This window comes from Vigna unguiculata, chromosome 1 (genome assembly GCF_004118075.2).
Source record: "Vigna unguiculata cultivar IT97K-499-35 chromosome 1, ASM411807v1, whole genome shotgun sequence".
Taxonomy (NCBI): Eukaryota; Viridiplantae; Streptophyta; class Magnoliopsida; order Fabales; family Fabaceae; genus Vigna; species Vigna unguiculata.
The window spans coordinates 29,103,300-29,175,388 of record NC_040279.1 but is presented as its reverse complement, the minus strand read 5'-3'; the positions used below and the strand labels follow the sequence as shown (position 1 = coordinate 29,175,388).

General features: G+C 34.3%; 3 protein-coding genes across 15 annotated transcripts; all 3 read left to right on the top strand.

The window, feature by feature from the left end:
• Positions 1–22,479: 22,479 nt before the first annotated feature.
• Positions 22,480–25,304, top strand: LOC114193048 (protein FAR1-RELATED SEQUENCE 6-like). 4 transcript variants are annotated; one of them, XM_028082760.1, is made up of 3 exons: positions 22,480–22,660; positions 22,992–23,089; positions 23,178–25,304. In XM_028082760.1, exon 3 carries the CDS (start codon positions 23,181–23,183, stop codon positions 25,149–25,151), a length of 1,971 nt encoding a protein of 656 aa, XP_027938561.1. In that variant the 5' UTR covers positions 22,480–22,660; positions 22,992–23,089; positions 23,178–23,180; the 3' UTR covers positions 25,152–25,304. The 4 variants fall into 4 exon arrangements, with proteins under 4 accessions (XP_027938561.1, XP_027938567.1, XP_027938550.1 ...); XM_028082749.1 differs by having other exon boundaries at positions 22,484–22,660; positions 22,992–23,093; XM_028082756.1 differs by having other exon boundaries at positions 22,484–22,660; positions 22,821–23,093.
• A 1,643-nt stretch (positions 25,305–26,947) lies between these two features.
• Positions 26,948–32,640, top strand: LOC114196061 (DTW domain-containing protein 2). 10 transcript variants are annotated; one of them, XM_028086594.1, is made up of 4 exons: positions 26,948–27,775; positions 28,979–29,074; positions 29,296–29,346; positions 29,845–30,610. In XM_028086594.1, exon 1 carries the CDS (start codon positions 27,033–27,035, stop codon positions 27,768–27,770), a length of 738 nt encoding a protein of 245 aa, XP_027942395.1. In that variant the 5' UTR covers positions 26,948–27,032; the 3' UTR covers positions 27,771–27,775; positions 28,979–29,074; positions 29,296–29,346; positions 29,845–30,610. The 10 variants fall into 10 exon arrangements, with proteins under 10 accessions (XP_027942395.1, XP_027942441.1, XP_027942433.1 ...); XM_028086632.1 differs by having other exon boundaries at positions 26,949–27,775; positions 28,998–29,074; positions 30,029–30,610; XM_028086576.1 differs by having other exon boundaries at positions 26,949–27,775; positions 28,998–29,074.
• A 16,066-nt stretch (positions 32,641–48,706) lies between these two features.
• On the top strand, positions 48,707–63,133 carry LOC114184899 (villin-3-like). Its single transcript, XM_028072290.1, has 24 exons — positions 48,707–49,022; positions 49,113–49,152; positions 50,799–50,896; positions 51,146–51,245; positions 51,549–51,617; positions 51,907–52,143; positions 52,229–52,406; positions 57,206–57,338; positions 57,570–57,729; positions 57,804–57,954; positions 58,045–58,145; positions 58,230–58,388; positions 58,593–58,661; positions 58,734–58,802; positions 58,887–59,024; positions 59,126–59,254; positions 59,671–59,818; positions 59,943–59,953; positions 60,268–60,408; positions 60,490–60,615; positions 61,000–61,062; positions 61,506–61,610; positions 61,809–62,324; positions 62,582–63,133. The coding sequence occupies exons 3-24, from the start codon at positions 50,841–50,843 to the stop codon at positions 62,693–62,695; spliced, it is 2,973 nt and encodes a 990-aa protein (XP_027928091.1). The 5' UTR covers positions 48,707–49,022; positions 49,113–49,152; positions 50,799–50,840; the 3' UTR covers positions 62,696–63,133.
• Positions 63,134–72,089: the final 8,956 nt, after the last annotated feature.

The following is a 72,089-nucleotide window of genomic DNA, read 5'->3' as shown; positions in this document are numbered from 1 at the left end:
TCCTCCTTTTTGGACGCCGTTAGATTTATTTGACACCTGGCAAACGGACTGCCACGTATGGATCCTGTTTTATGCGATGTAAGTGGACTGTGTTTCTGCACGTGCTGTTTAATTAAAGAGAAGGTTTACATCCAAATAAGTCGAAGAGTTATTTTGTCTGAATTAAGTGGGGGAGTTATTTTGAGTGTGGCATTTATTTTGAGTGGGAGAGTTATTTTGAGTGGGACATTTATTTTGTCTGAACGAAAGTGTTGCACAGAACAATCCAGGGCTTGAGGGAAAGGATTAAACCCTTACACAGCAATCACGAGGTTGAGGTTAGGGATTAAAGCATCGAAGAGTAGAATCGGGAGTAGAATCAGGAGGTTGATGTAAGGGATTGAAGTATTGAAGAGTAGAATCGCGACCTAAGGTAAGTTCGGTCCTTCAAGTTTTTTTTTTTTTTGGATACTTGGTCTGGTTTGGTTTCATATTTTCGTTCGTTTATGGTTGTGTATTGATTGGAATAAGGTTTTTTACGATAAATCGCGACCTAAGTAAGTTCGTTCCTTGTATGGTTGTCTATTGTAGGGCTGGAAATGGGGTTTGCAGTTGCTTTTCATCACATGGGACGATTCGAAAGGAATAAGGGATTAAAATACGTTGGGGTGAGATTCATGTAGTTAAAGGGATCGACCCCGATTTTTGGTCTTATTTTGAAGCATTGGGCATCCTCAAAGAGTTTAAATACGCGGGTGATGTTAAACTGTGGTGGAAAGGTTCAAAAGAGAAGCTATTAAACAATCTACGGACGCTGAATGATGACAAGGACGCAATGGCTTTGGCTTTCTTTGCAGAGGAGACTAAGCAAGAGGTTGATATATACGTTCAACATGTACCTAGTCAGCCTGAAGTCGTACACTTTATTTGCGATGGTGTAGCAGAGGAGGTAGTGGGTGAAGAGAATGTTATACACCAAGAGGAAGTACTGGTTGAAGAAAGTGTGGTAGGAGAAGAGGAAGAACTGGCTGCAGGTAATGTGGTAATTGAAGAGGAGGGAGTGGCGGCAGGTAATGTGGTGATTGAAGAAGAGGGAGTGGCTGCAGCTAATGTGGTAATTGAAGAGGAGGGAGTGGCTGCAGCTAATGTGGTAATTGAAGAGGAGGGAATGGCTGCAGCTAATGTGGTAATTGAAGAGGAGGGAATGGCTGCAGCTAATGTAGTTGTAGAAGAAGAACAAGTGGCTGCAGATAATGTGCTAGTACAAGAGGAAGAAGTGGCTGTACATAATGTGGTAGTTGAAGAGGAAGGAGTGGCTGTAGAAAATGTGACTCAACAGAATGTGGTAGCAGAAGAGGAAGTGGATGTAGATAATGTAAATTGTGAAGATGAAGATGGTTTAGGTGGAGAGAAATTAGATGACAGTGAAGAAGAGAGGGTGGCAGACGATGATGATGGGTTTGGGATGGATATTGATCCACCTGTGAGGAAGTTTGGGGCTGTTTTAGATAGGTGGAAATCATTCAAACGGAATTCAAGCAGAGTGAAGAGGAAAAGAGATGTTGGTGAAGGGGCATTTGTGACAAATGAAGATGTTGGAGTGCATGGCATTAATGAGGACTACGAATCAGATGAATTAGATTCTGATGTTGACAGTGATGAGGGTGCTGCCACAGTTGGTCCCAAATTTAGTAAGTTCAGACATGAAGATATGAATAAAGACTTCAAATTTAAATTGGGAATGGAGTTTGGATCTTTGAAGGACTTTAAACAAGCTTTAATGGAGCATAGTGTTCTTAATGGAAAAGAAGTAAAGTTTGTTAAAAATGATCAGAAGCGAGTGAGGGCAATTTGCAAGAAAAAATGTGGTTTTGTAATGATGGCTAGCAGGGTTAGAGGAAGGGAAACCTACAGAGTGAAGACACTTATTGGGCGTCATAAATGTGGAAGGGTATTTGGAAATAAAAATGCAAACAAGGACTGGATTGCTCAGGTCCTTATAGACAGGTTTATGAATGTTGGTATTATGACTGTGGCTCAAATTATTGATGAGGTGAAGAAGACATATAGTGTAGGTATAACACCATGGAGGGCTGGGAAAGCAAAACAGATTGCCATGGACTGTTTGGTTGGGGATGGTCAGCGACAATATGCTCGTCTATATGACTATGTGGCTGAATTATTGAGAGTGAAAGCTGGAACTTTCAAGATTAAGATAAATCAACCCCAACCAACTCTGCCACCTAGGTTTGGCTGTTTTTACATGTGTTTAGATGGATGTAAGCAAGGGTTTTTGGCTGGATGCAGACCCTTTATAGGTGTGGATGGTTGCCACTTGAAGACAGCGTATGAGGGTCAATTGTTGGTTGCAATGGGTAGGGACCCGAATGATCAATATTATCCACTGGCTTTTGCAGTAGTAGAAAACGAGTGCAAGGAGACTTGGAGGTGGTTCTTGACATTGCTGTTAGAAGATATTGGGGACATTGGAAATCATAGATGGGTATTTATTTCAGATCAACAAAAGGTAAGTATCATACTGGAAACTCTGATTTAAATTAATCTGGAATGTCAAATTCATATCTAATTATACCTCTGATTTAAATTTGTGCAGGGCCTAATGACGGTCTTTGAGGAAATCTTGAATGGAGTGGAACATCGTTTCTGTTTGAGACACTTATATAGCAATTTCAAGAAGAAATTTGGTGGTGGTGTTGTGATCAGGGACTTGATGATGGGAGCAGCAAAGGCAACATACTATGCAGCATGGGAAAAAAAAATGGGTGAGTTGAGAAACATCAACCCTGATGCTTTTAATTGGTTACTTGCCATTCCTAGGGAGTCTTGGTGTAAACATGCATTCAGCATGTATCCAAGATGTGATGTCTTGATGAATAATCTGTCAGAGTCATTTAATAGTACTATTTTACTGGCTAGGGATAAACCTATAATTACTATGATGGAATGGATTAGATCATATATAATGAGTAGGTTTGCAACCCTTAGAGAGAAAGTGAATGCATATACAGGTATTGTGATGCCTAAACCACAGAAAAGGCTAGACAGGGAAATAGAAAAAAGTGGGAATTGGCTTCCTGTATGGGCAGGGGATTCTAAGTTTGAAGTGACCCAGGGGTTCACAATGGAAAAATTTGTTGTTGATTTAAGTAACCATAGCTGTAGTTGTTATTTTTGGGATTTAGTTGGTATACCTTGTAGGCATGCTGTGGCAGCCATTAATTACAAGGTTGAAAACCCAGAGGATTATGTTCATGCTTATTACAAAAGGGATGCATACCAGGCTTCGTATGGCCCTCAAATTACCCCTATCAATGGACAACAACTTTGGCCAAAAACCAATCAACCTGAACTACTGCCACCCATTTACAAGACTCCACCTGGGAGACCAAAAAAGCTAAGAAGAAGGGAAGCTGATGAACATGTCAGCCATTCCAAACTATCAAAGAAGAATACCATCATCAAATGTAGCAAGTGCAAACAGTTAGGCCATAACATAAGAAGCTGTAGAAGGGGGATCAGAAACAGAAAGGTAAACGCAAATCTGTACTACTTACGATTTCTTTCATTCCTAAATACAACTTCTGAATCTTGAATTCATACAAAATTGCCAGGGACAGATGCAGACAACTGGTAGTGCAGCAACCAACACTGCAGGAACATCAAACCTTAGCTCCACCAGTAGAACCAGATCCACATCACGGGTTGCACCATCCACCAACCAAGGAGAAAGACCTCGAACCACCATATGGAGAAGAAGGATGGGAACAAGGGTTTTAGGGTCTCAAACAAGTACTGCAACTTCAGCACAACCCACGTGAATGTGAAAGAATGAAGTTTTTTTGTTGAATTTTTTTGTATGGTGGACCACTTTTCTGTAATGTAGTGCATTATAATAGTGAAAGTTGGGACCACTTTTTTGAATTATAATAGTGCATTAGAATATTGGGCATAGTGAAAGTTGCCCACTTTTTTGATTGCAGAACTATTGCATTATTGTATTAACAATTTGGGACCACTTGTCTGTTTTTGACTTAATTGACAGCTACTGATTGTTGGATTACGTTTTATTGTTTATGAATGAAAACTATTTATCTGTTTTTGACTTTTGTTTCAATTCCCTGAATGTGGTATTAAGGAAATATTTCAGAATCTGAAATTGATGATGACAGTAAACGCATAATAATGACAGCTACAAGTTCCATTTTCATTGCAAATACTAAGACATAACAGTAACCAAAAGTTTGAAATTCCATTACAATTCCAATAATATCATAATCACAACTACAAAAAACTACCCACTACAGTAATCTCAAACTATAGTAATCTCAAGCATTGCAATTAACTTTGAACAACAACATGAACACCATTATAATTGTTGAGACCCACGATATCACAAATAAAAAAAACAGGAATGTCCCAATTTTTTTCTCTTGTTGCAATTTCATCTTCAACTTCTCATTTTTCTTCATCAAATCAAGCATAATTTTCTCCATTTTCAAAGAAACTTCATCTTCTTCACCTTTTTTCCCACCATCAACTCTTTTTCCACCACTGGCTTCACTCTCTTTTTCTTTCCCTTGAAAATCAGATTCCTCGTCGTCAACCCATTCAAAGTAATTACAATGTGAATTGGTCTGCGAAAGAAAAAAGATGAAACCATTACCACAAATACAAAAGCAACATCCACTAAGTCACGGGATTTGAAACTTACAGCCCAATTTCGACATCTCCAAAATAATCTCCCTTTGTTTTTCACAGTAGATGCCTTTAGGAGCAACAATCTTTCCCCACACCCACAGACTTTGGAGGACATTTCTGAAGATGACGCACAACTTTGCGACATTTTCGAACCTGTATTCCGCGGCGTACATGGAAACCCTTTGCTACCACTCTTCATCACTCAAGAACGCAATAACTATGCCAAACTCTGCCTACCCAGTGACGATGTGCAGCAATTGCTCACCATCTCGAAGCCCCAATTCACAAATTTCAATTTTAGGGTTTCTAAATTTCCCAACCCCTCTTTTATTTGGATGTAAAGCTTCTCTTTAATTAAACAGCACGTGCAGAAACACAGTCCACTTGCATCGCATAAAACAGGATCCATACGTGGCAGTCCGTTTGCCAGGTGTCAAATAAATCTAACGGCGTCCAAAAAGGAGGACTATTTCCAATCGTTTCAAAACATGAGGGACCAAATTGGAGCAAACGTTAGTTGGGGGACTAAAAACAAAATCGCATAATACTTGAGGGACTAAAAACATAATTAACCCTATAATATATACTACATATATTTTATAAATAAACTTAAAAATTTTGGAGGGACCATGACTTCCCTATAATTATATGAAGATCTATCCATGTCAATGACTTTTTTACAAAGTCTTCTAACCTTCAAGTCGAGATATCCAAGATATAGATATCGCTCCAAAGAAGGGCTCGAAAGGGATATGGCTATAGAAGACATGCTTAAGTCAACAATGTGTATTAGATGGTAATAAATGTTGTAATTAATTTTTCTCGTTCTATTTATAGTGTGTTTATGACTTTTTACCTGGATAAGCCTGATCCACGTGAATAATCACTTTCATTAAGTTATCTAATGTTATGTTAATGTGTTTAACGGTTTCCTTACTTTAATTGGAGTTTACTACTATTACTATGTCTTGAGCAAGACAATACAGTAATGTTTGAATAGATGTAGACGTAGGTGATGATCTCATGTGTACATAGGACATCGATCATACTTCAAATGAGGTTTAAATGAATATATTTTATAAGAGAAGCCTTAAAAAAAAACATTTATATTTCCATTTTAACAATATGTAATTATGGTTAGACATTATATAAAAATAAGACTCTTATTGATATGAGAGGAGAGGTTTTGGTCACACATTAAATTATGTTGGTTTGCATGAGTTATTTACTAAAGTGATTGAGATTCATTTGCTTTCTAAATACAATTTTTTACCTATTTATAGTATATAGAAGTCCTAAAGAGAATATTTTAATCATTTGAAAGATATGCAAATGAAAATGGAAATTATTTACTTTATTATTCATTCTCATATTTAATGAGATTCATATACTTACATTAATCTACTATTTTCGTTCTAGCACTGAAATTAGTTATAAAAATATTGATATAAAATATATAACTTATATAATAAATTTGTATAATTATTATATATAAACTTATAATCTCTATATATGTTTATAATTATAATACAAAATTTATAATTTTATAAAATTATATATAGTAATTGCAATTTATATACAGAATTATATAATTTTATTCAACTTACTTCATATTTAAACTTGGAGACATTTTAATAGGTATTATATGTATGTACTCTTAATCTGTACCTTTTATTTTATTTTTTCTTAGATGAACAGCTGAAATTAATTAGGTACTAGATGAAGAAAGAATAAAGCTAAAAATACATGAATAAAAATGGAGTGCAATCTTCTCATTTTAGAATATTATGTAAATTTTTCTTATAAAAATTTACAAATTTTAAGGAAAATTATTTTTACCAACTATTGTATATACTTTTAATTTAGTATCAATTTTCTTTTGTATAGAAATTTATAAATCACACATTAATGAATCTACTTTTTTGCAGATTTAAAATTTGTAGGATATTTCTTAATTATTATTTTAAATCTACAAAAGAATTTCTTTTAAACATTTTTAAATCCAATTCCATTATGTATTGTCTAAATTTGTAGATAGGTAATATAAATAAGTAACCATATTTATGTATTTAGATTAGTTGCTTTTGAAACAACAAAAATTTAAAACATAAATGTTTCTAATGAGACACAAGAATTATACAAAAGATAATATAATATAACTGTTTGGTTTCACTTTAGAAATCCTTAGTCAATTTCTAAAATCAATTCATACCAATTAATTATGTGGAGATATCAAAATTAATTTCTAAAATTAATTAAAGATGAGAAATTCACAACAACAAGATTTCACAATGTATAAGTCAATATTAAGATTTGTTTTTCTAAGATGTGTTAAAATACCCTATGACAACTTTGTGAAACAACTATCTGCCTTATATAATCTTACATTTTTTTCTCAATTTGGATAAAAGGTTTGATAGGTCATATTAATACATCTCTGATTCATTAGTGAATAAATAAAACAGTAAATAAGGAGATTTGAATAAACACCATCAACATAAAAAAAAAAATTTCGCAACTAATATTATCTCAACTTCTCAACTTGGTTCTTAAATAAACTTCTTTTAAAATTGAAGACACATAAGCACGGTGGAAAATAGTGTGCTTAGGTTGTCATGATTCATAAAATATTCTCGTGAACAAAAATTTTGTGATATTTTAAATGACTCTCATTACAATCCTTAAGTAATTATCTTCCACACAATATTTTATGTTTTAATGATAATTGGTTGCGTTTTGAATTAAGGGTGGTTAAAGAAATTTGGAGACCTTTAAACTTGTAAGGCCCATTAAAAATCTTTTATCTTTTTTTTTTTCTGCCCTAAAGTTAGTGGGCTGTCCTTGTAAGTGGGCCTAAGGCCGGCCCAACAGATAAGGTCACTAGGTCTGCCCTAAACCTAACATTTCTCACATTTTCAGAAAAGTTGTTATCTTTGCATTAGAGTCGCAACCGTCTTCTACCTCTGCTAGGGTTTGGGTACCATCGTGAGCACGCCAGTTCGAACCCGTTTCCCTTCCTACGTAAGTGCTTCCTCTGTCTGTGTTTGTTTTCCACCACTGTTACTCTAAGTAACTAATGTTTCCGCTGTTGGTCATGGTTTCCAGCTCTTGGAGTCGTCTCTTGAGGACTGCGTTCCGCTGTTTAGGGTCAAGCTCGTGTCGAGTCTTTTGCTAGCTTGTTCCCAGGTAAGGGAAGCTAGAACCCTATTGTTCGGTACAAAAATGGTTGCTTTGATGTTATTCCGTGATTTTCGTGCTTATATGTGGTTGTGAGTGTATGGTGTGAGTTGATTTGTTGCTTGGGTATGAAACTGTGCTGATGGCAGAGAGGAACAGTGGCGGAGTCTGATAGACTCGCCCAGGCGAACCTATCTCGCCTAGGCGAGAGTTACAGGGGCTCGCCTAAGTATTTCTTCGCGAAGGGTCGCCCAGGCGACCCACTGTACGTTTTGGGCGAGCGAACGTCTCGCTTAAGCGAGGAGGGTCTCGCCTAAGCGAGAATGCGCGCAAGGTTCCCATGCTGGAAGTCGAGCTCTCGCCTAGGCGAAGGGAGCTCGCCTGAGCGAGGGTCCTCCTCGCCTGGGCGAGACCTTTCTGCCTGAGCGAGATGTTGGGCGAGAAATGGGTTGGTCTTGATGTTTCTGGGATTTTAAAAAGTGAACAACATGCTTGTATGAGTTTTATCTTTAAATTTATGAACTGGATGGCCTGTATAAATGGTGTGGCATGTGAGTGGTGAGTTGTGAGTTTTGACGTGACGGGAACATGATAATTGTATGAGATGATTCATGAAATTGGAGTGACAAGTTTGGTATGAGTAACAATAAATCTTGATGGTTGGTAAATCAGTGGCATGGTTATGTTATGAGGAGAAACGCTTTACTCATGATTGGGAATAACGAGTTGGTAGTGATTCAACATATGAGAAATGGAATCTTGTTATGGGTTTTGGTTTGAAATCTTGTGTGCAACGTATGTATAAATTCTTGGTTGTTTATGTATGTTGGTCCGTGTTAGTGCATAATTCCTTGGGGTCTCTAGGTGGGACTTTCAGGGTCACGCTTCAGTGGTCGGGACGTAATTCCAAGGCCCCTGTTAGTGGGTGACCATGGTGGTGCCCCATCTGTATAACCAGGTAAGAATTCAAGGTAAGGTTGCATCCTGACGCTCTAAGGGGTCAGTTAGTCTCACCTAGAGCGGACTGAGAGTAGCAGGAGGCCTGAAATTCATTAAGGGCTAACCTTGTGGTGAGGAAAATTGATTCATTGTAACACTTGTAACACATAGCTCGGGGGTGAGCAACTCGGGGGCGAGCAGAGGTATCCATCACAAGTGCGGGCATCCGCTGAATCCGACCAAGTTATACGTATCCGGATGAGTCGAGTCGAGTGGTAGTGTATTGATTGAAAAATCTTAACATGCTTGGGTGTTGTACTAATATTGGATGGTGAAAGTATATTTAACTGTATGATATAAATGTTGAATGGCTCTAGCTTACCCTTTCTGTTGTTTGTTGTATGTTCTGTGGTGTGGCTTTTCTTTTGCGATGATCATCAATTTGATTGATGGGAGCAGATGGGCGAGGTTCACGTGGCCAACAAGGGAATGGTGATTCCGCTGCCTAGCCATCTGGGCTGGAGTTATTTTCTTCATGTTTTCTTTAGGGCTATGGCTCATGTATCACTTTATGCATTTCTTCTCTACACCCTTTGTTAATCTTGTATTTAGTTTTCCTTTGGCATCGTGGTATGCCTGGTTTGGTAAGGGTTGTGTTAAGAACCTTAGGACTACGCTACAATGTTATCCTTGTGTGACGTTTCCTTTAATTTTGCGCATTAAATTAAATGGGGCGTTACAAAACTTACAAAATGATATTTTTCTATTTAACATTTCTTTTTTGAGATTTTTTTAATATAAAGTTATTTATTAAATTGTTATAATTAATTTTATTTAATAATTTTTTGTCAATAGATAATAAAGGTTATTAATTGGTTTAATCTTTCTGAGACATTATTGATGTTAAGTAATTAACACTGAAATTGTTAATATTATTTTATAAGTTATATATGTATTTGAAAAAAAAAATATATTTTTTTTATATAACTAAGAATGTCAGTTGGTTTATCATCTTCCAAACCTATAATTTTTCTCAAGATATTTAATTCTGAAAATAAATCAAATTCATCAATATTTAACAAATTATCATGTTTTAAATATTTTTCGATGTTTAAGCACTTTTCCTTTTAAAAATGCACAATCTAGTGACTTTAATTTTTTAACACTACACAAAAAAACAAAAAATGTTTTCATATATTTTAAATTATTTAAATCTACTTTTAAGTGTGGTAATTGCTTTATCTATAATATAAAAAAAGTAATAAATTCTAAATGATTCTTGAAGGAATTTTACCATTTCATTTTCAAACTTTTCATCAAATTGTTTCTTTTTGCGTCTAATACATTTTTAACAAAACTTAGGTTCTACATTCATTTCAAAAGCGATTTCCTTGACAAAAATCAATGTATTTTCAAATCCATTTTCTATGTACTTAAAAAAAATGAAAGAAAAAAGTTTAATTGTTTAATAGCTTCATCATTGCACTAACCTTAATCTAATTAATAGTTTTGTAGAAAAATTTCAATTTCTTATGCAAACAAACAAAACTATAGAAACTCGAAAATCGAAAAGTATCGAAAAACAAAACTAAACAAAATAAACACATTTCTAGTTATAACAATACAAATTCAACAAATATAATTAAAAGAACAACGACACTAACAAAAAGAAAAAATATACTAAATATGAGATTCAAGGAAAGAAATATGACAACTAACCCTAAAAAAGGATCATAGAACACAAGAAAGGCAAGAAAGGGCACATAAAGATCAATCAAGAAAATGATATCCAAATTCATTATAAGATAATAAATATAACTAATCATTCTCTTCTTCGTAAACAAAATTATAATTTATTAGAAAAAGGTTATAACCCATTAAATGTCATTTTTAATACCAATAAAAATTAGAAAAGACTAATAATAATTAAATTAAATTTTATTCTCAAACATAAATTTATAATTAATTTAATAAAACTATATTAATAATGAAATATTTTTTTAGATTTTTTTTCTTAAAAATAATTTTGTAATTAATTAAATACAGATATGTTAATACCAAAAAATATTTTTGATACATTTTTTTCTTAAATATAATTTTGTAGTTAATTTAATAAAAAAATATTAGTAGAATTTTTTTAGACTTTTTATTGAAAATCTAAAACAAATATTTTACTTACTGTACAGTATGTCCAATCGGTCAATCGGCCATTAATAACCCTCAGGGGATCATCGGTCTCACGGGTAAACGAACAACCACGTAGCATCATTAAAGGACCATCGGTCGAACGAATAACATAAAATATCAGACCATCGGTTCATCGGTAAAACAGTAGCGATGAGCCTTCTGGCCTCAAGGGCCCATCGGTTCATCGGTAAAGCAGCAGCGATGGACCTTCTGGCCTCAAGGGCCCATCGGTTCATCGGTAAAACAGTAGCGATGAACCTTCTGGCCTCAAGGGTCCATCGGTTCATCGGTAAAGCAGCAGCGATGGACCTTCTGGCCTCAAGGGCCCATCGGTTCATCGGAAAAACAGTAGCGATGAACCTTCTGGCCTCAAGGGCCCATCGGTTCATCGGTAAAGCAGCAGCGATGGACCTTCTGGCCTCAAGGGCCCATCGGTTCATCGGTAAAACAGTAGCGATGAGCCTTCTGGCCTCAAGGGCCCATCGGTTCAACGGTAAAACAACAACGATGGACCTTCTGGCCTCAAGGGCCCATCGGCCCATCGGGAAGACAGCAGCGACGGACCTTGTAAAAGCACCTGACGGTCGACCGGTAAAACACAGATTGTTAGCTTGTTGGAAACATAGCGCCATTAACCCAGCCAAGCGACCATCGGTCGCACGGTTATATAGCTTAAGCTAATGATTATCGGTTAAACGAGTCAATAATCTTCATTAAGGTGTCATTGGGCCGTGATTAAGAAGTCCTAATTACAGGCCCATGTCGAAAGCTATAAATAGGGCCCAAAGGTAGGTTGGTATGATTTATTAATTGCGCATTTATTACAACTGATATTCTGACACACCGATCGGTCCCTACTGACTTAAGCATCGGAGTACTTTAGACAGGTACCCCGATCGTCATCCCAACCGATCGAGCTAAGGAGTGGATTTCGCTGAAGTTACTGGAGAGGAGAAAGATAGCGCGAAGTGAAGAGGTTCTTTTAGTAGGCTCTTGGTCCCTACACCCGAAACATTTTGGCGCCCACCGTGGGGCCGAGCAGTCTCCTTTGAGAATATCCCATATGGTGACCACTAGGAACCGAAACAGCAACATGGACGGAGGGAGATTAGCAGATGATCAGGCAGACACTAGGGAGATGATACGGGTGATGCAGCAGAGGATGGACGAGATGCAGAGGAACTATGAAGCGCAGATGCAGATTTTACGTGAGGAGAATGCCATTCTAAGGCACAAAGAGGACAGCATCCCTTCGACGCCGACAGTACCCGACCCGAACAGGCTAAGTCGGGTACAACAGCATCGGGATGCTGAGCGGGTGGAGAGCCGTCTTCCACCTACGGGACATGAGCAGTCACAACCCGCTCGGGTTGAAAGGACCCAGGCTTCGAGGGGAAATCCGTCACACACGGTGGCGGAGAGTTCAGGAGCAAACAACGGGGGTCGTCCGTCACGACAACCGATACCCGCGTCGGGGTCCTCCCCTTTCACCTCGTATATTTTGGAGACGCCGCTACCGGAGAAATGGAAGATGCCGACTTTTGACAAGTACGACGACACGACCGACCCAGACAATCACATGCGGGTCTTCATGCATCAGATGATGTTTCACGCTGTCAGCGACCCCATCTGGTGCCGAGTCTTCTCAACTTCATTGACCGGGGAGGCGCTGGAGTGGTTCTCCGAGCTACCGACCGGGTGTATTGACTCGTTTGCTACTCTGAAAGCGAGGTTCAGCACACAGTTCGCGCCCCTGAAACCGGCCATTCTAACGGTCGACAATCTGGTGAACATCCGACAAGAGGACGGGGAATCTCTGAGGAGTTACCTTGATCGGTATAATCGCATGTCGGTCAAGATAAAAGGTCTTAGCGACGAGATTGCGCGACATCACTTCTCTTACGGACTCCAGCCGGGAGTTTTTGCGGACAAGATAAGCCGGAAGAAGCCGCAGACGATGGAGGAGATGAGGGAGCGCGCGGCCAAATTCATACAGATGGAAGATATGCAGGAGTTTAGGCTGAAGAAGAGGGAGAAGGAGGATGCTGCACTCTCAAAGCCGATCGCTCCCAGACCGAGCAAACCTGTAACCCGACCAACCGAACGGAAGCCACCGAAGTTCACAACCTACACTCCACTGGCTGTCCCCCGAGCCAGGATCCTGCAGGAGGCCTTCAGCGCGGATTCGCTCCCTGCGATTAGGAAGAAGCCTCCGCCATCCGATGCCGACGGGAGCAAGCACTGCCAGTACCATCGGACTATCGGGCATACCACCGAAGAGTGCCACACGCTCCGCGATAAAATAGAAGAGCTCATTCGACAGGGACACTTGAAGAAATACGTTCGGCAAGATCGTCCCCCACGGAGTCCGGTGAGGAAGCAAAGCCCGAGGAGAAGGGTCCCCCTAACCCGTTCGGAGAAGAAAAGGGAGCCTGAGCGCGAGAAGCGTAGGAGAGGACCGTCCCGGTCACATCGGAGTCCGAGAAGGAGCCGCAGTCGCAGCCAGGAGAGACCCCTGAGGGGTTATATCAATACCATCTCCGGGGGGTTCGCCGGAGGAGGGTCAAGCTCCGCAGCTCGAAAAAGGCACGTTCGGGCGTTGAAGTCGGTCCATCTTGTCGAGAAGAAGATCCGATCGATGCCTCCCATCACATTCACGAACGACGACTTCAAGGCGCCCGATCCTGATCATGATGACCCTATGGTCATCTCGATAGAGGTGGCCGAGTATGGGATCGGGAAGGTGTTGGTCGATCAAGGAAGCTCTGTCAACATCCTGTACTGGAAGACTTTCCAGAGGATGGACCTCTCCGAGGACCTGATCGTACCATACAACGAGCAGATAGTAGGCTTCTCGGGCGAACGGGTGGACACGAGAGGATATGTAGATCTTCGTACGAGGATCGGCTCTAGGAAGGACGGCCGAGAGGTAAGGGTTAGATTCCTTCTGGTTGAAGCTAACACTTCATACAATGTATTGCTAGGGAGACCCTGTTTGAACGCTTTCGGAGCGATTGTGTCTACCCTGCACCTGGCCATGAAGTTCCCGTCGGACAGGGGGACAATATGCACGGTGCATGCAGATCAGCAGGTTGCCAGGCAATGCTATGCTGCGGGATTGAGGATCAGACCTTACAGCCGACCGCGTAAACAACACCGATCGGAGGTTGCGATGACAGACCTAGACCCCCGGACGAATACAGAGGATCGGCTGCAACCAGAAGGAGAAACCAAGGAGATCCTGATTGGAAGCCAGCCTGATCAACTCACGAAGATCGGGGGAGCCCTGAGCGCGGGAGAAGAAGAACTCCTGGGTGCGGTGATTTTAGAAAACAAAGATTTGTTTGCATGGTCGAGCGCCGATATGCCAGGCGTCCATCCGGACGTGATGTCTCACAAATTGGCTATCTTTCGGGAAGCTCGCCCGGTCGCACAGAAGAAAAGGAAGATGGGGGAAGAGAGAAGGAAGGCGGTCGAGGAAGAGGTGAGAAAGCTAGAAGGGGCGGGGTTCATCAGGGAGATTAAGTATACTACATGGCTGGCGAACGTCGTCATGGTGAAGAAAACGAGCGGGAAGTGGAGGATGTGCACGGACTTCACCGACCTCAATAAAGCCTGCCCGAAGGACGCATACCCGCTTCCCAGCATCGATCGGCTGGTGGATGGAGCCTCTGGGCACAATTATTTGAGTTTCCTGGACGCGTACTCTGGGTACAACCAGATTCCCATGTATGGCCCGGACAGATCCAAAACGGCGTTCATAACAGATCGAGCAAACTTCTGCTACGAAGTCATGCCGTTCGGTCTGAAGAACGCGGGGGCTACCTATCAGAGGCTGATGGATCGGGTCTTTCGTGAGCAGATCGGTCGGTCCATGGAGGTGTATGTGGACGACATGGTCGTGAAGTCGCAGACGGTCGAGGACCACGTACGCGACCTCGGGGAGGTCTTCCACCAGGTGCGCAAATATAATATGCATCTCAATCCAGAGAAGTGTGTTTTTGGGGTGCCGGCAGGGAAATTTCTAGGTTTCATGCTGACGGCCCGAGGCATAGAGGCAAATCCAGACAAGTGCGCTGCTATCGTGGAGATGAGGAGCCCTAAAAACTTGAAGGAGGTTCAGCGGTTGATGGGACGGCTGACTTCTCTGGCACGTTTTCTACCTAGGCTAACGGAGAAGGTTAGGCCGATCCTAAAAATCATGAAGAAGCGAACTACGGAGAAGTGGGATGATCAGTGCGAGGCGGCGTTTCGGCAAATATAGGAGATGATCAACAGTCCACCAATCATGACCCGACCGGTAGAAGGGCTACCCCTGCAGTTATACCTGTCGGTGTCGGACGACACAATCAGTGCGGCCTTAATACAAGAAGCCCCGGAGCAGCGGCCTGTTTATTTCATCAGCCGAGTACTACAGAGTGCAGAAACGAGGTATCAGCTAGTCGAGAAGATAGCCTTGGCGCTATTAACGGCCGCACGTCGTTTGCGCCAGTACTTCCAGAGTCCCCAAGTGATCGTCCGAACCGATCATCCCATAGCCAAGATACTCCGAAAGCCCGACTTGGCTGGTAGAATGATCGTCTGGTCGGTTGAGTTATCCGAGTTCGGTCTTAAGTACGAACCTAGAGGATCTGTCAAAGGGCAGCATTTGGCCGACTTTGCAGCCGAACTCCACGAACCGGTCCCTACGTCCGAGCAAACATGGATTCTCTTCGTCGACGGGTCGTCGGACAAACGAAGTGCTGGAGCGGGAATCGTCATTGAAGGACCGAACGACTTCACGGTGGAGCACTCCTTGCAGTTCCAGTTTAAAGCCTCAAATAACTAGGCAGAGTATGAAGCGCTGATCGCCGGGTTAAGACTAGCAAAAGACTTAGGCGCGACGAAGTTGAAGTGTAACACTGATTCGAAGCTCGTGGTCGGGCAGGTACAAGGTGAATATCAGGTCAAGGATGATCTGCTGCTTCAGTACTACCACAAGGCTGTTGAAGCCATGAAAGAATTCGAAGAAGTTACCATCCATCACATCCCCCGAGCGGAGAACGCCAGAGCCGATAGGCTATCTAAGCTGGCGGAGGGAAAGGAGAAGGGCCAATTGAAGACAATTATCAGGCAAACTCTGATGAGACCTTCGGCGGGAGAATGCGCTGCAGCAGAACGATCGGCTGACTGGACTGGCGAGATACGAGAACTCTTGAAGAGGTGCGAGGCGGGAGAAGAGGTTAGGCCGACGGAGAGAAGGCGAGCCCTCCGTTTCTTGATCATCGGAGAAGATCTATACAAGAGAGGCTTCACAGCGCCGCTCCTCAAGTGCTTATCTGCAGACGAAGCGGAGTACGTCATGAACGAGGTCCATAATGGCATCTGCGGAATGCACACCGACCGAAGGACGATGAAAGCAAGGATACTCCGAGCGGGATATTTTTGGCCGACCATGGAAGCAGACTGCGAAGCCATGATACGCAAGTGCGAAGGGTGTCAAGCCCATGGAAATGATGTGAAGAGGGCTCCGACCGAGCTACACAATTTAACAGCTCCATGGCCATTCGCTCAATGGGGCATGGACATCGTCAGACCTTTCCCAATTGGCCGAGCGCAGAAGAAATTCATACCCGTAGCAGTCGACTACTTCACCAAGTGGGTCGAAGCAGAGGCTCTGGTTAATATCACCGCTCGGCAGGTTCACTCCTTCGTCTGGCGCAACATCATATGTCGCTTCGGCCTTCCCCACACGATCATCACCGACAATGGTCGTCAGTTTATCGACAAGAAACTGAAGGACTTCTATACGCAAGTGGGGATACGGCACGTGACCAGCTCGGTCGAGCATCCCCAAACCAACGGTCAGGTTGAGGCCATGAATAAGGCGATAGTGGCCGAGTTAAAAAAGAGGTTAGGAGAAGCCAAAGGAGCGTGGGTCGACGAGCTGCCACAAGTCCTTTGGGCCTATCGATGTACGCCGCACGGGACAACTGGGGAATCTCCCTTTAACCTTACGTATGGAACCGACGCCATGTTGCCGGTCGAAGTAGGGGAACCGACGCTTCGACGGGAGATGCAAGACCTTGAGGTGAATTGTGGACGACTGCGCGAAGAATTAGACTGGATTACCGAGTGAAGAGAACGAGCAGCCGTGCGAGCAGAAGCGTGCAAGAGAATGGTGGCAAGAAGGTATAACGCGAAGGTCAAACCGAGAAGCTTCGTCAGAGGGGACTTAGTTTGGAGGAAAACCAATGACGCCCGAAAGAAGTCAACACAGGGAAAGCTAGCGCCAAACTGGGAAGGACCGTTCCGCGTGACCGAGAGTCTGCAGAATGGAGCCTATCGGCTGGAGCACTTGAGCGGCAAGGAAATACCCAACACATGGAACGCATCACACCTCAAAATGTATTACAGTTGACTATGAATAAAATGAGCGTTTTATGCAACTTTATCCAACAGTCTGACCGACGGGGCTCCCTACGAGACCCAACCAAAGCCTGACCGATCGAGACAGGGACTTCCAAGAGGAAGTCCCGCTCTGTCAGCACCGATCCAAGCGATCTAATTACCCCACGGGTAAACAAGTGACACGAGCTGTCTTGGTCGATCGGGGTATAACACCAACGATCAAAAAAAAAAAAAAATCGAACGCGTAAAAGCCCACCGTACAGAACAGATAATCAAGATAACTCGTTTAATGTTTGCACGCCGATCGTCCGGTCAGTTCAACACTAAGCGCAACTAAACAGAATTAACAAGTTAAACAATTACACGGCCGATCGCCAACGCTAAGAAACAACAGAGGTACGGTCGGTCGCCAACATGAAGCAATAAATGAACGAAAGCAGGAAAGAGCTAACAGATGAGATAAATAGGGAGCACAAAATTTACATAAGAGTGTCAAAAAATAACCTAATAACCGAGCGAACACGATCAACCGAATAATCGATCGGGTTCGATCGGTTATATCAAAATATACAAACAAAAGTAAAAATCAATCTTATACAGGAGGGTCATTGACCTCGTCTAGCCGGTCAAAAACCCTCTCCACTTTCCCATCTACCACCCCCATATGCACGTCGAACCAGTCGGGAGAGCAGTTATAGTAAAAGACCGCCAGATCGACGACACTCTGGAAGCCGGCCTCATATTGAGCAAATACTTGCTCGTCGGCCACTCCCAGCTCGGCCTCTAAGTCCTTTGCCTTCTTCTGCCAGTCTGAAGCTGAACCGGCGGCGGCCATGTGCTCCAGAGTTAGATCGTCGAAACGCCGTTGGAGCTTACGCAGTTCTTCAGCGGCTTCACCTGCTTTAGCTTGCTCCGCCTTGGCTCGATCGTCTGCAGCCTTCAACAGCCCAGCACACTTGGCGTGCTCGGTTTTGATGCCGTTGAGCCGATCGAATTGAGCCTTCAAGTCAGCCGCCGACGCTTTCACCTCGTCGAGCTCGGTCTTAGCCGCTGCGAACTCTTTTTCCAAGTCCTCTATTTTGCTCCGTTCGGGGCGAGGAAACTTGGTGTACAGGGCAGCCAGCCTGAGGGTGAGCTCCCCAGCAGTCCGAAGGGCATCTTCTTCAGACACGTCCTTCAGTGCCTCAGTCATTCGAGGCCCCAGCTGAAGGAAGACTTCTTCATCAAGGCGAGCACCGCCGCCGAGGAAAGCATCGGCCAGGGATCCAGAGGTTTCCCCCTGCTTCTGTTTTTTGAGGGGACGAACGGCCGGGGAGTCGTCTTTTTTGGACTTCTTCCCCTTGTCCCCAGCAGCAGTAGCGGCAGCACCAGAACCGGGCCGCTTCACAATCAGACGAGGCCGCGACACGGCGCCCGAAGTCCCGGCCGGGGCGGTGGTAGGCGGAACCCGATCAGTAGGAGGAGCCGCAGGGACGGTCGAGAGTGGCACCACCTCCTCTGCGGTGTCCTCTCCTCGCCGTCTAGTCTTTGCGCGAGCCAGAAACTCAGCACTGGGAGCGGTCGTCCGAGCCATTATATCTGCAAAATAGCAAAGTAAATAAGTTAACTGCGATCAATACAACAATTAGCAATATCAGAACAACTAACCATAAACCGCCCTCGATAAATCCGGGGAGCGGAGGCATTGGATTAGTGGCCGCGGGGGTATCTTGTCGGGCAAGGTCTTGAGGACGGCCAGGTCAGCCCGTTCGGCCGGGGTCAACCGCTCTTCAACCCAAGCGTCAGTGGGAGGGGGGAACGCCGTCCAGTATAGAGGAAATTTCGGCCGGTTTTGCTCATCAAAAATGAATCTCCTCCCCTTCCCGGGAATCGCGACCTTAAAGAAGCCGGTCTTGAAACCCTTGTAGGAGGCGAGGTAGAGGGTGAACAGACTCTTGTTCACCCCGAGGAAGGAGACCCAACCCTTCGACGCCGTCGGACGAGTCTTGTAGAAGTGCAGGAACAGAGGCATGGTGGGCGTCAGGCCGGCCGCCCGACACAAAACGTCGAACGCTTGCATAGACGCCCACGCGTTCGGGTGTATCTGCGTCGGCGCGCACTGAATCTGTCGGAGGACGGCCATCTGCCAATCGGCAAACGGCACAGTCAAACCCAGGTCATGAAAAAGGCAGGCGTACACATAGAAGAAGTCTAGCTTCGCCTCGCCCTTCCCATGGCACACCCTCTCGTTGCCGGCACATATTTTGACCCGAAGGAGCCCATCCTCTACTTCCTCGCTGAAGATCCTGGTCCGCTCGACCAGATCCCCCAGGTCGTTGCCCCATCGAAACCTTGTCGCGAGTGTGCGCGGCTCATAGGGGGCCCAGTCGTACCCCGATATTTCTGACAGATCGGCTTCGTCCCCCTCGTCGCGAACGTCGATGCCTATGATGTCCCCGCTCTCGTCAGAAATAGCGACTGGCTCTCCCGCCTCAGCGACCGGTGGTTCGGCTTCAGAGCTGCCACTAAGGAGGATGGGGGAACTTGTTGCGCTCGAAACCCCCCCGAGCGAGGTTCCCGACTCAGATGATTCGAACAAGGCGGAAACCGACCCAGCACCCCCAGACCGCCCGACCACTTCACCCGACAGACCCTCTGAACCCGATGCGCTTGAAGACATTTTTACCTGCAGATAGAGGAAAACGATCGGAAGCTCGACTAGAAAGAGAAAGGAAAGCGTGAAAATAACGACAGCCACACAAACCTATTTATAGGGGGGACCATGTGACACGTGGCAGCCCCAGAACCCTAAGATCATATTCAGATCGACGGTCCGGGCTTCGCGACGCTTCAGATCATAACTGTCAGGCACGACCCACGAGGCAATGTAACCGTTGAGAAACGCCAGCGGTCAGTCGACACCACGGTCTGGATAAAACCTCCTCGCTTCATTCCCATCGCTCGAGGCTGGGGGGGCTTGTGTACAGTATGTCCAATCGGTCAATCGGCCATTAATAACCCTCAGGGGATCATCGGTCTCACGGGTAAACGAACAACCACGTAGCATCATTAAAGGACCATCGGTCGAACGAATAACATAAAATATCAGACCATCGGTTCATCGGTAAAACAGTAGCGATGAGCCTTCTGGCCTCAAGGGCCCATCGGTTCATCGGTAAAGCAGCAGCGATGGACCTTCTGGCCTCAAGGGCCCATCGGTTCATCGGTAAAATAGTAGCGATGAACCTTCTGGCCTCAAGGGCCCATCGGTTCATCGGTAAAGCAGCAGCGATGGACCTTCTAGCCTCAAGGGCCCATCGGTTCATCGGTAAAACAGTAGCGATGAGCCTTCTGGCCTCAAGGGCCCATCGGTTCAACGGTAAAACAACAACGATGGACCTTCTGGCCTTAAGGGCCCATCGGCCCATCGGGAAGACAACAGCGACGGACCTTGTAAAAGCACCTGACGGTCGACCGGTAAAACACAGATTGTTAGCTTGTTGGAAACATAGCGCCATTAACCCAGTCAAGCGACCATCGGTCGCACGGTTATATAGCTTAAGCTAATGATTATCGGTTAAACGAGTCAATAATCTTCATTAAGGTGTCATTGGGCCGTGATTAAGAAGTCCTAATTACAGGCCCATGTCGAAAGCTATAAATAGGGCCCAAAGGTAGGTTGGTATGATTTATTAATTGCGCATTTATTACAACTGATATTCTGACACACCGATCGGTCCCTACTGACTTAAGCATCGGAGTACTTTAGACAGGTACCCCGATCGTCATCCCAACCGATCGAGCTAAGGAGTGGATTTCGCTAAAGTTACTGGAGAGGAGAAAGATAGCGCGAAGTAAAGAGGTTCTTTTAGTAGGCTCTTGGTCCCTACACCCGAAACACTTACTTTATCCTTAAATCGATTTTAATTCAAACTCATGAAGTGGTTTTAAATACATGTCATTTAAATATTTACGGTATTAGTTGACTTACTAAAACTCAAGTGGTTGCTAATTACAAACAGACCAGTTTAATTTTTTTTTGGTTAAAATATTCTCTTCTCTTACTTTCTTAAATTACACATTATTACTACTCACCTAACTTAAGAAGAGAAATCTTAAAAAAAGAACTTGAAAAATTAGATAATGTTTCTATCAAAATGTCCAGTAAGTCCCATGAAAATGTACATGTATGCTAATTAGATAATGTATATACAAAACATACTTCGTAGATTGTATGCCAAAGATAAGCAATTTTCAATATTTTAGGAATTTGTAGTGAAAAAAATAAAGATTTCGAAATTTTCTTACAAAAAGTTTTCGAGAATTTATTATAAACTTTAAATTCTCATGAAAATTACTTAATGCTAAGAATGTGTAAAAAGTCACCTAATTTTGTTGAGAATTGTAACTGTATAGAAAATTACCTCCAAAGTTTCTTGATCTCAAAAATTCATAAGAAACTATCTTAAAGATTAAAAAAAAAGAGAGTAGAAAATATCCTACCAATTTTAAATTAAAAAAACTATTCATTAACATATTTGTGAATTTTAATCCATAAACATTCCAGATAAACTACTGTTGAGAAAATTTATACAACAGATATTAAATATGCTAAAACTGGTAATGTTAATTAAGATTGATATGAAAACATAATATGGACAAGAGAAGAAAGAAAATTGCATTATTATTATTTAGAGATAAATAGATTTTTTGATAGAGCTTGTATCTTGAAATACTAGTCTCTTCTTCATATAAGTATTTGCCTTTTTAAAATTAGATGCTTTAATGTTATTTTTATTTTTTAGAAGAAAAAGAAGTTTAGTCAAACATTGGATTGAATGGTATATTCATGATTTACTATAATAATTTAATTTAAAAAATTAAAGAATCAAATTTACAGTAAAAAAGTTATACGAAATAAAATATGTAAAACTATACATATTAAAATTATATTTAAATCTTTACAAAATTCAATTACTGTCTTTACGTGTTCCTTCACAATTAACGGGACTGTTTTTTTTTTTCTGATTTTATTTCATACTGATCAGACTCACTTTTTTTCACTCCTCATGTTTTTGTTGATAAAAAAAAAAAAAAAACATTCGATCCTCAGAGTAAAGTCGAAAAAAAAAGTCAAAACAAAAAATGCCCTAAAACTTTAGAAACTGTGCGCCAAAGCCCTTCCCTTCTCCCCTAACGAAAAAACACTGCTTTGAGAGAGAGTTTCAGAGGAAGTGAAGACTAATATTAATTAGGGTAGAGGCCAAACCAGCACCATTTTGAGCTTTGGGTATTTATGAACTTCTCCCTTTTTACTCTTCTTGTCTAAAACAATTTTCAGTTTCATTGTCCCTTAAAGAATTTTACACGTCTTGGTAAGGCAAATTCTGCAAATTTTGATGATTTTTTTAACTATTTTATCTAATCCTGTATTTGCTTCTTGCTTGTAGAATTGTTAATTTGTGTTTTGAATAGCATCCGCAACAAAATGTTTATATACTGTAGCCCTCATCCTGGTGCTAAGAAGATATTTTCTAGATCCGAGTATAATTTGAGTAAACAAGGTTTAAAATTGTGATCACAGTGCCAGTTACAGTTTCATAAAGATTTTTATATTGTAGGAAATTACGGATAAATGTGACCAATTGCAGTTGCAGTGACTCTGAAACCCTAGGGGTTGTGGCTGAAATACTAATTGCAGTGTGTTCCTTAAAACCTTGTAGGTAAAAAATATAATGAATTGTAATTACATGCATACATTCCTAAATTCATGGTTTTGAATTTTGACTAGGTTGCTTTTCCTGTAGGAAATGGGTGAACGATGTCATTCAGATGCTCCGTTAGATATTATTTCCATTGGGAATGAGGAACACTTGATCTCTCGTTTGCCAAAAGAATGTAAGATTGGATCCATTAGTTTGGATGAAAATGATGATGATTATCCTGTGCCACGACCTGGAATGATCTTTAGGTCAGAAGCTGAGGCAAGATTGTATTACACAAAATATGCCGACCAAATGGGCTTCAGCGTCAAGACTAGAACCTCAAAAAGGGGAGGTGAAGGCAAAGTTAAATATTTGATACTTGTATGTTCCGAGAGATCAAGAACTGCTATTGATGAATCAAAGAAACAGTATTGTACTGCTAGGATAAATTTGACTTTACGCAAAGATGGAACCTATCAAATTAGTGCAGTTACTCTCGGTCATAATCATGAATTGGGTTCTCAGAGAATTACTATTGAGATGAAGTGTATAAGGAAATTGGATCCAGAAGTTATTGACATGGGTGTTAAGAAGATCTCAGAGCAAAATAATTGCGGAAATTACCTTCAGATAGAAAGACATTGGATTAGAGAAAATGGAGATGGTGATGCCCTACAGAAGTATTTGGTGAGGATGCAAGAACAAGATAGAAACTTCTTCTATGCAGTTGACTTGGATGATATGTTCAGCGCGAAGAATGTTTTTTGGTCTGATGGAAGGAGTAGAGCTGCATATGAATCGTTTGGTGATGTGGTGACAGTTGATACTACATGCCTTTCCAATCACTACAAAGTGCCACTTGTAACTTTCATTGGAGTTAACCATCATGGGCAATCTGTGCTGTTTGGTTGTGGGTTGTTATCATCTGACGACTCAGAGTCATTTGCTTGGTTGTTCGAATCATTGTTGCATTGCATGTCTGGTGTACCCCCACAAGGAATCGTAACAGATCATTGCTGCAGGGCCATGCAGAAAGCACTTGACACTGTATACCCCTCCATTCGACATCGGTGGTGTTTGTCAAATATAATGGAAAAGCTTCCCCAACTGATCCATGAGTATGCTAATTGCAAGTCCTTAAGAGATCGTATGCATAGTGTAGTCTATGACACACCAACAACAGATGAATTTGAGGGGAAATGGAAGAGGATTGTGGAGGATTTTGGCCTCAAAGACAATAAATGGTTGAAGGAATTGTTCCTTGAGCGACATCGCTGGGCTCCTTCCTTTGTACGAGGTGGTTTTTGGGCTGGAATGTGTACTAATCCGCAAAGTGAAAGTAGGCATGCAATTTTTGACGGATTTATAAACCAACAAACAACTTTGAAGCAATTTGTTGATCAGTACAATAATGCCTTGCAATATAAGGCTGAGAAGGAGTATATAGCTGACATACATTCATCCAGTAACAGTCAGACTTGTGTTACCAAATCTCCACTTGAGAGGCAGTTTCAATCTGCTTACACTCATGCCAAGTTTCTGGAGGTTCAACGTGAATTTGTTGGAAAGGCTGATTGTAACGTTTTTGTTGCTTGTGAAGATGGTTCTATTTGTCGCTACAATGTGATAGAGGATATGATAACAGAGGATAAGCCTAAGGAATCCGTGGTTGAAGTCATATATAACAGGGAAGATTGTGATATAAAATGCAATTGTCGGTTGTTTGAGTTGAGAGGTATACTTTGTAGGCACTCGCTTGCAGTACTGTCACAAGAGAGAGTGAAGGAGGTGCCCTGTAAATATATTTTAGACAGATGGAAGAAAAATATTCTGAGGAAGCATGTTTGTATAAAAACCAGCTATGGTGTTGTGCATTTTGAACCTCAAGTGCAGAGGTTTGATCTGTTATGCAAACAATTCAATAGTATTGCTGCTGCTGCTGCTGAATTTGAGGGTACAAGTTCTTTTGTAAAGGATACCCTCTGCAACTTGAAGGAGAAACTTGACTCATGGACATCGTTATCGATAAGCTCTTCTCTTGTGGATGTAGAGAAACACAATAATATGATACATTGAACATGAAGTTTTTAAGGATAAAATATTTTTTGAATTCATGTAAATATGACTAACTTTTTAGTTGCAAAAGTTGTCTAATGGATTTTGGTTATCATAATTCTATACTTTTTTAATGGTTACTGTTGATACTTTTTAATGAAATGGATTTAACTAGTTCTTGTGCAGTACAACGAGACAGACATAAAGAATGTGTAAAGATGCTTTAGCAACTGTACTATATATTAAACTTAATAAGAGAATAAATTAAAATTCTTGCAAAATTAATTTTAGCACACAAAGGAATGGAACATAAAACAATAAATGTAGCATACACAAAGTGCAAAAATAAAGCTTAGAGCCTAATTTTGAACTGTCATCAAGCAAAACAAGGACAAAATACTTACAATGTTTTCACTAACATACCTTTTCTACCACACTATTTATTATTTACATTGATGATTATAAATTTGTGTTAGTCATAATTCTAACTTAATGAATGTCTCATAATTATAAAATTTATATTAAGCCTAATAATGAAATATATAAAACAAACCACAAATATTAAGCCTAATAATCAATTATGATTGATAATTTCTGTAATATAAATGCAAGAATAACATCATAATTTTTTAAAACCATTCAACATAAATATTTAAATGAAAAAAAAACGAAAATTGCATTAACAATGAATGAATTAAGTTTAAACAATTATTTAATTTACTACTTAAACTTCAGGTCATCAATATTTCTCGACAATGTATATTTGAGCTTGACATATGTTGAAGGAGGAGGAGAGAATGAAAATATATATTTAAATGATGCTCCCAAATTAAATGGAGATGATGGTCAAACTTTCGGTGGTCAAGAAGATGATATTCTTATTATTCCTCTTTTTCATGGAGGAAAGGAAATAGAACTAATGAAAATCTTTTAGTTTTTCTTTTAATTTAAATTATTTATATTAGACGAATTCAGCTTGATGAAGTTGCAGAGAAAGATGAATTTGTAAACTGATTAAATATTGACAAAGAATTAATTTTATTTTTATGGATGTGCGTGTGATGATATGTATTATGTTTGTATCAAAATAAAAAGTAAAATCTGGGATCCGTGTTACGTTTTCACAATTTACAATTATATATGAACCATTCAAGATCCTAATCATCGATCTTAACTAATTAAGTGACACAATAGAAAAAGCTCAATAAATAATATAATAAGTTATACAAAATTCTAAAAAAGAACATAAAAGATATAGAAAGATTATCAGAATAAATAAATGAATTAAATATATTTATAATTTATAATAAATTTTAACATGATACTAAATTTCGTAATTTTTAAATTTTAATATATTTTTAAACTCTAACACATTTATGTGGATCAATTTAAAAATGATATAATCATTTTGATTTAAGAATATTAATTTTTTATGTATTAAAAATAAAGTTCTAAATTACTAATGTGTAAAAAAAATTATAAATAACTCCAACGCTATGTAAAAAAATATTGGTTAACATGTTAATATAATTACAATTATATTGAAATATTAAAAAGAATATATATATATATATATATAAATTTTTAAAACTTAAAAACTAAATAACAATGAATTTTGGATTTTTATAAAAACATATTTAATTCTAAATGCATATAATTATATCATATTTAATCTTATACTTATATTTATATTTTGTGCAAGTTTAATATAAGATAGTTTAATACATCTAAAAAGATGACTAAAATTCTATAAAATTGAACGAAGTTAGATACATCTCAAAATAATTATTTTTTAAATGTTAGAACAAAAGTTAATAATGTCTTGCGGAGCGTTGTGCTGTTAGGCTGTTACATGACCTGTGTTTCGAGGAGTGTGTAGATGGAGGAAGGGCAAGTGTTATAATGTTACATTGCATGGAGCCTAAAGCAGAAGAAGACGCTCTTTCGCCGGAGCCTCAGCGTCGCTCCATCTGCTCCAACTGCGACCGTCCCACGCGCGTCTGTCTCTGCCACGCGCTTCCCTTTCCTCCGATTCAAACCGCCACTCGCATCCTCATCGTGCAACACCCTCACGAAGCTCGCCACAAGCTCTCCACCACCCCAATCCTCAACAAGTCCCTCCTCCGCGCCTCCTCCGTCACCTCCCGCCGCCTCCGTCACGGCCTCTCCCCAATCCTCGACCGCTCTCCCGCCGCCCTCTACCTCTTCCCCTCCTCCAGCTCCTCCACAACCCCCGCCCTCCACATCTCCGCCGTGCGCCCCTCCGCCGACCTCGTCCTCATCGCCTTCGACGCCACGTGGCAGCACGCTCGAGAGATGGTGCGGGCCAGCGAGGATTTCCTCTCCGGGTTCGCCACTAGGGTTTGTCTGGACGTGGATGAGAGTGTTGGCGGCGGAAGCATTTATGACTCCGAATTGATTTTGAGGAAGGAGCCTTTCGCGGGGTGCGTTAGCACAATGGAGGCTGTGGCTCGGGCCTTGCGCGTGCTCGAGCCCAATGGGCCCGAGATTGAAGAGAAGCTGGTTGGGGTTTTGAGGGAGATGGTGAGGTTGCAGGCTGGGTTCTTGAAGCCCGTGAAGCCCAGGCCGAAGTTGTTGAAGAAGAAGACCGAGGAAAACGAAAAGAAGGAGGGTTCCTGATCGAGGTTAGTTAGTAGATTTCTTTCTTTCTTTTGGGGTTGCTTGTAATCGTAGCATTTGGATTTGTGGATTTATGTGATGAGTACATTTTTTTGTGTTTTAGAAATAATTATAGATTATAGATGCCATTAGGTCAATTCAACTAAGCAAACTTGGTTTATTATGGTAGTTGTTGTCCATATGGATGTTTGGTAAAAGGAAGTAGAAGTTATCATGAAAATGATCGTTAAGATGAGAGACTCATAAAATTTTGAGATTTTTAATAAATTTCAACTGATAAAAATTATTGTGTTCTGAAGAGTGTATTACGAGTGTGTTGCTGGTATTCCTCAAAATTTCCTAGGCATTATGAAATATGATACTATGGGGGTGAATATTTATTACACTGCATTACAATCTAGTTGATAGTTGTATGCATCATTATCAAGGTCATCAACCATTAGCTGATTTCTTATGGAGATTTGGCTCCTTTGAAGTGATGGAACTGCACTTTGGAGAATCAAAGTGCAATTAGTAGTTGACTATTAAAGATTGTGATTATAATTATAGTTAGTTTTAAATTTTGTTAAATATATCTTTCATCTTATGTAATTTTAATTTTAAACCTGTGATTTGTTATTGCCCTTTATTCTGTAAGGTGCATCTCCTCAGCTTAGAGGAGTCAAATCCTTCATATGGTCCTGGATTTCAATGATATCTGCATACTGACATTTGAACTCGAGATAAGAGAGTGTATGCATTATTTGGAAGTCACGCTATGTCACTTGTTAGTGCATGTTTGGTAAATGGATTTTAGTTTTCCTGTGTGTTGTTGATGTGCTGATAGAGAGGCCTAAAATTTTACACGATATAGTTTTGAAGTTCCACATTACACTCAAACCAAAATCATCAATTTCTTGATGACCTACATTTTTAAAACTCGAGTGGTTCAAAACTAAGTTTGAATTATGTTGAAAGTCACACACAACAGCTTACAAAGGTTATAGGAAGGTATAAATATGTTGAAGTTATATCATGTGCACACACCAAATAAATGGATGGCCATGGTTTGCCAATTTAAGCTTTTGCACTTAATGTAGAAACAGAGTAATTTTCATCCTCACTCGAAAGAGAGAATATTACCAGCTAGTGCTGTGGATTGCAATTGAAAATTACATTAACATTTATGGCAAAAGAAATCTTACCATTTCCTCATAACAAATAAACAGTTTACATTCCCATTTGCAGTGATAAGCTAACAAAACGAAGAGGAATTTGGATTCAAGGGCTGTGCCTACTAGTGTTGTAGTTCGTCTCATTTTGAGGTATTATAACATGAAATAAATTATCTGAGATTTCACATGGAAGAATTTAGATGGTGAGAATGTGGGCTTCTAGGACTAAGTTGATTTGAGTAATATTGTGCTCTAACTATTTATTCCTCTTATCTGCTTTTCTTCAACTCTTCATGAATGCATACACTTCAAAAATAGGGAAGGAAAAAACAAACTTTACTGATCAAAATCAATATGAATGTGGAGCGTAGGTTAAGACATGAGAGGAGACTGCAGACCATTTTTGACATCGACTTCCTCAGGTATTTTTTTAGATCTCTACTCATTCTAATTGTACATTCCGTATGTAGTTCAATCTTTCCAAAGTTGAGGTACTGAGAAACCTTCTAACTTGTGCCTTTTTGTCAAATAAGAAATGAAGTTATTGCATTTACTGATAATGTCAAACAAGTCTTGAAGGAAAGGATAGTGGAGAAAATTGAATAGGTGATATATATGTATGTGTGTGTGAAGAGAGGGAGGGAGAAAGAGTTATATATAACTTGTAATAATGTAAGTTAATTACTTTTGCTTGTTAATGTTTTTCCAAGACAGTTATACATAATTTTTTTGAGAGACAAAAAAAATGAAAGAAAACAATGAGGCACTGTATAAGTCAAAATCAACTTAGTCCTAAAAGCTCATATTCTCGCTACTAATCTATGGCATGAGATACCAGATTCAGGATTTGTAAAAAACGAAAAACATGATCAACTTCATGAAGGAGCTGGGGAATTGGTTTCTTATGTATATTGCACCAGGTACACTCATGATGGATGATCTGTCAAAACCCACATATGTACCATTCGTAATAAGGTGAGGCTAAAGAGATAATTGATAACAGAAAACTAGATGAAGATACCATAGTTGTTCAAAGATAGACCACTGGTGTCTGCCATCATAGAAGCGATGTCCCTGATGCCGCCTGCTTGTTACAATGACTAGGCAGATCAGCTGATAATTGATATTTAAAGCTCGGTTTCCATGAAAGCTCCACAGAAAAGCCCAACAAACTACAGAAGAATTCAAATATGCGCATTGGGGTCATCAGAGGATGACTGGATCTTTCGTTCCAGAGACATTACCATACTTGGAATTAGCCGCCAAACTATGGTAATGGACTAAAAATTGCCAGAGCCACCCATTCCTAAAACACTTTACTCGTTCCCTTTTAGTGAAAAGTTGGATCATTCCTAACATGATCTTGGGTTGAGTTGCATATGGTTTGCAGAAAACCATCATAGTTTGGGTTTGGACGTGGCATACGAAATGGGTTGAGTTGGATTCACTTGGATGTGTTACCAAGGTGCGTGTATGGCTTAGTCTTAGGAAGTTGTGATGTCTGTTGAATGACGTCTTTCTTGTGTGTTTTTATAATTGTTGTAGAGCATACCGTAATCCGAACCGAGAAGGGAAGTATAAATCTAAATCAACATCTGAAGGAAAGGAATAATGAATACTTGATACTTGTCGAAAAGGAGGTGCAGGTGCTTGTTTTGTGTCTCCATTTTCCAAGTTTTGTAAAAATTCAAATCCCAATTAGCTGCAAAGTCTAGAATGTGATTACCATGCTATACTTTTCCCAAGGACAGGACTAATTCGAGAGTAGAATCGGATAACGTGCATGGCCACATCTTCTATTTTTTCAATTAGTGCTAGTTAAGATATAAATTCTAAAAATTTTAATTATAATTTGCATCTATCTACTTATCTATAATATTAAAGCTCTTATTAAAATTGTCAAACCAGCATTTCATTTTTTTTTTAATTTTTAATATATATTCTTGCTTTAGTTTTCTTTTATTAACTTTTCAGATGCATGTGTACTTCTACTTTTAGCATTTGTCTTTCAGTTTCTTTTATGGAAAAATTGCATTACATGAAGTTAATATTCATCATTCATACTCTATAATGTTTAAATAAGTCTACGTCTTCGACTATTTAGAAATGACACTTACCTTCATATTATTTTTTTAATACAGCGATACTCACCTTTTATTTTATCTATAAAATTGATTTTTTATTTATTTTTTCATAAAAATGGATTAATTTCAATATTTTAAATAAATTAAATGACGTATAAATGAAAACAAATGTTAGATGATGAATGGTGACACGTGGAGAAAGCACCAAAACATATTTTATGTGACTTGCACGGTAGGAATGGCCTATTTGGTATCCCTAAAGCTAGAAAAAAAAAAAAAAACCCATATTCTCATCCAATTTAGGCAAATTCTTTCTACACCTTCATATTTTTGTCCAGTACTCCGCGAATATTAAAATTTTCACTTTGTTGTAAAAAGTGATATTTAGATTGTGTAATTGAAAGTAAAAATTAACTTTTAGATTTGTACAATTTGGAAACCATTATGGTTTTCAGATTATGTAATTATAGATAAATCAATTTTAATTTCTGGATTGACTTTTGATTATGTAATATAAAAGTATTAAAATAATTATTTCTAAATTATGTAATCTTAAACTATTTTTTAAAGAAAAGAATAATCCCTATATTGTATAATTTTAAACTCAAGATTTTTAGATAGTTCAACATAGAAGTTTTCCATACTTTGATTTCCAGTTAGCTTAATTCGAAAAGTACAACATGGAAAATTTTATATTCATTGGCTTCAATTTATACCACCTTATGCGGGTTAACGACGTCTCCCACCTTAACTCAACTTGTAATGTTAAGATTTAGACAGTATTCTAAAATTAAAAGTTAAAAAGAAAAATGTTGAACACTAAAGAATTATCTATAAATTAATGTTAAATATCCTCTTGTATTGTTTTTTTTATTGATATTAATGAGGATTTGCATTTAATTAATAATTATGCTTTTACTTTTCATTTCAGAAATTTCCTAAACCAATCAGTTTCAGAGATTGTAAACTGATTATTTTATGTTAAGGTGCAACGTAACACCTTATAAGTAAATAAAATATATATACGAGTCAAAGTTATCTATTTTCTAATTTTTTCAAACAGCTTAATATTGACATCTCCATTGTATCTCTCTTTCATTTCCTACCACATATCATACTCGTTACTTAATTTTTTTCCTATCTCTGATTTCTTTTCAAAGGTGTTGTGGCTACATCACTTAATGTTTACACTTTCATAAAGCACATATATGAGAGAAATTTTAGGAACACTTTATTACCAGTGAAATTTTATAAAAAGAATTACATAGTCATGAATGCAGTCATTAAACAAAGACTCAAACCTATAAAGTTTTTTATTTAATTTTCAATAAATTTCAACAAATAATACATGTCATTAAAGATAGAGGTTACATAGAATACTACACTGTTTCTGTTATTTTCTAACCCAAATTAACATTTCATTCTGCTATTTACTGCTACTTGCTCCTGCTTTCACACTGAGGAGAAATGATCAATTTGATGTGAATCATACCAAACCAATTGAAGTTGTTCTTGATCTCTACCATGCATGTTGGCAATGTGCAGCCATAGAAAATTCTTGATGGCCATGATCACAAAGACAAAAGCATCAGCAGTGAAGGCATATATTCCTTCTCCCTCCAACCCCAAATGCAATGTTAATGTCAAAAAGGCATCAAGCAGAGAGTAGTTATGGCCAGGCTTCAGCAAAATGATTATGCAGAGTGAATCAATGGTGAGAAAAGCACATGTTAGCCATTCAGAACACCCATCTTGGTGCTTCTGTTCAATCCCCGAAATCAGAAGGGACATGACCCGCATAACTATGAATTCTCCTATGGACTTGAGGAAGAAGTGGTTCTTGAACCTCTCGTATGCTGAAGTGAAGAAGCTGAAGAAGAGAAGAAAAAACACGAGGAGAAAGTGCACCACAATCACAGCAAAAACCACAAGACTTGCATGGTTATGGCCACCACTAACATGTGTTTTATAAAGCTCGGTTTCCATGAAGAAGCAACATGCTAACATGAAGCTTATTAGACTCACTATGAAACAAAGTACACGCATTGGGGTCACAAGAGGATACACATTTTGTGCTAACCATATCTGGGTTGGGGTTGGATAAGCAATGTTATGATTAACACCCTTCCAATAGTAACGCAATACATGTGTAAAAGTGATTCTGGTTTGGTTTAGATTATGATTTTGTGGATTAGTAGTGGCATGGCTATTTGAAGAGAAATTAGTAGGGTTTTGGAAGCTGTTTCCTGGGTCAGGAGGAATGTTCAATGTAGAGTTAACCTGTGGTTGAACATTTGTTGAAGGTGAGGTTGACATGTATGAGAAAAAAGGGACAAGAATGGGTTGTTTTTTTATGATATTTAATGAAGGAAAACTCAACAATGATCTTGTAGTTTCATCTGAACCAGTGCCAAAGGATCTTATAGTTATTAGAGGAATAAAGTATTACCGCGTTTTGCTTAATTACTGATAAAGAAATGCATAAGGATAAAAGCAGTTGAAGAAAGTAATCTCTCTTTTCTTGAGATATGCTCAATGTCTGTGTTCACATCAGAAGTGTAAGTATCATGTACAAAGAGAGTAGAAATACTGAAGGAAGCAAGTACAAAGCTTTCATTGTTGTATTTCTTTTTTTCGTGTTCTTTATGTCCATTGCTTTTGAAAAAATTATGTAATAGCTAGGGATAAGTTCTTGCTTTTTGGTGTTAAATTAGGACACTAAGCTAAAAAAAATGGTTATAGTTTTGATTTATTGCTAGTGAATTTTTCCTGCAGATTTTTCAATTGTACATAGTGATATATCATTAACTTCATTAATTATCAATTATATAGCAATATACTCTCTTTCCCTACTGTAATTATCAATAAACCTAATTAAAACTTAATGCAATTAAAAATTCATTGTAATGTGTATTATCAATTGCAACACCCCAAATTAAAAATAAATACAATTAAAATTAATGTTTTGTTTTGTTTAACCTAATTAGAATTTAATACAATTAGAAATTTATTTTATTGGTATTGTCAGCTACCAATTTCAATTAAAATAAAATTCAATTTAGTATAATTTTAATTAAAACAAAATTTAAATCCAAATAAAAATAAAGGGTGTTTTTTTTTCTATTCCATTCGCTTTCATTGAATTTCAATCGATTAAAATAAAATCCAATTAAAATAAAACATTTTGTTTGTTATAAACCTCTTACGATCGTAATCTTGATTTTAATTACATTGGTTGATGTTGTTCTTATTATCTCTGTGTGTGATGTGCGTGAGGAAGACAAGTGGAAATTTGATAATGGTGAAGGGGAAAAGCAGAAGAGAGGAGGTGAATGGTAGTGGAGAGGATGATTGGAGAAATAAAGGTGAATGATAATGGAGATGATGATTGGAGAAATGGAGGTGAATGGTGATGGCTATTGTTTCTGTGTGTAAGAATGGTAGGGGATAAAGAAGAAGGTTACCACGTGTGTAAACCGTTTATATGCCACGATGGAAATGCAATTTGATAAATCAAAGAAAATTTAGCACCATTGAGCGAGAGACACCAGTCCAATCATTTCTAAAGGTCAGAAGACTAAATAAAATTAAAGTTTTTTCTGATATGGATCTATTCCATTTTTACTTTATAGCCAAGGACCAAAACATATATTTAACTTTTTATTTTTCACTATTTATTGTGTACTTAATTAATGCTATGATTAATAAATTTATTTTTGTTGGAAAGATTTTAAAATTAAAAAATAAATAAGTGAAAATAAAATTTAGATCAAATCTTTCCTAAATAAATAATATAAAAAATAATAAAATACATTAAATAAAGAAGAGAGGAGTCAACAAACACAAAACAAGAAAAAATTTCATGGAACCTAGTTCAGTAAAATCTTCCAATAATAATTAATGGATACACCACAACTTTTCTTGGAGTTTCGAAATATCAACATAGCACTATTCTCTTTACCAACTAAGGTGATAACAAACCCCAATGAGTACACTAGATAAATAACAGAAGGAACCCTGATATATGAGATGAGGAATAAAACATTTACTCCAAGATAACTTCTCTGCATACACTTGCACAGAATAAACTATTTAATATTTTCTTCTTCTAGGATAAAGTAATTGGTCTTTTCTTCTTCTTCACCTTCTCTGATAGGTTATTTTCTTTTCTCACCAAAAGCATTCCCAACTTCTATCTCTATGTCTCTTCACACAGTTTCCTCTCATAAAAAATCTAATGCAATGGTTGCATATTTATTTTAAATTGTATAATGGATTGGGAGTCCATAAAAAAATACTTCCTCTTTATTTTTTCTTGATTAAATCAATGTGGATCCAATAAATTAGTAACTTACATGACATGTTATGTTTAAATAGCTATAAAGAATGCATACCACATGTTAGTTTATGATTTTTTTTTCTTAATATTTTTTAATTTAGAGTCAATTCGTAGTTGTGTCATTAAAATTTGTTAAAATTAGTCTTTGTATTATATATTTTTTTCAATTTAGTCCTATTTTTTATTAAAATAATAAAATTTTATCATTTCAAAATTGAGATAATATTTAATTTTTATATAAATATTATATTAATATTTTTATTAAAATTGACACTCTTATTAATTACTTTTTAAATTTAATTATAAATAATTAGGTTTAATTATAAATTGAATATAATTTTTAAATTCATTTTTAAATATATTTAAAATATTATTAAAATATAATTATTAAATATTTTAGAAAAATATACTAATATTTCTAAAATTGACATTTAAATCTAAACCATTTAATATTTCATCGTGTCTTAGATATTAAAATCTAAAATGTTTTAAATTTAAATGTCAATTTTAGAGATATTAGTTTATTTTTCTAAAATATTTCTCATATTTTTAATATTTTTAAATATCAATTTTAAAATTATTAATATATTTTGTATATATTTATTAGAAAAAATATTTAGTAATTATATTCTAATAATATTTTAAGTAATTATTTTCTATTTAATAATTAAATCTAGGAATTATATTCAATTTATTATCAAATTTAATAATTTATGATTAAATTTAAAAAATAATTAATATAAATTTTAATGTTAATAAAAATACTAATATGATGTTTATATAAAAATTAAATTTAGTCTCAATTTGAAAAAGGACAAAATCATCTTATTTTAATAAGAATTAGAATTGAATTAAACATTAATAACAAATATAAGAATTACATTAAAAAAAATAATACAATTACTGAAATTGACGTGGACAAATTTTTTTTAACTTAAAAAAATATAATAATAAACCAGTAACTTACGCGATGCACTAACAAACATTAACTATTTAATTACGGTTGATAAAAAAATGGTTAAAATTGACGAAAATAAAAATGACCAAATTAATAAAATACAATAAAAATAGGATCTAAAAATATTTAAATCCTTATTTTTTATTTAATTTTCTTACTTAGAGTCATATTTATATTAGTAAAAAATCATTTTTTTTATCATTGACTTTGAACATTCAATTTTTTTTTTCATTACTTTGCGGAATGTTATTTTATAACATTCCGCAAAGTAATTTTTTTATAACTAAGCACATGCTATTTATATTTTATTTTGTGTTGTTTTAGAATCGACCAAATAGACTCTAATAATATCTTTTTGTACGGTCCTATTTTATGGTAGCTAATACTCATTCTTATTGTGGTTATATATGAATTAATATATCATAAACAAATAAACTAACAAAAATGTAAATTAATATACAAGATCAATCCGTAATAAAATAAATAAACTAAATAATATAATTATAAATTTAATAAAAATAATATGAATGAAATCAATTAAATAATGTAATTATAAATATAATAAAAAAAATAAAACGTAATTAAAAATAAATTAAATGACATAAATATAATTTTAATAGAAAATAAATATATAAGTAAAGATAAATTAAATAACATATAAAAAATAGTATTATAATATTTAATGAGGGAAAACTCAAGAACGCTTTTATAGTTTCATATGTACTCGTGCCAAGGGTCTTACAGTGGGAAAGTTTCATGGTGTCTCAACCAGAAAGGCACAAAATATTACTGAATGAATAAAGTATTCTCCCGTTTTGCTTAATTTCGTGATGAAGAAATGCATAAGGATAAAAGCACTTCAAGAAAGTGATTTCTCTTTTCTTCATATATGCTCAATGTCTCTGTTCACATCACAACAGTAAGGATCACATAGCCTTAACCTTAGTCGTTTTAACTATTCGGATAGTCATTCTTGTTCGGATACCAATAATAATATATTTAAAAAATAATATATATTTTTATATTGAAGAAGAAAGTCCTTTAATCCTGATCTACAGGACTTTTGTGAAAGTTTTAGTCCTATAAACTTTTTTGATAAGGACTTTATTTTAATGTGGATTTTTTTACTCTAATCCACATGATCAGGATTAAGTTCTGTGGATTAGATCAAATTGACATCTCTACATAGATAAAGAATACAAATAACGAAGGGAAGGCAAGTACAAAACTTTCATTACTGTTTTTTTTTTCTTGTGCTTTTTTTTTTCCATTGATTTTGAAAAAAATAATGTAGTAGCTTGCGAGAAAAAGTTCTTGCTTTTTGGTGTTAAATTAGGACAATAAGCTGATATTAAAAAGATTGTTAGTTTTGATATATTGCTAGTGGAATTTTCCAACACATTTTTCAATTATATATAGTGATATATCATTAACTTCATTAAGTATCAATTATATAGCAATATACTGTCTTTGCCTACAAAAATGAAAATAGTGTTAGGAAATTTTTAGCTTTCAATAAAATATTAATTAGTTTATTTCTGATTTTGTTCTCAGATAAATTACTTTAATATTTATGTTTACTACACATAAAAAGTATTTCATTTGTCGATAAAGTGAAGTTATTTTGATAAAAATTTTCAGTAAGTGGGACTTGTTTTAGTTCGTAGTTAAATTTATGTGAAGATTTTTAAATTGCAAATATTTTAAGACAGAAGAAGGATCACTTATAAGAAAATTATTTCAAAGATGATTGGATTTAAATTTAAGTGAAAGTACTTATGGTTAGATTTCTCTCCCATTCAAAATTAGTAAAGTGCGTAATTAAGCTTGAAATCACTTGAAAAACAATAATTTAAAATGATTTTCCTAATTTCACAAATGCGATCACAAATTAGGAAAAAACATCAGGGATTTAATTACAATTTTTTTAGTTTAAAAATATAATTAAAAAATTTCACTTAGTTTAGGGACCTGCTCATGTATTAAACCTTAAAAAATTATATATATACATATATATATATATATATATATATATATATATATATATATATATATACATATATATATATATATATATATTCTTTTTACTTTCTTTTTTATCCCTCTTATTATTATTATATTAGTAATAGATGATATTGTAATGTTATTAAGTTAATAAACAAAATAAAATTATATTTATAAAAAATAAAATGAAATGTAGGAAAAAAGATGAGAAAATAACAGTTGATGAATAGGAGGAAAAAAAAAGAAATAAGTAAATAGTTTTATAAAAACTTATAAAAGTAACCGTTAATTTTTAAAAATTTTACAAATAATTATATCGTAAAGAATAAAGTTGAAATTATGAGATGTGAACACAAATAAAATTCTCTTTATATATATATATATATATATATATATATATATATATATATATATATATATATATATATATATATATATATATATATATATATATATATATAGATAGATAGATATGGATAATAGTGTAATGTTATTAAGTTAATATATAAAATAAATTTATATTTATTAAAAATGAAGTGAAATGTTAAAAATAAAGTGAAATGAATAGAAAAATTAATTGTTGATGAATAAGAAAAAAAGAGAAAAGATAAACAGTTTTATTTTATAGAAAATAGGTAAAAATAACCATTAATTTAAAAAAAATTAATAAATAGTATTACAACGCATGTGTGTTCGCTAGTATATATAAAGGGGATTCCTCTTTTTGTGTCCACTTTTCAAAATACCGATTTTACCCTTTAAATATAATAATTTAATAAATTTTTAAAAATTGACCGTTACTTTTATAAACTTTTTTATAAAAGCAGATGTCTCTGTTTCTTCTCTTTATTTATTAATGATTATTCTTTTATCTGTTCTGATATATTTCACTTTATTTTTAATAAATATAATTTTAATATATATATATATATATGTATATATATTAACTTAATAACATTGTAATATTATCACCTACTAATATAATATCATGCATATTTAAAAAATACATACACACGCTAGTGTATATATATATATATATAACTTTTAAATCATTTTGAATTCTTAACGGTAAGAAATAAAACACTTAGGTATATGTTTTGTTGGCCGATATCAAACACTTATTTTACTACAAATTTATTTTTATGATAAAATTAGTAAAACAATGTTTACTTCACTTGAATTAAAATTTAAAAATGAGTTGGAATTAAATTTGTAAACATCCACCTAAGCCAAATGTATTACAGTTCCAACAACTCTCTTCTTGTATCCTTTGAAAATTAAGCTGGATGCAGCATTTTAGCTTTTAACTTAAATATCTTATGATAAAATATATATATATAAAAAAACATATTTTATTTGCATTATTCTGCATGAGGCAAGAGTAATGGGCAGTGTAGGCCATTGTTGCTATTTGGAAGAAAGAAAAAATGGCAGAATCCACATGATCTGCTGTTAGTGCTCTCTTAAAGCTGACTTCGTTGTCACTAACAAAATACTCATTCATTGTTAATTTTTTTAAAACTTTTATGGTTTTTATAATGAGAATTCAATTAATTTTATTTTTGTGAAGGGCTATTAGAATTTTTAATATTTCTCCGAATTTTCCTACAATTTTTTTTTATATAAAAAGTAAGCTTTGTGTAGATTTTATTCAAAATTTTGAAATTTTTTTAAATATTTTAAAAAATCACACTATTGTAATATTAATAGTGATAAGATATTGATCCATCAATTTTAGTACATGAATTATTATTTTGTATTTCATTTATTGAATGTTTGGTGTGTTTAGGTTAACAGGATAGTAGATGAATTTTGTATATCTGAAGTTAATTAGATTCTACGCAAATTTTTTATTTTTCTTTAATTTTAACATATTTTGATATTTTATTTTTCTTCTGTCAAACTCTTGAATAGATAATGGAAGATTTCAGTTAGTGTTTATGAAAAACTTAAAAAAAAAAAATCTATATTTTTCATGATAAGAGATTGTGAACTTATTTGACAAATTTAGACTTGATGTTTAAGACAGTACTAATCTAACATCCTCCATTTTTTATTAGCATATATTAAATTATAATGTTGAAATGACACTACTTTATCAAGATTTATACTTCATGAAGAAACCAAATTCAAACACGTGAAAGGTTGCATTAATCATAAATTATAGTCATCGAATAGTTGGAATTACACATACTATAAAAAAAATTCAAATTTTTCGACAAATAAAATTTAAGTGTGAGCACGTAGAAATTCGTTAATAAAACAAAATTATTGACAATAAAAAATTTGTTGAGAAAATATTTATTAATGAATTTTATTAACATATCATAAACTTCATCTTTCTATTGAAATATTTTTTTTTGGTTAGTAAAATTTATCAATATATCTTGATTTAGTTTTTTTCTTCTTCCTCATTCTTTTCTTTTTTTTTTCTTCCTCCTCCTCATCTTCCATCGCTATTGTTGATGTTGTTGTTGCCGCCACTACCACATCTATTGTCACCGCCATTGTCGTTATTGTTTCCTCTTCCTCCTCCTCCTCCACCTCCTGTGTCCCTCTTCCTCTTTTTCCTTTTCCTTCTTTTCTTATTCTCACTCATCTCAATTTAATTTAGGTATAATTAGTCGCAACGTACCCAGTTTCGTCCCAATGTGTCTAAATGTTACCCGCTTTTAACTTTGCATCTACTTAGTACCCAAATTAGTTAATTTGCATCAATGTGGTCCATCCCGTTAAGTTTTCAGAAACGCCGTTAACAGATCAGTGATGTGGCATTGCAGAACGGATACGTGTCAATGAAAATAATTGTACAGTGGCAATTTGTGGATAAAGTGTCATGCCCTATTTGAATTGATTGTCCCCATTCAAAAAGCCCTAATTTCCCATTCCCATCTTCATCTTCATCTTCTTCTTCATTTTTTCGCCGGGAAGCTGATTTGTTGCAGGGGTAAGGTGGCGAGTGAAGTGGGAAATGTCGCATGGTTTTAGTCATGGTCATCTTGTTCGTGTGGGTCACATAACCACAACGTTTCTTCTCCTAGTTCTGTATCTGGGTCGTGGGTGAAATACCACATCTCCTTCACATTGGCATAACCCATCTCCTTCAGAATACCCAAAACACCATTAAATTAAACCACACACAACATTCAACCACTAACCCTAAACCCCAACAACAAATCATGCAATCAACGACAAAAACAAATGGTTTGTGCACCTGCAATCCCAAATAGCTGCCAATTTGATGTCAATTACACCTTCAATTTTGTCCACAACGCATGAAATGGCGCAAATTCCGTAAATCCTAACTCCAGAAAACCCCTATTCTATTATGTTCCCAATTCGTGCCTTTTTTTCTTTTTAATTTCCTCTTACATTGCACTGTTCCACATCACACACTACTCTCGTGTCACGTCATAACATTTTTTTCTCACTTAACTGGTCAACTCAGTCAAGCGTTATCTTATTTAACGAAGTTAATGAAAAGGGACCACATTGATGCAAATTAACTAATTGGGTACTAAGTATATGCAAAGTTAAAAGCGGGTACCATTTAGACACATTGGGACGAAACTGGGTACGTTGCGATTAATTATACCTTTAATTTATAACATATACTTTGTTAGTTTAGTAAAAATAATTGGCTATTGTTTTACTAACAAATTTATCAACTAAATTATCGATGAATTTTAAAAAATGTAATTACTAACTGATTCTCAAAAGTTCAATTACCGATGAATTTAATATAGATTTTAAAAGATTTAATTATCGAATGATTTATTAACAAATATACAAAAATCATTATTGACGAATTTTACCATCACCACATGATCAAAGTTAAAAGAAAATTTTGACATCTTTATCGACAAATTTTATTAATAAAAATATCCGTCAACAATAAAAAAATTATGTATTACCAACATACTTTATTGACAAATTCACTAATTACGAAAATATTTATTGATAATTAAAATTCTGAAATCTGTATTTTTTCGATGATTATTTCATGTTAATAAAATTTGTTGGTAAATGCTATTTTTCAAGTGACTTATTTTTGTGAGTAAAATTTGTAGTGACAATGTTTTCTTGGGTTTCCATCTCAAAATTTTTCCTACTCTCATTTTTTTTCAAAGCCTCCATAGATTTTAAACATTTGTGTATTAAATTGACTAAAGATAAAGATCTAATTAAATGCAAAATAAGATGAAAATAAACTTAAACAAACACAATAAAAATAATAGAGATCAAATATATTATTAACAAACATAGTACATCATTAGAGATACCTTTTGCGCTATATATTAATTTCTTACTATAATTAGTATTCATGATTGTGGTCTGAGCACGATGAGAGAGATATGTTGCACGCATGCTATAAAACTTCCCTATCAAATATCATAAAATATTCTAGTAAGGATCAACCTACCTCCTATATACAAATTTAATATTACTTTTAAGTTGATGCTGTTAAAGTAGTACAAAATATTTTATTAAAATTATTATAACTTCCGCTTTAAAAAAATATTTTTAAACCTTTTAAGATGTATGATAATTAATTTTCAATAATATTTATTTTAATTAATGATAATAAATTCATTTTGAATCAGATAACAAACAATATACCGTGACTGAATATATTTTTCATCAATTATTAATTATTTTAAGTATGAAATCTTTTCAATTTAGCTATTATATATATATATATATATATATATTTAATTCGATTTGTATTATTTTAGATCATTTATAAATCATGAATGATGAGTAACTTAATTTAAGGTTGAGAATGAGATGCATACAAATTTAAGCATCTTGTACAAAACCTCACTTTAAGGTCAAGAATTTATGGTAGGTATTTAATTTATTTTTGTATACTTACATATCTCTTATTGTAGGTAAAAAATTACTCTTGGTGACAACTCTTTATCCCTAAAGAATAGTATAAACAAAATGTGGGCTTTGTTAGTAAATTTGAGTTGTTAAATAGTTTCAGCATGATAGGTTAGTCCAACAAAAAAATAAAACGGGTTTGAAATTTTTTAATCTAAAAATAATTGAGTTATACTTTGTTTCTGTAATTTAAATGAGTTTAAGTTGAATTAGACATTATATTTACGGTGGATCCATTTTATAAAATATTAACTATATTCAAAAATAAAAATATTATAATAAAAAATTAAAAAATATATTTGATTAAATACACATTTATCTTATAATTTATATACCAATTATTGTAAAGTTAAAATTAATTTTATTAGTGTAATTTTAATTTTATATATATATATATATATATATATATATACATTATTTTTTATTTTCTATATAAACTTTAATTTTTACTTTTTTTACTTCTTATCAAATTAAAATAATTTGTTAACTTGATGCAGAGTAAATCAAACTTAAAAATCACACTGTTTAAAATAGAAATATTTATTAATTATAGTAATTTAGTTTTTATTACTTTTTTTTTCAATTAATTGTCCTTACAATTATGAAAAATTATAAGAAAAAAAGTTAAATAGTTTTTGCTTTTAATTATTGTAATAATTTTTTAAAGTCACTATTTTGTACGATCTTAATTTAGTTGTAAGTGTAATATTTACACCATCAAATTTTGGATAACGATATTTCTACATTTACACATCACATTTGTTATTCTTACCCATGTCACGTATTACTTATGTCAAAAGGTCAATTTTAACTTATGACAGATTATTATTTATTTATGTTAGTTGTTTCTTTAAAAAGATATTTAAATTATAATAAGGGGATAAAATTAAAAAATAATAATAAAACATTAAAATAACTATTTATTTTAAGAAAACAACTCATTGTTGTTTGGAAAGTGTCTACCAAGGTAGTAAGCAAGTCTCACGAGTCTCACGTGACTTCTTGCTACTTTTATTTTAATTTTAAATTACTTTACTGCAATTCTCTTGTGATTTCTTGTTCCAAGTGAAAAATTAACACTTTCACATGATCATGTGCTACCTCTGCAAGAAAAATGATAAGATGACACTACCTTTTTTCTTTTTTATCTTTGCTTAATTTTAAAACTAATAAATTACGCAAATACTTATGAGATTTTATGAAATTGTATAATTTAGTATTATTTTTTAAAGATTTATAATATCCTCTGAATACACTAAAAAAGTTTTTAAACAATTAACAGAAGTCAATGTTGGCGTACTATGTTTTAAATAACTTCTTTTAATTTGATGGATTTTTTTTTATCAAAGAATTATAAATATCCTAATATAAAAGATTACAGAGTTTATTTTATTGTACTATTCTATTACAAAAGTATTTATTTATTTATTTATTGTAGATATCATATACTTAAATTTAACAAAATCTAGCTAATGCTTTGTTTAGTACACTTATATAGATTGACTACAAAGTTACATCAAGTTCAAAATTCAAGTTTGTAATCAAGCATCATACTCTAATAAATTTATAATATGTTGTTCAGTCCTCGATATCAATTTATTGATATACATTTGTTCTGTATCTGATCTTGTTGGTATTTCTAAATTATATCTAAATATGATAAGGGTTACATGAAACAAAATCTTCCATGATTTCTGCACAGATAAAATGAGCACCAAACTAAAAGTTTAACATGATTAAGTTGTTTTGATAAGAACTAAAATACTTGACTCACATTTCTTGCTTTCTGATAAACATTTTAATTCGATGGATTAGTTAGACCACCTGTGTTTGTATATATACATATAATTTTTACGTATAATTCATATAAAAAAGTTTATATTCAATTTTAACTATATGGGTTACAGTATTATGGAAACTAAGTTTGTAGTAGAAAAAATATACAATAATTTTTTAAAGTAAAATTCTCGAGTCCAGATTCTCTACTGGTTTTTTTTTGTGCTATCCTCTACTGAGTATTAAAAATACATTGTATTGATATTTTAAATATTTTTTTAATATATTTTAAAATATCAAAATGAGTGACAATCAGTGCATTATGAAGACACAGTAGAGGAACAACACAAAAAATTCAACAGAGAATCCAAATTCAAAATTCTCTTAGCATTTACACATTGCCCTTGATATATAAATATATTTCTAAGGTCATACACTATTTTCAAGAGTGTTCATTGAAATTAATTTTAAGAAGATAGATGAACCTAAAAGGTAATACAAGGGCAACAAAAAGTTTGTTGACATTGCCAACCAATGTGTTATTGACATTTGACAATACAAGATTATCTAACTTTCCTTAATTTGGTTGTCCTTTAACTAGTTTTGCCACTATTTCAATTTCATGATTGATGACCTGTTTTTTAGATCTATATGTATGGTTTGTCCAACATGAAGAAATTTTATGAATTTAAATAATAATTAATTGTATAATTAAACACTGTTTAGTCAATACACATCAAATTACTTTATGACTTTATCTGATGTATTCCTTTTAACATAAAGAGCTACATTCTTTGACCCCATTTGATTTTAGTGGTCTGATGAGGCATCTTTCCCAACTTCATGGTAGACCCTTCATCTTTTCTTCTTCTTCTTCATCCTTTTTCCACTTTTCTTCAATATCTCTCCACTCTCTGCTGCATGCCAATATCCTCACACTTCTTTTATTTTTTCAGAAATTTATATTTATTATTGACCTAATCACCATTTCAAAACAAAAAAAATCAAAATAAAGGTTTTACTGCATTTTACATCTATTAACTTTAAAATATTTTTGTTTGGGTGTAGAGTAAAATGTCCACCTTAAACAATTTTATAGTCTTCACACTCCAATGTTGTTCTCTCTCGGAAGATAGTTTGTTCGTCAACTAATCGGGTACGTGCTAAAAATATTTCGATGCTAAAGTTAGTTTAAGATTAATCGGTCAAAGCATATTTCGATGCTAAAGTCAGTTTAAGATTGATCGGTCAAAGTATTTAATGTTATAATAAATACATAATGAAGAAGATACCGACAATCATACATTTAACTTGTATTTATAGTTTTCTCCACAGGATTTTGATTAGGGATGACCTAATTATAGTCCAATTCCCTTTAAGTTTGCCTAATAAGTTGTTTATACTAATTGTATGTTTAGTTGATTTTAGCAATACGGATCGGTTTTCTTCTCAACCATTCGATCGACTATATCCAACTCCGTGCAGTTTACACCAGTCAATACAAATAGAATAATTTTTAATTTTAGTCTATAATCAAATTAGTGCCTAGGCTTTAAACATCCTTTCTATTAACATTTTTTTCTTCTATTATTAAATAAAAACACCCACTAATGATGTTCCAACTAATAGCTTGTCTCATTATCTAAAAATCTAATAATTTAACTAGTGTACTTTTTTCTCTAAGTATTTTTAATTACACATTAACTAGTATGATGTTACTCATTGATACAAATGCATTGGAGATTAGAATTAGGGTTTATAAAAAAATAATTACACACCAAACTATCTTTTAGATGACTTGATGTCAATTTACATTATTGATTGATATGGAACTCAAAAATATTGATTAAAAGGAACACAAAATGGTATAGTAATAAAACAAAGCTAATACCAATCTTATAAGTTAATAACTAATAACCAGCATGTCCTTTGAAAGGTAGGATATTAACTTGTCTTCATAAACAATTGATCTAATCGTATTCAATAATTCAGAATGAACAAATTAATATATTTATATGCACTCATCTAATAAAAATTTCCTTTATTATGCAACATATTACTAAATCGAAAAGTGTCACATTAGATGACCAAATTTATATGCCCCAAAACTTTATGAACACTATTTAGATGCTTCACATGCAGATGACTCAGTTACCCAATCTGTGAAAAATCAAACACATGAGAATTTAATTTAGTAGGTTTATTAGGTTTAGAAAACCTACCACACTTATTGAATTTGAACCCTGTTTTTACACCCCTTTTATTTTTACCAACGTTTAAGGTCTTGATTGTTGAATGAACAATTAGTTTCATCTATTTATAAATTCTGAGGACAGACAAATGTGAGTCCTATTGGGTGAGTGTTGGACCATGTTGCTTCTTTGAGCACTCCAATGCTTTATACGCAAAATTAGATAGGCAAATCCATGTCACAACAAACTAAACCTTCTATCTTACCTTTAATGTAACTTTACAATGCATAATTATTTTATTTTAAGAGACTTAAGTCAGGTTATTTTATTTTTTTTTCTTCATTTTTCGATTTCATTAAATTTTAATTCCATCTTATAAAATCGACTCTAATCGATTTGAAATCTTCACACTTCTTTTATGTCCACGATATGAAATATATAAATAAAAAAAAAATTCTATAATTGTTGATAAAGTAAATTTAATTAATTTAGATTAGAATACCGTATTAAAAAGTGAATATTTAATTTAATATTATAAAATCAAAATCAAAAGCATAGAGGAAAAAAATTTAAACCTAATTATTAAAAATAATCTTTAAACCTAACTCATTAAAAAGTGAATATTTAATTTAATATTACAAAATCAAGAGGAAAAGAATTTAAACCTAATTATTAAAAATAATCTTTAAACCTAACTCAATCTTATAAAATTAATTTATAAAATAAGATCTTCATCCACTTTATTTATATATATATATATATATAGAATCGGTCTTATTTTCGAATAGTCCCTGACTTTCACTATCACTTATATTAGAATTTGGAAAAGTGAATGTGGAATCTCCATTATTTTTTATTTAATATGTCTTGGACATTTGTATTTAATTGGATCTCCATCAGTTGTTCTAATTAGCATTCAAATTTGCAGTCAATTTGTGTATCAACCATTCCTAAAATTTCATTGGGAAATTTATTCATCTCACAAAACCTTGCCAGCTAAAGAAAACTGACCAAACCAGTTCAAAACCAATAAAAGTAGTGGTGAATTAGTCAGAGTTATTGCTTTTATTTTGAATTGAATTAATGATATACCTTTTGAGGCAAATGAAGGTTGTGTATCAAGTTTAAGGGCCTACACATGACACTACCGTGTAAGACATAAAATGATTTTACAAGTTTTAAACTTTTACATATGTAAACTTCAATCCTCAACTAAATATCTTAACTTTTACTCCTTTTATCTTCAAGCATTATTTTTATTTCATTCTAGTAATTTAATCACTTTTTAAATTACAGTAATTGGTGAAAAAATGTGGATAAATGGTGAATGAGAATAGATATGGAAAGAGAGAGAGAAGAAAGGAAAATCCAAAACAGAGTCCAGGTAAGCAAGTAGAAGGCCAAAACTAGCAGTTGCAGGAATCTTTACCTTAAAATAACGACTTTCTTTGATGCGTCTAATGTAATAAAAAAAAAAAAACATTTTTCTTGTACACACTCAAATTTCCTTGTTTGGTTTTCTTTTCTTTTCTCTCATTCCTTTCACCAACTTGGCCTTGGCCTTGGCCTTTCATGTCATCATACTTTCATTTTCTTCGTCGTCATAATTCATCCATACCCTTCTCTCTGCAACTCTCAATTCTTGCAAATCTCAAAAGGCTATAAAGAAAAAAGTTAGAGAGAGAGAGAGAGAAGGCCACTCTCTCACAGGCACTGCAATAATTCACTTTTCTTTCCAACAAGTCTCTTCTTCTCTCTCTTTATTGCCAGCTCAAAACCTTGTCCTCCCCCATACCTTGTTTCTTCTTATCTCTCTCACACACACTAACCAAACCATCATCACGCATTGAGATCTCAGGTACGTCCATTTCCTCTCATCACTCACTCTTTCTCTTCTTATACCATCCTATCTCAGAATGCTCTTTCTCATGCTTTTTTTCTCATTCAGTGTCTTGGCTGCTGCTGATCTGGCTCGGCCCCATATTCTGGTAACTTTGATCGCTTCTTCTTCTTTTTGCCTTTTGTTTTGGTGATCACTCAGGTTTTTGATCTGTTGGGCACCCTCCCTTTTACACTTTTTAGCTCTTTGATCATCCATCTGATTCTTCTTTTGGTGATCTCACCACTTCTCTGTCCATCTGTTTTGTTCATGTGCATTGCTTCTTGTTCTGTTAATCAAGCTTTCATCAACTGTTGTCTTTTTTGTTAGATTTTAATTGAACTGATAAATGGCTAAATGAGCACTAGATCTTAGTAATCAACTCTGTGGCAACAAATCAAGTTGATCCCCTACATTATGATCCAAAATTCGTCATTCGTTTCGGCTTAGTTGCAGTGTTTTCTATTTAATTGTCAGCTCAGAATCAGATCAAGTGTGTGGTCAAAATCTCTTGATCTTTAGTAAAAACTATTAAGTGAACAACTCTTATCCGGTGCATAGCTATGGCGATCATGAACTATTTTTCTGATCTTAGATAGCTTGGATTTCAGATACTGAAATTCGGAATGCTGAATCTATTTGGTTATTAATGACTCGGACTTGATTTGAAACACGTTATATGAAGGAGCAAGCGGTGAAAGAGCAATATATTGGCTGAACTCTTTGCAGCAATTCACATGTAGAGTGCTTCAATCTTATAGTGCTGTTGCCATTTTGCAGTATCTAATTGGAGTAGTGAACAATTTGCAATGTGACAGGATCAGTTGTTGCCCTACTATTATACAGAAGTAATCTTGTGTTGGGATGATAATTGATAGACAGAGGCCTTGTTCGATCTATTTGCCTGTTTGTTCAACAGTTAAACTTCAGTACTTTCCAATTTTATAAATCCATTTAGTGTTGAAAAACGTGCACATACACAGTGTGACAAGGGATTTAATCAATAAACAGCGGATATTTTATCTCACTGAGAAGGGCTGTGCTAGAAGATCTTCTGGAGAATGCAAAGTGGAAGGAGAAATTCATATTTCTCTTGTAATTGTGAGAGAATATTACTGAAGAATTGGAACAAGATATCTTGTGCATTGAGAGCATTAGCATTCAGATTCATTGTATAGGCTTGAGTCTAACCAGACCATGTAATCATAGTAATTTGGAAATTGTATACTGCATGATACTAAATAGAATGTCAGGTCAAAGCCTTATATGATGGTAGTCCTGAAGTAGGCTAGCTCACAAATTTTATACCATAGATTCAGTGCATGTATAGTAATGCAACCTTAATTTGATAGGACTGAAATGTATGTTCCAGCCACTATACGTAAGTGTTTGAGTTGTGGATATGACTTTTCGAGTTATACCTCTAATTAAGTAGTTAGTTTTGCTTTATTCTGATATACAGCACAATGGCACTGCTAAGTATATCCAATCAAACTTTACGTTCTGTTCTGTTAGCTGCTCCCATTTTGGTGGAATCAAATTATACTATTTCTTAACACCATGTTCCTTCTACTTTTAGAGTCACCAAACATAGAATACAACAACCCTCTATTCTGTTCTAGTGCCTGCTAAATGCCACTGAAATTGTTGCTGCTGCTGTTCTCTGTGCTTGATAGTGATACAATACTTAATTTTGTCTGCTAAATCATTCTTAACTCGGTTTCCTCTGATTTTTTGTTACTTTGAAATGTGCAGGTGTTAGCTGAAAAGACAGTATTTTAGAAGGAATTTTCAGCCATGTCTAGTGCTACGAAAGTGTTGGATCCAGCATTCCAGGGAGTTGGTCAAAAAGTGTATCCTTAAATAGAGGGGTGAATTCTAAAAGAAATCATGATAAATAGATATTTTTTTCATTTAAATATTCAATAAGAATTAAGTAAAAGAGCTACAAAAAGTTTAATAATAAAGAAAGGAAAATAGTGCTAAGAGAATGACCAAGCATTTTGATCTGATTTTCTGTATAATCATTGCTGTTCAGGTTATATTGTTATATAGTGAATGTATTATCTACTTGAGGGGTTTTAGACTTAACCTTTTCGTAGAGGAACTGAAATATGGAGGATTGAGAATTTTCAGCCAGTTCCATTGCCCAGATCTGAATATGGGAAATTCTACATGGGAGATTCTTACATCATCTTGCAGGTGCAAGCTGTATCCAATATTATTATCTCCTACATTTTCATACATTACTAAAAATTATGACTCTGGTGATCCTAGAAATTGAATGTTGTGGAAACAGTTAAGATTTTTTGTTTTAAGCAGTCATAACATAATCCCTTAAATTGCCTTTTAGTTCTTAGGAGATTGAAACATATACTATGCTAAGTCTTTCAACTCTAGATCAAAGCACATGCGCAGAGAAAGTAGCTGCTATCCACATAGGCCTAAAAATGGTGACTGATATCAACTTCAAAATTTGGGTATTCATTTTACGTTTATTTGCAGACAACACAAGGCAAAGGAGGGGCTTATCTTTATGATATTCACTTCTGGATTGGAAAGGATACAAGTCAGGTACGTTTGGACTTTCTCCCTGCCCTACTTTAAACTCTCTTATTCCATTCTGCTTCTCTTCATAGAACAAAGAGGTGACTAAAATATTGGAACTTGTAATGTTATGTTTTGTAAGAAAAGATATTGTTTCAAGTTTTGTGATTATGTTTCCTTCCAGTTTTATTCTTTTTTTTTTTTCTTTCTGGTTCTAAAGTAGATTCATATGTGATGGTTCACACTATGGAAGATCTTGAACCAATATATTTTGACAATAGAATAATCTCTATTGACATGATGATTTTCCTTATAGGATGAGGCTGGAACAGCAGCCATTAAAACTATTGAACTTGATGCATCTCTTGGAGGACGTGCAGTGCAACACAGGGAAATTCAAGGGCATGAATCAGACAAGTTTTTGTCATACTTTAAGCCGTGTATAATACCATTAGAGGGTGGTGTCGCATCTGGATTTAAAAAACCCGAAGAAGAGGAGTTTGAAACTCGTTTGTATGTATGCAGAGGAAAACGAGTTGTCAGAATAAAGCAGGCACAGTTTTCTTTATTCTTGTACTTCATAAATTCAGTGCACACATTCGTTGATTAAAAATGTCTCACAAGTTTTCCTTATGCAGGTCCCTTTCGCACGGTCTTCGCTGAATCATGACGATGTGTTCATCCTAGATACTCAGAATAAAATTTATCAATTCAATGGTGCAAACTCCAATATCCAGGAAAGAGCCAAGGCTCTGGAAGTTATTCAGTTGTTGAAGGAAAAGTATCATGAAGGAAAATGCGATGTTGCAATTGTTGGTAAGGGCAGCACTCACATGTTTTCGTATCACTTGCTGAGAATGTTAGCAAAGGCACTCTATCTCTGAAAATATGATTTACTTCACTTGTGTATTTCATATGAGCAAGACACTACAATTTATAGGACTTACATTTGGCTTTTCATCTGCAAGCCATAATATCTCCAATTATTATAAAAACATAACACTAATCACCATTAACATCCAAAACATAACACATAAAACTTTTGACTTTTCCTCTCCTAAAACATCACAAATGTAACCACTCATAAAGTCTGCTCAATAACTCTTAATTTAAGTTTATCCTAACAAAACTCCCCCGTAAACTTAAATACTTCTTCCATCCTTCATTCCGATTAGATTTTTATAGTTATTGAACAACACAGTGGGTAGTGGCTTTGTAAACAAATCTGCAACTTGATCTCGGCTTCCCATGTGCACCAGTTTCACATTGCCTTCCTTTACTTGTTCTCAGATGAAATGAAAACGCACATCAATGTGCTTGCTCCTTTCATGGTTGACCGGATTCTTTGCCAACTCAATGGCCGACTTGTTATCCACTCGTATCACAGTACCTTCTTCTTGTTTCATCTCTAATTTGCTTAGAAGATTTCTAAGCCATACCGCATGACATACACACCATGATGCTGCAACATACTCGGCTTCACACGTTGACAATGTTACTATGGGTTGCTTCTTTGAAAGCCAAGTGAACGTTGTGTGGCCCATGAAAAATACATACCCGGATGTGCTTTTCTGGTCGTGTACATCTCCGCACCAATCACTATCTGAGTACCCTACTAGTTCGTAGTTGTCCGACTTAGTATAGTATAGTCCGAGTGATATCGTTCCTCGAATATACCTTATTATTCGCTTCAAAACGTTCCAATGACTGTAGCTCGGCTCCTCCATATACCGACTTACTATTCCAACACTTAGTAGTAAGTCTGGTTTTGTACTCGTCAGATAGCGAAGGCTTCCAACCAAGCTTCGGTACTTACTGGCATCAACTCGGTCTCCTCCATCAAACTTCGAGAGTTTTGTACCCGGTTCCATTGGGGTCGAAACCGGGTTGCAGTTTGTCATCTTGAACTTGTTCAAGATCTCCTCGGCATACCTTTCTTGGGACACAAAAATGCCTTTCTCACCCTGTTTGACTTCCAAGCCGAGGAAGTACTCCATCAATCCCATGTCTGTCATCTCAAACTCCTTTGTCATTATGTCCTTGAATTCTTGAATCATCTCAGCATTGTTCCACATGAATATAAGGTCATCTACATAAAGAGCAACAAACATTACATCACCTTTACTTTTCTTTATGTACAGAGCATGTTCATATGGACATTGCTCATATCCTTTTTTCTTGAAGTACTTGTCAATGCGGTAATTCCATGCCCGAGGAGCTTGCTTCAACCCATAAAGAGCTTTCTTCAATCTTAGTACTTTCTTCTCTTTTCCTCTTCTCATGTATCCCAGTGGTTGTTCAACATAAACTTCTTCCTCCAGGATTCCATTCAGAAACGCTGACTTCACGTCCATCTGATAGATCGACCATTTATGCTGAGCTGCCATTGAAATTAGCAGTCGAACCGTCTCCATTCTAGTGACTGGCGCAAACACCTCAGCATAGTCAATTCCCTCCTTTTGTTTATAGCCCATAGCAACAAGTCGGGCTTTGTAACGCTCTATTTCACCTTGAGCATTCATCTTCTTCTTGTATACCCATTTCACACCAATGGGCCGAGCTCCTGTTGGGGGATTGGACAACTCCCATGTGTTATTGCGCTCAATTGCATCGATCTCCTCATCCATTGCAAGTCTCCAATTCTTATCTTGCACTGCCTCCTCAAAGGTTATGTTCTCAGAACCTGCTAAAAGACAAACAACATGTACCTGTTCAGTAGACTCATACAATTCTTGTATTGTTCGTATTCTGGGTCGTCGGGGTTCATCTTCATCGTCAGTGCTTTCAAAATTTTCTGTAGTCGGTGGTATAGCAATTGACAAGCTAGTATCTCCACTCATCTCTTCAACTGAGTTGTTCCAACTCCACTCATTGGCTTCATCTACTCGAACATCACGACTTACTATCACTTTTTGGTTTATTGGGTCTAACAATTTGTAGGCTTTTGTCATCTCATCATACCCAATAAACACATACTTCTTCCACCTATCCTCGAGTTTCGTTCTTTGTTGACTTGGTACATGGGCATATGCTACACTGCCAAATACCTTGAGATGAGACACACTCGGCTTTTGTCCACTCCATACTTCTTGTGGTGTCTTTTCATTCAACCTTGCATGTGGACACCTATTTTGTATATAAATGGCACAATGTACGGCTTCTGCCCAAAACTCCTTTGGCATATTCTTACTCTTCATCATGGACCGAACCATATCAAGAATAGTTCGGTTTTTCCTCTCAGCTACACCATTCTGTTTTGGTGAGTATGAGGCTGTCAAAAATCTTCTTATGCCGTGCTCCTCACAGTACTTCATGAACTCTGTTGATGTGAACTCACCTCCCCTATCAGACCGAACAGCCTTAATGTGTTTGTCTGTCTCCTTCTCCACCATCACTCTAAACTTCTTGAACACCTTGAACACCTCAGACTTTTCCTTCAAGAAGTATACCCATGTCTTTCGTGAAAATCATCTACAAAAGAAATAAAGTATCTCTTACCATTGAAGGATTCAGGAGTAATTGGTCCACACACGTCAGTATGAATTAGGCCCAGTTGTTCCTTTGCTTGGTACTTGGCATTTCTCGGAAACGAAGTCCTCGACTGTTTGTCGAGTATACATTCTTCACACAATTTACTTTTGAACTCCATGCTTGGCAGTCCATGCACCATACCTTTTTTCACTAGTTCCATCAGCCCATCAAAATGTAAGTGACCAAACCGGAAGTGCCACATCATTGTCTCATCCTGGACATCAAGTTTCAAACACTTCTCTTGTATGATCTTTAATTCCAACTTATACATCCGGTTTTTCTTCATCTCTACGCAAGCAATCAAACGTCCAAATTTATCCTTCAAGTCTAGTGCTCGATCTTTCATTGGAACCGAGTAACCCTTTTCCATCAGCTGTCCCATGCTCAAAATGTTACTTTTGAGATTAGGTACATAGTACACATCTCGAATTTCCCCAACTCGACCATCCTTCTGCAAGTACCATATCGTTCCTCGACCTTTTACCGCAACCTTTGAATCATCTCCAAAAAACACATCTCCAACTTCTACTTTAGCTAAGTCTTTGAAGAAGTGCGCATCTCCGCACATGTGGTTGCTTGCTCCTGTGTCAAGGTACCACATCGAGTTGGTTGAACTGCTTTGTTGTCTTGTCGAGTTGTTCAATTGCATATCCTCGGCTATTGACATCATCAACAACCCTCCATTCTCTTCAACATCTTCTGTTAGAAAATTGATCGTCACTTCCTTCTTACCACACTCTTTTGCAAAGTGCCCAACTTTACCACAATTGTAACACCTATCCGAGTTACAATCCTTTGCATAGTGACCGTAATTGCCACATTTGTAGCACTCAACGTTTGAGTTGCTCACCCGACCTCCTCTCCATGAACCGCGTCCTTTTCCGCGCCAATTTTGGTTGCTGGTATGTTCTCTCTCTACTTCCTGTCCGCGTCGACCTCGGCCATTGCGACCGTTTCCTCTACCTCCCCGGCCTCTTGCTCTGCTTTGAGTGTTCTGAGTATAAAACGCCTTTTTCTCCTGGAAATTTGTCTTTGCTTGGAGTGCTTGGCCAAAGTAGTCTTCCTTCGTCTTTCTTCTTCTTTGTTCATACGCTTCTAGGGACCCAGCAAGCTCCTCCACCGTGAGCTTTGAGAGGTCTTTGGATTCCTCTATAGCACACACAATGTTGTCGAAGTCAATTGTCAATGACCTTAAAATTTTCTCCACAACTCGGTTTGCAGGCAACGGCTCCCCATTCTTGCCAAGTTGGTTTGCCACAGTCTCCACCCGAGATATGAACTCGGTTACCCCTTCGTTCTCCTTCATCAGCAACCTCTCAAACTCTCCTCTGAGAGTTTGAAGACGAACCTGTTTCACACGGTCATCTCCTTTATATGTTTTCTCCAAGATCTCCCACGCCTCTTTTGAAGTCATAGCGTTTGCTAACTTCTCAAGGCCTGCATCGTCCACAGCTCGGTACAATGCATACATAGCTTTCCTATCTTTGACTCGTGCTTTTTTCAACGCAGCAATCTGGGCAACTGTCTGTTCATCAAAATCCTCTGGCTCTTCGAAGCCACCTTGAACTACATCCCACACGTCTTGGGATCCGAGGTAAGCCTTCATTTGCATGCTCCACTTATCATAGTCGGATTTTTGTGTCAGCTGGGGTAAGGACATATTGTTAGCCATCACTCACACTTTTTCACTCTCAGACACTCAGGCTAATTGGCTCTTGATACCACTTTGTTAGCAAAGGCACTCTATCTCTGAAAATATGATTTACTTCACTTGTGTATTTCATATGAGCAAGACACTACAATTTATAGGACTTACATTTGGCTTTTCATCTGCAAGCCATAATGTCTCCAATTATTATAAAAACATAACACTAATCACCATTAACATCCAAAACATAACACATAAAACTTTTGACTTTTCCTCTCCTAAAACATCACAAATGTAACCACTCATAAAGTCTGCTCAATAACTCCTAATTTAAGTTTATCCTAACAGAGAAGCCTACCATGTGGTTTTGAATACTTGTTCTTCAAGTGAGTATTTTCATTTTGTTTGTGACTGTAAGATGTATACCACATTGCAGATGATGGCAAGCTGGATACTGAGTCAGACTCAGGTGAATTTTGGGTTCTATTTGGTGGTTTTGCTCCCATTGGGAAGAAGGTAATTAGTGAGGATGATATTGTCCCAGAGGCCATTCCTGCTCAACTTTATAGGTATCAGTTCATTAACCTTCCTGATTGCAATTCAATAAAATAAGTAGAAAACTGAGTATTATACATACATTTTAATTATTTTAAGCTAAATATTTTTTAACCTTAATCTTCCTTATTTCAACCTTTTCTTTTCCACAATACTTTTAGCAGTATAGATGTTTCCCTTTTAGTTCATGTTTTATGGTATGTGCACAGTTTCTTGATCTGGAGGATGTGACCTTGTGTTTGTAGTATTGCTGATGGTGAGGTGAAGCCTGTAGAAGGTGAACTTTCAAAATCACTGTTGGAGAACTACAAATGCTATCTATTGGACTGTGGTGCTGAGGTATTTGTCTGGGTTGGCCGGGTAACACAAGTTGAAGAAAGAAAAGCAGCATGTCAAGCAGCTGAGGTAATGCCATTGCAGAAATCATTTCTTCATATGTTGGATTGAAGTGGAGTCATTAAATTTACTAATATATTCAGGAGTTTGTTGCAAGTCAAAAAAGGCCAAAATCTACAAGGATTACCAGAATTATTCAAGGGTATGAAACACATTCATTTAAGTCCAACTTTGATTCTTGGCCATCAGGGTCTGCTACTACCAGTGCTGATGAAGGAAGAGGAAAAGTTGCAGGTGAATATTATTTCTTCACACTTATAATTTGGCTTGGCCTTTTCTCCAATCATTCGTGCTGACTATGAAAGGTGTTGTTTGCACTGTCAGCTATGTTGAAGCAACAAGGTATGGGTGTGAAAGGGGCGGCAAAAAGTACCCCAGTTGTTGAAGAAATTCCACCTTTGCTTGAAGGAGGTGGAAAGATAGAGGTGATTTGATAATTTGTTTTAGTTAGTTTCCGTGGATAATTAAACTAATGTCAGTGCACATGTAATATTGTTTAATGTTTCCAGGTATGGCAAATCAATGGAAGTGCCAAGACTCCATTACCTAAGGAAGATATTGGTAAATTCTATAGTGGAGATTGTTACATAGTGCTCTACACTTATCACTCTAGCGAGAGGAAGGAAGACTACTATTTGTGCAGTTGGTTTGGAAAAGACAGTGTTGAGGTAATTCAATTGCTCTAAATTTGAGCTATAAATGTAGTGATACTTGTAATAATTTGTTTGCTTTAACTAGTGCTTACCTGTTGTTAAGACTGGTCTAGAATGTACTGTTGTTTTCCATCTCCAAAACAAGTGATATAACCATGTTTCTTTTTGTCGGCAAGAACATGATATAACAATGTGACTTGGTTATGTCCCATTTTTCAGGAGGACCAAAGGATGGCTATTCGATTGGCTAATACAATGTTCAACTCATTAAAGGGTAGACCTGTTCAGGTACCCTTAATGTGAATACCATGTCAGGGATGTTGCCTGGAAAATGTGTTTAACTGTTAAAGTTTCTTGCAGGGTCGCATATTTGATGGAAAAGAACCACCACAGTTTATTGCTCTTTTCCAACCAATGGTGGTCCTCAAGGTAGCATTTGCCACATCCAATGTTAATTTTATCGACAAATATAGATAGTGTGAGGTTAATTAGTTTAACTTGTGTCTGATTCAGGGAGGCGTGAGCTCTGGTTACAAAAAATTTATAGCAGATAAAGGCTTGCCAGATGAGACATACACAGCAGACAGTATTGCACTTATTCGAATTTCAGGAACATCTCCTCATAATAATAAAGTGGTGCAAGTAGATGCAGTATGTCCCCATAAAAAATATTCACTTTTGTTCCACTGTAGTTATGTTGGTAGATCTTCTCTTCTCTACTAGCTGATCGTAATTATGGTATTCTTGTTCAGATTGCAGCCTCGTTGAATTCTACCGAATGTTTTGTTTTGCAATCTGGTTCAGCTGTTTTCACTTGGCATGGGAATCAATGTTCCCTTGAGCAGCAGCAGCTTGCAACAAAAGTTGCTGAATTTTTAAAGGTAAACGTTAACATTTTTTAAGGGTATTAGCTCAAAGTTGTGTTTGTTCCACTGCATTATTCAAGTACCATCATATGAAGTTAAACCGTAACCAACTTGTTCAGTCTCATATTATGATTCAAACAGAGTTTCTAGTTTCTGGCAACTAGGATAGATTTACTTATCACGGAAGAAGCTCAATTCTTCTACACAAGAAAGCAAATTTTTGGCAATGGCTTTCATATTTCTTTTTGCTAACCGTTAGTTACTTCAAGATAATGTAATTCAAATGATCTTTGGATGACTATAATCTTGAGTTTATACCCTAATGCCTCACTTGTAACGGGATAACATGTGCCTATGCCTTTGCCATTTCTTTTTCATCTGTAAACTTATGATTTCAGTTATTTGTTAACATATTGCACATCCATCTCCAGCCAGGAGTTTCCCTAAAGCTTGCTAAAGAAGGAACAGAAACCTCAGCTTTCTGGTTTGCAGTTGGGGGAAAGCAAAGTTATACCAGCAAAAAGGCCACTAATGACATTGTCCGAGACGCACATTTGTTCACTTTCTCTTTCAATAGAGGTACACCTATTTTCAAACAGTGTTTGTATAAATTTTTCTTCAAATATCATATTTAGTTACAGATATTTGAATGTTCCGACCAACCACTAATTTTGTATACTTCCTTGCAACATGGCTGTACCAGGAAAATTGCAGGTAAGTTTGTGACTGCAACCTCATTATGTGAACTTTCACACTACTGCTAGGAAAATTGGAGTTTTTTACTGAGTTTTTTCTGTTCTGCTCTCTGTTGTGTCTTTAAAATAAATTGATGTGATACTTGAAAAAACTTTTTAATATATTCTAAAATATCAAAATCAGCATCCATTAACATAGTTTGAAGACACAACAGAAGAACAACACACAAAAATCCAGCAGAAAATCCAAATTAGGAAGATTGTAGGCAGTGAGTAAGTAACTTGGGAGTTCTCTATCTCTTCTAAATTGTTTTTTTATATTGCACTCTTCAGGTGGAGGAGATTTACAACTTTTCCCAAGATGATTTGTTAACAGAGGATATCCTCATACTTGACACGCACGCCGAAGTTTTCGTTTGGATTGGTCAGTGTGTAGATCCAAAAGAAAAGCAAAATGCATTTGAAATAGCCCAGGTAAACATGTTCAATTAATTAGTATTTTCGCTTCCCATATTTCCTTTTACTTGATGTATAATACTATAAATTTTGCTTCAGAAATACATAGATAAGGCTGCATCTCTGGATGGACTATCACCTCAAGTTCCACTATATAAAGTAACAGAAGGGAATGAACCGTGCTTCTTCACTGCATATTTTTCTTGGGATCATGCAAAAGCTTTGGTATGTGTTAAAACATCAGAGAAATAAGGTTGTTGTACAGTACAGATTCTATCTTTAAAAATAACCCTGGAAGCTCAGATTATAGGTATAAAAACAGCTTCTCCGATGTATTGACCAGATCTACTGAGTACTATTAGTGTGTTTACTCATACGAAGTGTATAAGATGTATAAGTGAGTTCTAAAATTACTATAAGGTTTTGGAGAAGACTAAATTCTAAATTATGGTCACCATTTCCTGAATAATTTTTCTTAATACAGAAAACAAAGTTAAAAATGGCGACATTTTTGTAATCATTGGTGAATATTAGTAAGAGAAACAAAAAGCATTACCTTTAACCAAACAAGCACTTGATTTATTCATTATCTTCCTGATGAAATTGCAGGTTCCAGGGAACTCCTTCCAGAAAAAGGTGACATTACTCTTTGGGATTGGCCATGCTGTAGAGGTATAAACTTGACTTCAAGTTTTCAGGGGAACATTGTTGCAGTTGCACCATGAAAAATCAGACAGTTTTTTTCCCCTTATTTTTAACATTAAAAAACAGTTAAAACTGAACTTGTATCATTAACAATGTCTTACTTGGATCCAATAAACGAGATTCTTGTTCATGTATGATTCTTATTTCTTTGTAAAACCAGTCTTTTCAAGTTCAGGGTCTTCGGCTGTTACAAACAAAATCTATATAACATCTAATTCTATTTGATTAAAAGACTCCTAAATTCTTACTTTTCTACATTTTTTTTTTCTTTCAACCCATTACCAACAAACCTGTGCAGACGCAACGTTGTTGGTGTTAGGTTTAATATCTGAATTTATGACTGCAGGCATTAGTTTCTTGTTGCTTGTGCATTTAAATGCTTAACTGTGCTACACTATATCTACTTACAGGAAAAGTCTAATGGGTCCAGTCAAGGGGGACCAAGACAAAGAGCAGAAGCTTTGGCTGCCTTAAATAGCGCATTTAAATCATCTCCTGAGGCAGCAGCTAGTGCGGTACACCAACTTGTTTTTTATGATTCACTATATGTTTTTCTTTACTTTTGCTTTCAACGAACTTAAGGTTATACAAACTATGGATTTGGTTTTGCTCCCCTTGCCTTTTTTTGTTGTCACTAATGTTTTGGTAACATTCTAAAGAAAAGAAAGAACTTGGTGCTTCTTTCTAAACTTTATCTAATCTGAATTGCACAGGATAAGTTAAACGGGCTAAATCAAGGAGGGCCAAGACAAAGGGCTGAAGCTTTAGCAGCCTTAAACTCTGCATTCAATTCATCATCTGGAGCAAAAATTTATACACCTAGATCTTCTGGAAGAAGTCAGGGATCACAGAGGGCAGCAGCAGTAGCTGCTCTTTCTTCAGTTCTCACTGCTGAAAAGAAGAAAACTTCACCTGAAACTTCTCCTGTGGCAAGCACCAGTCCTGTTGTGGAAAATACCAACTTTGGTGAGAAACCTAGCTCAATTCCAGATACTAAAAGTGAGAGTGCCCCTTCTGAAACGGATGTTGTTGAAGAAGTTGTTCCTGAAGTCAAGGAGACACAAGAACCAGCCACTGAAACTGGCACAAACGGGGATTCAGAACCAAAACAAGAAAATGTGGATAATGGAGGAAATGACAGTGAAAATAATCAAAATGTCTTCACTTATGAGCAACTAAAGACTAAATCTGGTAGTGTTGTGTCTGGAATTGATCTTAAACGGAGAGAGGTTAGTCTCGGTTTTCATATCATTAATTTTCTTAATATGCTTTTACTAGTATTATAATTGGCAATCTTATTTGTTGGAAGTCCCACATCGCCTAGAGATAAGGCAAATTCACAATATATATGTGAGGTTGCAAACCTCACCTTCCAAGCCGGTTTTGTATATATTTTGAATTTCTTGACCAACATCCTTAGCTTTTTCCTATGTCAAATGCTTTGGCAAGATGTTAACACTTTCCTTTTCCGCTTAATGTTTCTTAGGCATATCTGTCAGACAAGGAGTTCGAAACTGTATTTGGAATGAGCAAAGAGGCATTCACTAAGTTACCAAGATGGAAGCAAGACATGCTGAAAAGGAAAGTGGATCTGTTCTAGACTCAGATACAATGAGCAACATACATGCTGCTATTGCATGCTAATATATATATAAATATCTTGAAATGCTCTTATCTGTTGGGTAGTGTGGTTTTTTTATGCATAGAACTTTGATTTTTGCCCATAATGGACGTAGCTATATATATGGTTAGTGTCCAAGTTTGAATGTGGCGCTGCCTTGGAGAGTGAGTTTTAGTTTTCTCCTTTGAAATTGAGCATGCCTCTTCTTCTTCTTCCTCATATAGTGTTCACATATTATTGTAGCAATAAACACAGTGGACAGATTCTATTCTTTTATTCTGTCAAGTTTGTATTTCAAAAAATTTGGCTTTTTGGTTTCTTTTGCCTTGTTGCTATTGGTTAGGGAGGCTGGTGTATATGTATTGCATCTTATACTGAATCTCAATATAAAGAATTGAAATTTGTTTGTTTGTTATCTGTGACTGTCATGATATATGAAGAATTTTGTACATGTGCTGTTGCTTGTCTTCTTCTTTCACAATGGACAACAGGATTTGGATGTTTTCTTGCAGTTTATGGATGGATTAAGAATTTGGTTCAGGTACAAATAGATTGAACTCTATGAATCAATGATAGTTTTTTTTCATTATCACTTTTAAGGACATTAAAAAAACAACTAAGCAAGTTTGTTCATAAGTTTATAAGTTAATAACTAAAAGATCTCTCCTATTAGTGCTCTTTTTTTTCTAGAATATTACTTTTAACTTGTGTTAATTTTAATTTTTGAATAAATTTTATTTTTTTCTCTTAGGTATACTTATATTTATAGATAATTTTATGAAATCAAATCATAGATACTTAGAGTTACCGATTTTTTCAATGGAAAATAAAGATATTTTCTACATAAATGAAATTAAAATCTATTTCTTTGTATAATACTTAATCTCTTATACTATCTGGTCCTATATTATAAATATAAATTCCATATTGATTCTTGAATGAGAGCAACACATATTTTATCCAAAAAAAAAAAGTTTTTCTTATATAAAAGTACATTTGAGGAGTTACAATTATTAATCTACATGTTTTACCTGAAGCTCAAGTTTATATTTATTTTCTTATATTTTTTAAAGAAACATAAATCTAAAATATTGTTTACTAAATGTTTGAAAAATTCGTCTTACCTTTCTAATAAGCAATACACTCAATGAAATTATTGCTCAATTATGCATATTTACAAGATATAATAACATCATATCTGATTAAAAAACAATATCAATATATGTACGTATTTCTTAAAAAAAAAATATAATGACAGTATAATTAAATACTATCAAATACTTTTCAATTAGTATAAAGTTCATGAATTTTATGTGCATTTAATTCTGGTAAAAGTATTTGTTTAATTTTACAAACCTTCACATCGTAATTCCCTTAATTAGAAACCTTTCTGCAACAAAAAATAAGCAGTGGGAATGGTGAAGCATTGACGCTTCTCATAATGTTCCTAAAACTTTGAAAGCTAAAAAGGGGTTTGGTTTTCGATATCAACATCGATCACAAGTTATGCAGAAAAGGGATCCAAATGTTGATGTTGTTCATGATCAATAAATACAGAGTCAGTATCATTCTTAAATTGTTGAGAAGGAAGTGGGTGTGAAATTGCAGGTTCTGCTCTTCCAAACACATCTTTAATTACCATTAATGTTCTTGGAATGCTTACTTCCAAAGTAGGTGGTCGTTTCTCCATATATTTTTAACATTTATTATATGAAAATCTTTGACTTTACCATGTGTTTTAATGAGAATCGAATTTAGGAACCAATATTTGTTCTCTAAGATTGTGTTAAATTATGAAGATTGATTTTACGGAGGGAGAGATGATGTATTCGAGTGAATTAGAAGATGAATATTGTGTTATTCACTTTAAGAAATTTATAGGTGAAAATGGATGAATTTGTAAAAGTCTGTGATTGATTTCATGGATGGGGTAGATTAAACATTAAATTTAATGAAAAGAAAAGTAATATTATCAAATTATCTTTAAATTTACAAATAATTTAAATTATAATTAGATGAGTTAGATTTATTTTAGAAAGCATATTAAGATGAATAAATTAAATAACATATTTTAATAAAAAATTATTTTTAAAAAATTTTAATAAAAAAGTTTAAAATTAATAATTATTTTTTAAACTATTTTTATAACAATATTGAAATTTTCGGTATCAATTATTCTTGTAAACATAATTTTAAAAATCATATTTTTATATTATTATCTTAATTAAACTAAAAAATACCATCAAACCATGACATACAGAAATGATTGAAAAATAGAGAAATATTCTTGTCTTCCCTTTCTCTCCCTTCAAATATGATTAAGTGAATAATTACATCATCTACAAATAATTTCTCTCACTCCCCTAATATGTCCAAATGAACATAACATAAAATTGGTTGTTATCGAAATTTTTTCTTATATTGTTTAATTTGAAACAAAAAATGTATAAACCCTAAAAAAATGTAACTTTTTAATATATATATATATATATATATATATATATATATATATATATATATATATATATATATATATATATATATATATTATTTATATTGTATGTCCATACACGCAATAGTACATAAATGAGAAATAGTAATTGAATTTAATAACAAAATATTGCCATCACTATAACTGTTGGTGGCTAAATTTTTTCTCGTTTAATAATCAATTTTTAGTTACATAAAATAAGTGACTAAATTAGTCACTATATATATTATTTTTTATTTTTATATTAATATATTATAAGAAATATTTAAATATATATGTAAAACTATTCAGTACAGAATTATTAATATTTATATATTTAAATATAAAAAAATATTATAGTTATGTATTATTATAAATATAATATATTATTTATAATACATTATTTTAATAATATATTAATATTACTATTATGTTATATTATATTATACATTAAAATATGTTATTATATATAATTTTTGCAACCACGATTTATGATAAGAAAAAAAGTTCAATGTGGGTTTTAAGAATATTTTTTCATAAAGATCAAGCTTAAATTCACTACTGATAGTAAATGTGCAATTATAGTCCATAAAAATTTAATCATGTACCTTATCTTTTAAGTTTTTTTAAAATTTAAATAATTATGATATCTAATTAATTAATATATACATTGAAGTCAATTATTTATAGGAAATATTAACTCACATCAATGTAAATTCTCAAATTATCGGTATCATTGGTAGTTAAGAAACAAATACATATTGCCACTAATGGACGCATCAACATTTTTTGTTAGCAATTAAATAACATATTAAAAACAAATTAAATTACTTAACTTCAGAAAATTGAAAAACCAAATTATATAACTAAAATTTGTTTGAGATAATATATATATATTCCCACCTGCAAAGACCAAAAACAAATTTAAACTTTTATTTTATAATAAGGGCTGATATATTATATTATCTTAATCTTATCATATGTCACAATCTTGGATAATATAAAGCATTAATTATATAATAGACACAGTTTGTGACAACAAAAGAACTAAAAGAGTTTCACAGTCAAAGCTTGAATAATTGGTTATATTCCTCTTAAACTTGTTTGCTTCCATTTGGTGGTAGAAATGATACTATCTAATGACTCATCACCAATGAAGAACAAAGTAATAACCACAAAAGAAAATTATTTTTGTTTATGGCTTCACCTAACAATGAAAATGAAGGGTTTGATTATTTGGCATGTTGGAGGACATAAAGTGGTGCATATTGAAAGAGCTTAGTGGCAATGTTTCATTTGGAACTTTCCCAAAGTGTATAAAGTAATATTAGACCCCACTTCAATTTTGTGGCCATTATTAATTAATAATCAAATAAATAATCAAATTTTATATATATATATATATATATATATATATATATATATATATATATATATATATATATATAAGCACATCCAAACCGACCAATTTTGTATATAAGTTGACTGTCACCAACTTGCTTTTCTTAAGTCTACTTTTAATGTACTTGGTAGAAACTTCTTTTATATTTTTCTTTGATTTAAAGTGAAAAAGAAAAAAGACCATAAGAGTTTTGATGGAAAGAAACAAAAGGGAAAAGATATTTTCATTTGGTTCTAAGAAAAGAAGGATCGAGAAATCGCCATCTTCTTTAATTTGTAAGAATATAGAAAAAGAAAAATATTAGGGTTCTTTTTCTACTTTTATAAATATTAATAGGGATAATGTGTTGGAAATAGTCCAAGTATATGAATCAAAGTTTTACATTAGATAGAATAAACAAAGTTAAACATTATGTAAGAATAAAGACCCATAATACTATTGTCTTAAAAGTTTTGGGGTTAAAGTGGTGTCAAAAATTTTTTATGTGTAAAACTAATGTTATATAACCATATGGAACCACAATCTCTCAATGACTATAACTATAACCCATATATAACTTAACACAATAGTACATTAATTAATAATTCACACTAAATCACGTCAAGAATAAAGAATAAAAATTTAAAAAAATGGGAGTAAGTATAATTTTTTTATTAAAGTGTAAGTTAAAGTATTAATTAGTTTAAAATTAGGGTTGAAAGAGAAGCATAAAGGATGGTTGAGAGAATTTAATGAGTGAGGAGGTGAGCTAGTAGTGGCTGAGGTTGTAACGTTGAAGTTGAAATTTTCATTGGTGGGCATTGGAGAAATAGTGATGAAGCTTGTTCATGATGATGACTCAGGAGACACCCGTGGGATGCTATAATATGTGCATGAACCTATCCTAGTATCGCCACCTATTCTAGCCGTTGATTCTCACATTTAACTATATCATTCAATGCCACCATAATGACCCATGCATAACATGGTCACACTAATTGTGACATCCATACACACTAAAACTATCACACTCTTAATAACAATAAAATTTAATGTTACTTCCAATTAGTGAAAAATTATTATTATTTATTCCACTATATAGAACTAAACGTTAAAAAGAATGTGGTAACACTATTATAAATAAAAGGTTTTTTTTTATATGTGGTCAAATGTAAAAAATGTCGAGGTTTATGAATTCGATGTAAATAAGTTTTTTTATGTTTAATCATAAGTATAACTTAAAACTAGTTTTTAAAATTGATTGTACAACTTTTTTTTCAACACTTTTTCTTTTTCAAAAATATGTGCACAACTTCTTTTTCATTTCACAATGATTTTAATGTGACGAAAGTTTTATTAATGATCAAAATAGTTCATTTCTTCATCTTTTTATACATGATTTTTTTAGGAGTGGTTTTGTTTTATTGAGTTTGTGTTCTACATTAATATTAGTTATTTAAATTTTTAATTTGTTCACATTAAAATCGTGATTATTTTGAAGAATTCAATAATATCTCTCTTTTTTTTGGTGATGAATTTTTTTCAGATGGGTATGAGTGTTTTATAGTTTTTGATCTTATTGCATTGAATTTTTGTAGACGTCATCAAAGTATGTGTTATATATCTTTGTTGTTTTTTTTAAAACCTTAATCATGAGAATAGACAGATGTCTTTATTATGACTTTCTTTCATTTTACATATTATGTCATTTAGATTTTATGTATGTAGAATAAAATCGTTGTAATTAATATTATTTTATATCTCAGATTCTTTACTTTTAAGACAAAATCAATTATTTTTAACAAGACTAAAAGTTTATGTCTGGGTATTACAAGGTATGACATAAATTTACATAGAAAATTTTGTCCAAAATAATTTTGGGATGTCAAATTATTAACAAACATAAAAATAAAACCAAAAATATTAAACATAAACGTCTCTTACATATTAGTGTTAAAAATATATAATTAATTAATTAAAACTTTTCATATATATATATATATATATATATATATATATATATATATATATATATATATATATATATATATAATGTTTTGAAGAATAAAATATTCTCGAGATTTTTTATATCATTACATTTTGATTTTCAATGTTTGCTAGTTTGGATTATTTAGTAAAGTATTTTGTACTTGCCCTTAAAAAAAATACTAACTTTAATATATTAAAACATTTTAGAAACTCTTTTAATATAATATAATTTGGAGCACAAGAAATAAACAATATCGGAAACTCAGTCAAAAATATAAAAGTAATGTTTATTCTATTTATGCTTTGAAAAGAAAGTGTTTTGGTATTTTATATACGTAGATATCATTAAATTTAAAATTGCACTATAAAAATAGAAGCTAAATAATTATTTCTTATACCAACAATAATAATAATAATATTTTTTATTGAGGTAAATTATTAAGGCAACATTCTTATATTTTTATTTTTAATTAATTATGCACTAAAGTTTCCCTTGGAATTAGGGATGTCAAAAAAATCCGTACCCGCGAGTATCCGTGGATAAAACTCGCAACGGGTAAGAAACAGATATTAAAAATGGATATCCGCTACTCGCGGGTACAGATATTTTTGATACCCGCATGTTAACGAGGCGGGTATGGGTATCATAGTATCCGTACCCGTGGATACCAGTACCTGCTAAACTTTAATTTAGAAAAATACCCTTATATATATATATATATATATATATATATATATATATATATATATATATATATATATATATATATATATATATATTAGTAAAAAACATTATGAGTCTTCATTCAATAATGGTAGTTAGATTCTTACCCCACAACCGAGTAAATTACTTTCAGATACTGTGAAGGCATTGATGTGTCTCCAAGACTGGTTATGGACCAACATGGAAGGTAATGAAATTAACATTTTTACTTAGATATTTTAATTAAGTGATTGTTAGAAATTTGTAATGAACTTCTTATGTTTACAGGCTCTTCTAGATTAAAATTGGACAACATGAAACTTTATAAAATGTTGCAAGAGGTGTACATTGATGAAGTTAGTAATTTCTTTAATATTTTATTCAAAAATAAACTACAATATAAATTGGTCGTGATTTTTTATTAGTTTGTTTTTCAAGAATCAATCGGAGAAAAGAGACTTCTTGATCCAAACACTAATTATGGTTAAATATTTATTTTTTAAAATATTTTTGTAAATATCCGCGGGTACCCGTGGATACCCGCGGATATGAAAAAAATAGACGGGTACCCGCATAACGGATACCCGACGGATATGGGTACGGGTACGGGTCGAATATTTATTCAGCGGGTAGGGTACGGGGGAGCTACTACCCGTACCCTACCCGCCCCGTTGACATCCCTACTTGGAACACAGAAGGATGGCAAATAAATTTGTTCTCGTGGGTATTACTCGAACTAGTCGTCATTTTGACGGGAATTCCGCATTGATTGGGTATGGACATGTAGATGAGGAATCTCATACTTTTTCAACTGGGTATGGGGATGGGTATACAAATGTACATATTCGCCTTGTCCCCACCATATCTTCGTCTCCGTTTAAATTATTAAAAGATTCACAAAGTAAGTAACCTTATATATGTTATTACAGACTTTGTATTTTTTATTTCTTCTAATTAGTTGGTTTGTCATAAAATTTATTCGCATCTTCAATATATATGTTTCATCTTATCATAAAATTTATTTCTTCTAATTAGTTGATAATTTTATATATATATATATATATATATATATATATATATTTTATCATGTAGAAAACTACTTTGATATTTTTTATTTTTTAACTCATTATCAATCATACTGTAATTTTGTAATTATAATTGTATAAATAAATTTTATTTACTATAATATAAAAATTTAATGTAATTGCCATGAATTTAGTTTTATCACCATCCAACATATATTGAATTTCAAAAGACACAAGATCTATGTTAAAATTTAATTATTATTAGTTTAATATTTTTTTATGTGATTTTGATAAAGTGATGTATTATAACTTTTATTTACTATGATATAAAAATTTAATGTAATTCTCATTTATTTTGATTTATCATCATCCAGTATATATTGAAGTTCAAAAGATATGATATCTATGTTAAAATTTAATTATTATTAGTTTAATATTTGCTATTTGCATTTTTCGTGATTTTGATAAAGTGATGTATTATAAAGTTTGTTAGTGTATAAAAAAATATTCATTAGTATTTAAAAAATTGAAGTAAACAAACATTTAAAATATATTTTAATTTGAATATTTGTTTTCTTTTTATATGTTTTAAAAACTATTTTTAAATTTTAACTACTAGGTTCCATTAATGTTTGCAAATTTAATAAATGTTTTGGTTCTCGTGAAATTTTATTTGGTATTCTAATTTCAAAAAAATACAATTATAATTTCTTTATAAATATTTGATATCGAAGAAATAATCATGTAACATTAAATATTTGATAATATTATGTTTCTTTTAGAGTAATTTTTTATTATTTTATAAAAATTAAAATTAATTAAATAATATTTAAACAGAAAGAAAACGGGTACAAAAATATACCGATTATACGACGAAGATGAGACTGAGACAAAAGTTTAATACTCGTTAAATTTAGGTACGAGGATAAAGATAAATTTTTGTTATGAAAATAAGTATGGGATAGCGAAATTCATCCCTTTCGTCCCGTTACCATTCCTAAAAATATACTTTGTAATTAAAAAGAGAAGCTAATCAATAAATTAATTAATTAAACTAGAAATGCTTAGCCTAATAGTCCACGCAACTCAAAATCGAAGCATAGTACCACTTAGTACAAAGATAAAACGAGTATCAGAAGTCATATATATGATTTAGATAAGTAGGATTTCATTTTCATTTTCAATGTCGAAAGTTCATTAAGCTTGGATTTTGAGATCCAGAAGCAAATAAATGATTCTTAATTAAAATTCCCGTATTTGTTGGGAAAAACCTATGAAGGCTGGTTTTATTCGTGAAATTGGCAAAAGAATAATAAAAATAAGTGCTTGCTTGGTAATATTTTGGAAGGTAGTTTTTACGTGGTTCTTTTGGCTATGTCAATGTGGTTTACCAATTTCATACGACTTAATTAAGTTTAAATTTTTATTAACACAAACTCATTTTGGTTAAATTCTACAAATTTGCTAAAGTGGAAAGTATGGAAAATCAAATTTGCTATGAATTCATTTTGGATATATGACATGAAGTTTCAAACTTTACTAATTATAAATATATCTCTCTTTTTTTTCTTTCTTTTATCAGGCATAAGAAAGAAAACAAAAGGATCACGAAGTGAGAAAGATGGTGTGTTAGAAACTTACAATTTAATCATGCAGTTCAACATATCAAATGTAACAAGTTTAGAAACGGCATAAGATTTTATTTTCCTTAAAATGACATTTATTAATACAATAATATGTAAAAAATAGTATAGTGATTGTTTGAGAAATAAGACGAAACTTGTTACGTGGATTAATATTAGGAC

What these genes read in the sequence shown, in the direction of transcription:
- LOC114193048 (XM_028082760.1), top strand. Translation starts at nt 23,181, where the DNA reads ATGGGTGAACGATGTCATTCAGATGCTCCGTTAGATATTATTTCCATT.
- LOC114196061 (XM_028086624.1), top strand. Translation starts at nt 27,033, where the DNA reads ATGTTACATTGCATGGAGCCTAAAGCAGAAGAAGACGCTCTTTCGCCG.
- LOC114184899 (XM_028072290.1), top strand. Translation starts at nt 50,841, where the DNA reads ATGTCTAGTGCTACGAAAGTGTTGGATCCAGCATTCCAGGGAGTTGGT. An exon ending in GAGTTGTCAGAATAAAGCAG is followed by an intron (nt 52,144 to 52,228) that starts GCACAGTTTTCT and finishes TTCCTTATGCAG; the next exon opens with GTCCCTTTCGCACGGTCTTC. An exon ending in CAGCATGTCAAGCAGCTGAG is followed by an intron (nt 57,730 to 57,803) that starts GTAATGCCATTG and finishes TAATATATTCAG; the next exon opens with GAGTTTGTTGCAAGTCAAAA.